Below are 53,859 nucleotides of genomic sequence, written 5' to 3'. Positions count from 1 at the left end.
GAATGCGCAGTCATTAGAATATGCTTTCATCGATTTCTAGACATCGCACTTTTCAATGATACAAGGAACACACACACACACGCAAAAAAAAAAAAAATGACAGCTATACTTTCTCGACAATAGCGCCAATGTTGACTATCAAGTATTCCGTACCCTCCCCCCCCCCCCATCTGACTTTTTCAAACCCTTTCCTCTTTATTCGAATTTATTGAAAATGCCACAGAAGTCAAAGTTTCTCGTAAGCTTTCCGATATTGCGAACAAACAAACTTTGACGTCATTTTGCCGTCTCACTGGACTGGCTTTCCAACTCAAAGTCAAGTGGAGAAAAAGGTCGGGCTCGTGGGAAAGGTCAACAAAGCTATATCCTGGCGATTCGGAAGTATCTTGACATACGAGTCACATGCACGAACGGGCCCTTCGTCTCGTAATCTGTATCATAGTCCAGTGTCCTCGTTATGAGAGCGACAATGATCGATACCCAACACCGATATATAGATCACGATCTGAAACTCGATTTGAACTCTATCAACTAGCATTCCATAAAAAAGGGAAAAAATCATGCTCTTTTATCAAAATTACATGATGGCGATAATATCGAAATGCCATGTCCTGCAGCGCAATGCATATTAGTAGTTTTGATGTGTCGGCTTCTTGTTGAGTTGTGGTGAGTTACTTCCACTATGTATTTTTTTTTTTCAACTAGAAATGATACAAACATTATGTCAAGGATGTAAATGAAATGTAAAATTCTGGCTTTCAGCATGAAATAAAATAACAAAGTTAGTAAATCTAGGAATTGGGACTTCTGGAAATTTCTGCAGTGTACTATGTAGTCATGGGGCATCGTTGGAAACAAAGCTTATGAGTTAGAGTCGCCTTTTGGAAAATTGCAGTTAAAATGGGAGAGTATTGGTGGAGATGAGGATTGGGCTTTTAACTTTTTGCAAGATACCAAGAAACCACTTATGAAACAATACAGAGCATACCATTCTAAGAGGAATTCAAAGTTTATCAGAAGAAAATCAGTTTTGGAATGGCTGGGAAATCACAAAACAAAGTAAAACAAAGCGATCCTAATAAAATGTGGGTCCCACCTTTTGTTAGGATTGCTCTTTTTTGGATATCTCAGCCATTTCAAAACCAATTTCATCAAATAAACGTGGAATCTCTCTTGGAATTACATGCTCTTTCATATTTCATAAAAGGTTTCTCATTATCTCACCAAAAATGTTTGAAACCTCAAGTTAGGTCTCAACCAAAACTATACGATCCCTTTAATATAACTCCCGGATCAACTGAGGTCGTGATGATAAATATTATGTCACAACTTAGTGTTGTAAGTCTTCTGTTTTCTGTTATTGTCGTTTTTGTATTTTTCCTTGTTGGTGTATTGTTTCTTTTTCTTTTCTTTTCTTTTGACTTGTTTTGTTTGTTGCCTTTACTTCTTCCCATGCTAACTGATGGGCCGATAAATGCGCTCTAGGGCGTGGCGCCCTTACGGTGCCTTTATCAGGCGAACGTTGGGCGCCGCCTCGCGTTGCCCTGCCCACCTCCTTGCCCTGACATAGCAGACGGCGCGGGGTGCGGTGGTATCGATACCGTACCGAGATACACCTGTACACTGTACAGTAAGACTGTATCGCCAATCCCATACATCTTCTTTGGTGCGTCTTTGCTCTGGCCTCCTCACTGCACTCCATCGACTTTGGACAGAATGGAATAAGGGAATAGAATCAATTATTTTGATGGATAATAACACGGTAATCTTTAATTGAATTGATGGCTACCATTTTGCATGATTGTTGTTTTGGTGTTTTGTGGACAAGTGTTTTGTCTGTATTAACTTTTAACAATGTAGAATAGATCTATATGAGGCATGGCTGTGGCTGTGGGAAATGCTGACGGTGATACCTGTAACATACTGTCTGTATCTGTAACGTAGGCATTGATTATGTATCGATTATGTTGAGTTATGTCGGCCTATAGAGTTAGTGTCATGTCATAGCCATGGAAACTGGTTCTAAACAACCTCACCTGGCTCAAATGTTTACGATGTGTGCACGTGCATCCATTGGCATTGCCATTGCCATGTAATGGGTGGAAATCTACCCGTTAGACCTCTACCCATTATGCTCTGAACTTCATCTAGATAAAGGAGAATGGACTGTGCACACAAATGATGCTTAAGTTTTAGACTTGACTCTAGACTCCAGTTGTGAGGCAACTGATACCGGTAGAACTCCTCAGAATCTTTTAAAATGTGCAGTTAAATAAAGATTAGTTTTTATAAAAGGGAGTGGCAGTCTGTCTGCACTGTACATTCAGGGAAATTTAAAGAATATGCTTACAACTATTTCTCACCTCGAAAACCAATAGGCCTATATTATTAATATCAGTAACGCGTTAGACTATTATTACTCTGGCTTGAACATGTGATGTGAATCAACATCTAAGTCTAGACACCAGTTCCCTCTGTTTTAAGCCATGTTCTGCCCTCTTGCTGTCTAGTACTGTTTCCTGTCATGATTGACATTTGAATTTCTGGCTATTATGCACATGTCAGCTTTGATTTCCCCCCTTCCTCTCATTTTTGGTTTCCTCTACCAGTGAGGAGAAAACAAAAAATAGTTACATTTTAGATTCTTCTATTTAAACTCTGCATCTGGTGACACAACTCGGTGTTTACCAGGTATGCACAAAATGGGAAAGAAACCGCATCCCTTAGCAACCATGTCTATGTCACTATAGTTGACAGGTGTTGCTATTAATCTGACACATAGCACACTTGGCAATGCCAGTCTGGTGTTTGAATAGCTCAGGTCTGTTTGTGATTAAACATTATCAGTTTCTCTGATTGCCCACATTTTCCCAAAGCTGTAGCCTGTACTACAGCAAATCAACTACTGCAAATCAGGTTTCTTTCTTGGATACTTGCTCTCCATGTGACATTTTGTGCTGTTTTCATTCTATCCTGTTCACAGACAGTCTTGGGATATTTATGTAAATGAGAATCTACCTTGGAAAGAAGTTTGCATTGTATTTCTTCATTGTAAGAACAGTAGCAACAGGTCAGTAGACATATATAACATGGAGTGGGCATGTAACAACTTCATTTTTTGAATGACCACCTGATGAAAACATTAAATGGGTGCTTCAAATGTCTCCCCGTGATTTGATTATACAGTAATGCTGCTTATAGAGTATGCCTACTTGTCTATTTCAAGCATGGAATGACACCATAGTGTTGTGTTTCCCCACACAACAAAAACATTTTCAGTATGTCTTATCAACAGACACTGATAATGTCACATATGATCAAAGACAATAGAAGTTCCCTCAAACAAATTCAAGGAAAATAAATTGTTTGCCTTCTTAATTGTTTGTTCAGAACAAATAATGAACTTTGATACAACAAGCAGAAAAGCCATGTGATCAAGGTTAAGATTTCATGATCCTAATGTGAAGCCATGTTTAACAGCTTGCTTACATTCAACCATCCTAAATTTGTTATACAGCTTGTCTGATTTCACAAAGATTTTAGTAATCTCTACCTTTTAGTTCATTAATTTCCTTCAATCAACATTCACTTGGAGTTTACTTCACCTTTGATATTATCTTCATACAGTTGTACATTCCAGTGTTCAGTTGCTAGCAATTATTTCTTCAACCTGTCATTCATACGTATTCTTTAATATGATCTGCCCTTGATGTATGCTTTACCAGCAGGAGAAGTTGGTACTATGGCAGACTGTTCACATTTCCTCTCTCTCATCTAAAGTTCTTTCTAACTCCACCTCTCACAGATTGCATGCCATCCACTTCTAAGCTAGCATTTCTTCTCACTGACTTTGCTTTTGTTTGCTTCTTCCGCACTCCCACAAATCTATAACTCTCTTCTTTGTGCTATCTTTTCCTTTCCCCGTTCTCTTTTTCCATTGTCCTCTGAATTGTTACTTGTGCTTTTCTTTCCCTAAAATTCATCCATCCCCAGCTATGTGTTTGTTTGTTGTTTTTAAACTTTAAACGGAATTATTTGTACATTCTTCACTGTTCTCCTTACCTGTGAAGCTGCATTCCTTGGCTCAGGCCTGGAGTGTTCCCCCTGCCGGGTTGCCCCTCAAGACACAATGATGGTTGACCAATGGGCTCCTCGCCTGCCAACTGAAGTTTTGTCAGTGTTTGCCTACTCATGTGGACTTTGGCCTCACACTTCCTGTGTGATCTATAGAACCCCTGGTGTTTACCAATCCCAGGTAAGCAGGTTTACCCATCGGCTTTTCTCCCTCTTTGCTCATTCTCCACCAGAGTCATTCATTCAGACGTTCTGCAATCCTTTCCATTCACTCACTCCATCCCAGCATCTTCCATTTTTAGTCCCTTCTGTACACCGCCTCTCTCATCTCCAAGAGATGAGATAGTTATCCCCCTTGTCATACAGCAGTACGTGTGAACCTAATCATCAAGATCAACTCATCGTTCAGTGCATATGATCTTCTAGATTCTCATACTCTATAAGCTGTTATTACCACGAGGGTTTAATTTTCGCGAATTTCGTGAATCTCAGTTGGACCGCGAATTTAACAACACACAAAAATGTCACCATATGCTAAGATAATAGTGCGCTTATGTAGGCCTCTGTGTCAATTCGCGAAAACAACATCTCCCGAAAATGTCCGTGACCTCCTCATTTGCAAAAATATCTGTACGTGAAAATAACAGCATATACAGTAATCCATGATCGGAGTCATATTCGTTTCTTCAGCCTGACATTGAAGGTCATATTTAAAAAAAAGAATCATGTCTGTTTATGCATACTTCTATTTCTGAAATCATAGCACACTTCATATGTGCTTGGATAAGAATACTCAAAGAATATCCCTTCTATTTTTCTGTGAATCCTTAACCTGTTAAAGACTAGTCCCGAGAATACTTAGGCAGGTGTCTATGGGAAATGCCTGTTATAGTAAAATCAGTCCATCCTCAAAGGGGTTAAGGTGTTGCCCAGTTGCTTTTAGTAGGAAGATGCACTGAAATTTAAAAATGACTTGTAATGTGTGACATATGTCATATTTGTGACATATATCTATCTCAAAAACTTTCAGTCTGGTGGTATAGTGCAATTGAAGGCTGATATCAGATAAGTTAGGTTATCTGGCATCATTCATATTCTTCCCACTATTATACACATTTGCCCATCACCTAAATTGATGCAGTGCATTCAAAAGTGTGTAGCCAGTAGGAAGATAATGAAATCTAGATCTACCGGTAGTCAATATCATGGTAGCAACACAGAGGAGGAAATAAGTCTCCTCCACTAAGTGCCAGGGACCAGGCGTCTCTTCACAATGGGACATAATTTCATTCTGGCAAGTCCTTTACGTCTCCTTTCAAAAGCGACTGCCATTATTTTTGTTTAGCACCACTGGCTTAATGGGAGAATTGGCTGGGAGGGCTATCTAGCTGACAAATGGGTATTTGTGATCCTTTCAGGTGTGACAAAGGGATTTTAACCAGGCCCTATTGTGTCCTGCTGTCCACTTAACAGCTTGCTTTGTTGGTGCTGTAAGAATGAACCCCTCACCTCCTCAGCGCAGGTGGACTCGGATGTTCTGAGCCAACACCATTAAGTGCTTCTGGTATGAGTTCTCTGATGCTAAGTGCAGAGGAATTGTTGTGAGGAGCAGAAGGTGATAACTGCTGGGTAGTGCTGGACCTAGTGCCCATCATGTTTCAGATAAGGAATGTCATACTATTTGGCATACTGATGATGTCCCATCATCTGTCTGTGCCACAGAACAAGCAACAATGTGTAGCAACTTTTGGACCTTACTTTGAAGAGGCACCTCAACTACCCATGAACATGTTTATCAAACAGTATACTACACATACTTACATCTAAGGAACTTCTCCATTGCACGTAATGAAGTAAATATAAGCAGAAATATTTCAGTTATGAGGAGAAAAACTAAATTACAATGTCAACACTGTTATTCTCTCACTACCTGTGTGTTCACAATCAAGTTGAAAAGAATATTTGATCATTTCCACATAACCAAACATTGTTGTAGTGCATGTAAGTTAGAAAATGTAAGGTGTACAAATAGTGTCACTTGCTTGCTTGCTTGCATGCTTGCATTCAAAATTGAATGGCAGAATACAAAACAGATGATTGATGTGGGTATGCTATCTCATTGAACTCATTATTTATCAGTATTCTACCAAAGCAAATTAATTGAGATGGGGTACCATGCCAATGTTAGAACAAATCTGACAAATCTGCCAATGAATATCTTTCCAAATGCAAACCACCCTTTGGCTTTGCTCTTTGACTGGCAGGACTCAGCAGCTAGCTCATGGTGACCTGGGCTGTCATCACTTTCCCGAGAGTTTTTCCCTCCTTTTCCCCTAGAAATATCAATGCTCTGGTATTTGCATTTGCATCTAAAAGTTTATGAATACATCGAAATCAGAAACATCAATTTTTGTAACGAGCCTCACACTCTTTATGTTAATCTCTTTTAGAGGTTGAAACATACCTTGGATAGTATCATGGATCAAAGTAGGGTACACCAAAATGATCATGATGAAAGGAAAGAAGGGTTTTGTAGTTACTTTAATGAATTAACAATTAATAGTTCAGTGAGAGTGAAAAATCAGTGTTAAATTTGAACCGTGACTGTTGAGACTGTATGTTGTTTTCAATCCTCCAAAGACTTTAGGCCCGTTCACACACAAGGGAAAAAGTGCGATTTAAAAATCGATTTTCTTATCGCGATCAAAATTTCGAAATTTTTTCCAGTGTGGACAGAAAAATCTCACTAATTACCGCGATCCTTATCGGGATCCAACTCGCACTATTAGTGCGATTTTTCAGAATAATCGCGATTATTTTGCCAAGCGTCGTGTGTGTGAGCGCGATCGAGATTCGGAAATCGGTATTTTTAGTCCCACCGTTCGTAGCGCGTGCGAAACTCTATTGGGACTGCGGGGTCAGTCTTCGGTCATGCAAGATTCGCGCATGCGCAGTTTGGCCACTGATCGTTCTTTCCTTGCTGCGAAGTGCGATTTTTCCCTGTGAATGAACGGTCGAACAAAAAATCGAAATTTGGATCGCGATTGAAATTTCAATTTTCGTTGTTTGTGAACGGGCCTTTTGTCTCTAGTCCTGATAAACTTTGGAAAATGGAAGCCAATAAACTGTTTCATTATGAGACAATACTTGAATGTCATAAAGTAATAATAACTATTTCTCATTAAGTGTTTTTGTAGGGACCTGATCAAAATGCTGTTACAACATACAACATTTATGAAATATACATTCAACATTTATCATTAATTATTTATACATATTCTTCTCAGTGATTGTGTATTTTTCTACGCAGTACTTGTGGGGAGGGGGTATAGGCATTCTTCTAACAGTGAATCACTGATTAATGAATTAACATTTCATAATTTTCAGCTGATGCCATCAAACCATATGTAGGCGTGTGTGGGAATGTGTGTAAGGCAACAAAAATCTTTAGTATTGCCTCAAGTAATTATGCTTGATGAAAGGACAATCTGAATATCTTAATACACATATTTATTATATATTTATTCAGTTTTCTTTACCCAGGGTAGCCCACCAGTGGTTTATAGTGGCTCTGCAACAGAATGACAAAATATAACAGTTAATTCAACATACACATTCATAGCACAACACAACATACTACAACACAACACAACACAACACAACACAACATATCATCGTTATGATACATTTAAACCTCTCAACTATTCTGAATTTTGAGGAAAGAGTTTGAATTTTGACCATTCCCAGCTCTTTCAATAGGAGTTTCTATTTTTCTTGATGATTTTACTACACACTCCTGTGGAAACTGCCCTTTCTTTCCAACTTTTGATCCAAATTATCCCTATTTTTCTGTCAGAAGGGTTAGGAGGTTTGCACATTTTGTCATTGTGGTATCAGATCAGGAAGAGAAGTCAAGAAATCAACAAGCTTTGCAGTGTCAAAAGCTATCTTCAAGAAGGAAGCTACAGTCAAACCTGTCTATAGCGGCCACCCAGGGAGATGAAAAAAGTGGCCGTTATAGACAGGTGGTCGCTATAGACAGGTTATCCAACTTTGTGTGCATTGCCTACATGTACATGTATCATCGTTGTATACATCTATAAGTACTTACATATACATGTATGTGTGTACTTATGCACACGTGTGTTTCATGCATTGAACAATGCCAGTATCACATGATTTATATACCCACAAAAAATTGTTATGTTTTAAGGCACGGTTACTAAACTGTTTGCGGCAGATCTGCGGCAGATCTGCAGTAGACTGTTAATGATGAATATTCATAAGTACGATTTCAGGAAGAGGTTGTGGCAGATCTGCGGCAGATCTGTGGCAAGATTTCTACACAGGTATGCAGTATGCGAGAAGTCTGCCGCAAGTTCCTTTCTGTGGCAGCCTTCCCGCAGATCTGCCACAGACTGTTCCTGCCGCATACTAGTATGCGGCCGGTCTGCAGCAAAGCTTGGTTCTGCCGCATACTCCCGCTTACTCTTGCCGCAGACTAAAAAGTATGCCGAAGACCTGCGGCAAGTCTGCCGCAGATCTCCGGCAGACTTTTCTTTTTCTTATGGGAGTGTTTATGAAATTGTTGCACAGTAGCATGTGTACTACACTCGTGGAGAAAGCTTAACACTAGTGCAGTTTTATGATTGAATGAGTGATGAATGCAGCAGTGGCGGATTGCCCAGGAATGACTGGCACGACTACAAAGCATAAAAACATGCTGAATTATTGGCTCGGCTACTGCTCCATCGGGTCTGTGGCCGCTATAGACAGGTTAAAATCTACCGCGGGAAACAAAATTTGTGGCCGCTGGCTGCGTCAGACAGGTGGCCGCTGTACACAGGGTCTTTAACAGGGCTTTTTCTCTCGGGGGGGGGGGGGGGGGGGAATTTTTCAGTGGCTGCTGTAGACAGGTGGCCGCTAAGGCAGGTTTGACTGTATGTGAAAGTTCCAGGTATGTGCACAGAGAGATGCTACCTTTAGCCCACATTCAACAAAAAGTCAAAATAGATGTGTTAGATAATCTCACGAATTGTTCTCATCTTCTCAGTGCCCCACCCACACAAACAACCCTTATGTTTACTATCATGACAGTCGCTTGTCACATGAATAAACATAGCTTTCTCCTTGATCAATGTAGCCTTACCTGCAGCTTTCCAACTGGACCTAGAATAGCAAGGAAGAGATTGAAATAAAAGACTTTAAATATGATTAAGCCTGGCAAGAGAACAATACACAACCAAAAAAGACAAATAGAGGAAAGAGTTGCATTCTGACCACTGACTCAAATCAGTGGTTACTGAGCAACTTAGTTCAGCCCATTGTCATTTGTGTGGGCATTCATCCAGTGTGTCTTCTTAAAAACCTGTCTGGAATGTTCTCTGGATTGGAGTTTTTTTTTTTTTTTTGATAGACAGTGTTTGTAATGAGTCATTTAAAGTAATCATTCAACAAGTGAACGAAAGGAAATAGATTTTTTTTTTTCCCATTAGTGTAGTTCTTCTGTACACACGAAAGGTAGGGTTAAATATCGTGAGTCCAGAAGTGGGATACATTGCACACATTGGATATGTGTAAGTTCATTCATGGAGAGTACATATGTATATAGGCCAACTTGTTATGATGGATTTTAAGCGCAAATGCTGCCATCGATCTTGCACTGTTCATTCCTCTTTACAGATGAGAGAAGAGCCGAACATCAATTAGTGATTGTCACTATCTGCCAAGGTTAATTGAATGTTTTCCCACTGGAGTCATTGGTATCACATTAGAGATAAGATATGTTGGTAACATGATAGCCAGTACAAACTGGACAAGGATAAATATCTCTTTCCTTGTTTCCTTGTAACGTGAATGGTCACTATGAGCTAAAAGGCATGAAAACATGCTTGTCATAAAAGAAAGGAACACTGCATAGTGACATTTTTTTTTTTCTCAGAAAAGCTGCAATGCAAAACATCCTTTCTATATACATCAACATGATGAAAATATACTGGTAGTATGTGCTTAAATGGATGAGAATAAGACCCAGTGTTTGCATTTTTGAGTGGAAATATTGATGATAATCCATGGAAAACAAAACAAAGGCAGACAGCTATTAAAGCAGAAAAGTCATTCAAAATCCATTCTCTAGCAGCATTTATGAAGTGTGCCTTTTCAAGTTCTTGATTTTAAAGTAGGGCTGAGTACAAATGAACCTTGCCGCCTTGTCCAATTTGCTGAACCATGGACCAAAGCAAAAGTCAGTCAAGTCTACCGTCACACCCCGCCATGAGAACTACCAACCAACAAGACAGGTATTAGTTAATGGATAACCTTGTGAGGAAGTCATTAAAATCTTGAGGACAGATTATGCTGTTAGTTCAAGACATTGCTAACCTTTAATGTGCTTGTTGTGGCAAAAATTGGGGACCTAGCAGGGTGAGGGACTTTGCCATTTTGATGACGTGATGATACGGGCTTCAGTACCAAGTTTTATCAGAAGTATTTGCCTCTTGTAGTAAACAACAAATTCACAATGGTGGATAATCAAACAGATTGTGCAAATTTACCTTTCAGCGATCACAGAGTTCGCTTGTCATCCTATATCATATTTACAAACAAATATTGTAATGCTTTCCTCATAGACTAGAAGGAAACTGATAACTGTTTTACCACTTTATGCGGATCTTCATGATTTGCATGTTTTGTGTACAACTCAAGTCAGATTTTTCTGTAATTTTGTCAGATGATTTTTAATCTTATAGTTTCATCTCACTGTTTGGAGTCATCTGGTATTGAGTTTGCCTTTAAGATTCATGAGTTTGCTTATAGTATCTTCAAAGAGGAAACTTGCTGGAAACATTGCAAGAAGAACAACCATTGCACTTCTAAACAAAAGAAGCCTTTCTTACCACTTTTTGTCAAATTATGACAAATGTTTTGAACTTTGAACAGCCTTTTGATATATCTTCGTGTCTGTGGGAACTTGGTGCATCCTGTGTAAATTCTATTTGGATTTCTATGTGTTTAAAAGGATGGTGCAGTATTGGTACAAGTGGGAATCCAGCATTTAACTCTTTGTGAGATACTTAGAAACCACTTCATGAAATGTAGAAAAGCATAGGGGGCCTACAATTCTTAGAGGGTTCTCAAATAGATCATCAGCAAAAAATATTGGAAATCTCAAGCCCAATCTCAGCCGAAACTGTTGAACTTGTTGTGTGGAGAAAATTGCTTGTTGTCACAAGTGCAGTTTCATTCTTACAGGACTGGGGCCCTGTGTTCTAAAGAGCTGTGACCAATTAATGCTGCATTCCTTCCGTAACATGGTTAGCCACTGAGGTGCTAATACCATGGTATATTGATTTCAGTGTCATTTGCAGTGAAATAAGGGCACACAAATTTTGGTATGCACTATGCATATGAGGTGTAAGGTCACTGAAATTGTGTGGTTGTGCATAGCTAGTTAGCTTGTTAGTAATGCTGTGAGAATGGTTCCCACAGAAAATTTAAGTTGAAGGTGATTGTCACTCTCATGGTACTTTGATTGATCCATGCAATATACCAGATGATGACTTCTTTTCTAGGAAATATACAACATATTTAAAATACTATTCCTTGGAGGTGTTTAAGTTCCTCAATAGTATTTCAAACCCTTAAGATGACTCATTCAGTATGTTGCCTCTCACACCAGTCATAATCTAAATAATGTCTGATACCACAAATCCATGTAAAATGCACCTATTGTTCAATGAAATTTGGCATCACATTTTAAAATAACACTTGGAGACATCAGTTTCCACCCTCTTCCTCATAAATCGTACAGCCATTGCTCTTCCATTTCTTAATCAGTATTACAGGGAAGAATTTCTCTTAGCAAAGTGCAGCTACATTTCCCAATTCTGCTCTGTCTCTCTTTCTCTCTCTCTCTTGAAATAGCACATGGACCCATCATTATTCATCTACCCTAGGTTTGAAATAATTATGGATGTACTAACATTTACACATTTGATTTTGTTTTGTTATATAACCTGTTGAGGACAGGCTAATTTTGCTACAACACGCATTTCCCATAGATATGTGCCGGAGTATACTTGGGGCTAGTCCTCAGCAGGTTAACACAAGGTCTCATGTTAACAGTTTCTAAAGGGATCAGAAGAAGAGATGGGTATACTGGGTTGACTAAATAATGAGAACAGGAAAATTTGTATTCCATTATCATCATGATCATGTACCACTTAATAAATGAAAGAAGTGGCAATCAACAGACTCTGACTTATATATACTTAGCTTTTGTGATTATACCACTGCCCTCTCAAAATTTTTGGAAGTCACAAGTGCCTGAGTACACTTAAGTGCAAATTTGAATTCATCAGCATATTCCTTCTCTATCTGTAATGCCCCATAATGTATAAATGTCATGTAGTTGAGTTCCTACCCCCATTCCTCTCTACCTTGTATGGACACACAAACAAAACTCTCTGGATTTTTTTTTCTTCTTTTTCCTTTTTTTTTTTCTTTCTCTCTGTCTTATTTAGACCTATTTTAAAAACAGGAAGTGGAAATCACTCCAGAAGGGTTTTGCTTATTGTTCTTGCCAAGGAGGGGATGAGATCGCTTGGGGCTGAGAGACCAGACTTCTCGAGTCCTACTCCTTTTCTGGGGTCTGCCTGGATGGGCACTTCAAGCCTTTTGTTGGCCTCCCTGCAGAGGGGATCAATAGCGCTCAAAGACAACTGCACCACAGGAGAAACAGGTGAGGGGAGAACATCCAACATCTGGCTGTACATCCCTTCTCACATCCTGCCTTCATTGTTACTTCTGGAGGTGTTACAGACAGAAAAACAGAATTCTTTATAAAGGCAACACTACTTACTTACATCAGATGACAAGAATATTGCATGTGGGGGGGGGGGGGTGGCTATTCATTTTTCATGAATGTGAATACATCAATAGTTAGGTGTAATCTCGGCTGTCTGTTTTAAAACAAAGTCAAAGTACATTATTCTAACATAAGAATACATAGCATTTCTTTGCACATCAAATATAATTCATGATATGTAAACACCCCTATGAAAATCCCTTGTAATTCCTACATTTTTTTAGTGTATCATTTTTGTTTCTTTTTGTTGCTGACACTTACATGTATTTTGTTTAGCAGTGGTAAATGAAAAATTTCTTCAGTGCTGCACATATAATTTTTTTCTCAAGCAAATCTGATCATTTTTATTGTGCTATAATTGAATGAAAAGAGAATTAATGATGTGATATATGTTGAAAAAAGTAAAAGACCATCATATCCTTATCCATGTTGGTGCTTGTTGATTTTGAGAATACAAGAGGATGCTGTTTTGACCCCTTTCATATATATTTTTTTAGTTTCTTTTGGCTCAAATTTTCATTAGGAATAAGTATTACACTAAAAAAAAAAAAATGAAATGGTGAATCCAGCCTTTCAAATTTTGTCACTCCTTGAACCTTTAGCAAATGTTTTGAATTTAAATTTAACACTCGAAATGTTGGATCTACCATTTCATTTTTAGATTGTACTGAGTGCATATGAATTGAAATTTTACGAGGGTTTAAAGGGATCGTATAGTTTTGGCTGAGACCTAACTTCAGGTTTCTAACATTTTTGGGTGAGATAATGAGAAACTAAATTATGAAATATGAAAGAGCATGTAATTCAAAGAGAAATTCAACGTTTATTTGATGAAAATAGGTTTTGAAATGGCCGAGATACGCAAAATAGGGCAATCCTAATAAAAGGTGGGACCCACCTTTTATTATGATCGCTTTATTTCACTTTGTTTTTGGATGTCTCAGCCATTCCAAAACTTTTCCTCAAATAAACTTTGAATTTGTCTTAGAATGGTATGCTCTGAACTATTTCATAAGTCGTTTCTTGGTATCTCACAAAAAGTTAAAACCCTAATCCTTGCCTCCACCAATACTGTAAAATCCCTTTAAAGTAAGTATGATTATATCATGATTGACACGTAGACAAGACAGTTGTCGTTTGATGGAAGTTTGTTGCACTGTTTCAGAGAGAAGAATTTTCTATCTTTTTTTTTTATTTCCTGTAAGGTGAGGAATGCTGGTGAAAAAGACATGACACCAAAGAACAATATTGACAAGCTGTGGAGCTAGTCTCATCAAATATGCAGGCAATGATTTTAGACGTGCTATGATGATATTTTGCTCTAGTTGAAAAGTGCAGTGAAACTCAAATAGAGTGGGCTTCAGAATGTACATCTGCACACATTATTTTAAGACAGTGAGGTTGGAGAGAGAGAGAGGGAGAAAGAGAGAGAAAGAGAGAGAGGAAATGACCCCATTCACACATATAAGATAAACCTGATCTTCTCTAGCATAACCCAGTCCATCGATAAAGAAATGACGCATAAAGAATCATCGTAAAGCCGACAAACCGTGCAGACGGTAAACTTGACCATTCTGGAAAAGTTTGTATCATGTGCAGTTTCCCACTGTGCATGTTGTTGTGGTCATGATGTCACCCGTAGTGTGAAATACAGGGTCACTTTTCACGTGCGCTCGCATTAAGCCCTGTCCAGGTATACCGTTCCATGGTCGCACATGGACATGATGGAATGCTGATTTGTTATCGAGTACTAGTTCAAAACGATGCTCTGACCACCGTTTCGTTGTACATTGCTTCGTTATACGTTGTTTCAGTAGTCAGCGTTCAGACGTATAAATTCATTGTATAGCTATACTGTTTTGGTATAGCTATATACTGTTTTAGTACATATTTTTTGTGTCTAAACACCCTGTAAAACCAATTCTATTTTGAAAGTGGGAATGGGGACCCACACAAGCTAGCTCACATACATGGATATATAAAAAAAAAATAAAAATGAGACAAGGGAGAGAGAGGAAGAAAGGAAGGCAAAGAATAGTTATATTTTGTCACCACGGACAATGACAAACATTAGCAGGGAAAATATGCATACAGCAATGAACTAACAGTCAAACAGGATGGTTGCAATCACAAACAAGCTCCTCTACTCTTTTTTCTTTAGGCACACACCTTTGCTCTCTGTGTCACCTCTTCTCTGGCATGGAACAAAATATTTAACTCTGCTGTCCACAGTATGCAAGTCTTGTTCCCCCTCCCCTGCGAACACCTTCCACTCATGCACGTATCCAGCAAATGGTAATATCAATTTCAAAATTGGATTGTAATATCGAATATGAAGACACAAAGCACATCAAACAATGGAGTCAATATTTGTCGTTGGGAATTGGTTCTCCCACTTGTTTTTTGTGTTCAGTGATGGAATTTCTTAATGGTTCATCTTGTATGCCCAGGTGATCGATACACACGCACCCTCACACAGACACACACACACACGCACACATTTCCCACTTTGTTAACAACTATGCCTATGCTCTTTCACGTCCCTAGATATTAAAAGAACAACAGGAACAACCCCAAAACATGACATATTGATCATCTAATCATCTATCACTGTTCTGATGTCTTTTATGGCATGATGCTGCCAGGAGATGTCTTCAGTTGTTTTTTATACAGTGTTGGAGCTTTATGAATTCTATTCTCTCCGGACATGTAATATGCACATACAAACATAAAAGAAAGAACAAAAAATGTGTCATCATATGCTTGCTCCATTTGAGATGATGTGTAGATAAAATGTAAGATTAGTTGAAAACTTTCAATTATGACTATAAAAGGTGTTATACATTATGCAATGTAATAAATTATAACGACAGGGTATAACACAGTATCATAATGTTAGGATGTGATATTATACAGATATTGCCCTTTTAAAGATGTAATATAGCACCTGACATCCCCTTTGGAGTTATATTTTCCCCACATTATTGTCTTGAGGGGAAAATATATACTTCGAAGGAACTGTAAAGTATCATATTACAACGATAGGCAAGGCAATGTATGTTCAGGGAGGTGCTAGAGAAGGAGAGGCAACTAAAACTCTCCTTTGAAATCATGCGCGGCACCGCCGAGAAGTTATGCGTTCAACTAGAGGTGTTACCCATGTGCTTTGACAAAAGAGAGCATCAATAATCGGGACTAGCGCTCTCACATCTAGAAATATTTGCTCCTACTGCAATTCGCTCTCTCTTTCAATGTGATGGCAACAATGAATTTGTGTACCTTGAATTGGAGCAGCAAATCAAAATGCAGTGTAAAACTCACAATTTTAACAGCAAATAGTTTAAAAACACGCTGGAACACGCTTTAACGGAGTACTTTATTTGAAAGATCAAAATATCCCTTATTAAAAGATAGAAAATTAACATGCGGAAATGTGCGCATTATAGAAAAAAATAGGTTTTTAAGAGGGCCTAATTTTCATTTCCTTTCGATTTGCGAATTACGAAGAAACTAGAAATACATCTTAATAATATTGAATTCTTTCCTAAACTATTCTAAATCAATTCGAGTATTTCATATAAAATTTTGCGGTGAAATAAAGCTTGTAATTCAACGAAAGGTGAAATGCGTTCTTCGTCTCCGAACTTCGTCTTGCAACTAGAGCGGTGCCGAGCATGACTTCAAAGCGTAATGGAATGCTAGACATCCCATTGTAACGCCTTGAACCCAAACATGTGTTTGCATGAATTACGAAGAGTTGCCACTCCATCTCTGTAACACCTCCCTGGTATGTTATATCACATGGCCTACATAAAAAATGCACATCATTTCATTCTAGCCCCATTGGCAGTCAGTGAAATTCTGGAACTAACAGTACCTGATGTGATGTCACTGCTCACAAAATATAACAATTTCGATCCTTGTTGCATTACTGATAGTCACATGATTGCATTATGACCAATCATTCACCAGTATTCGTGTAGATCGTTTACATATTCTAAAGTGTTCTATTTTGTGACTGTGCTCCAGTGCATTCATGTATGATAAGTGGACATTAAGGAATTTGCAGATGTGGCCAAGCCAGAGATGCAAGAGGGAAATTATCATATCACAAGTTTATCAGCATTACATTTTATAAACTCTGCTAGTTAGCCCTGTTTTAGCAAACCTTTCAAACTAGAGTTACTGCGACCACGTCCGGGTAGTGCCCAGGTAATCTTTTTTTACCCTGCCTGTTTAAAAGGTCCCCACAAAATGTTGCTAAGATGTAGCAGTAGGTTAACTTCTACCCTAGCCAGCTAGGGCAAAGACCCTGACATTACCCCAACATTACCACAACAACACTTCTATTAGAATGCAAGTGCGTAACATTACCTTGATAACTCAACATGCATGAGCAACATTGCGGACAGAGAATGATTGACATGCTACGTGCCGATCACGTGCATGGATTGTAGCCACTGATCTCTATGTAGTTGAGATCAGTGATTGTAACCATGTTTTGTTTGCTGGGATGATTGCCTCGCTAGATGTGCACAATCTTGAAAAATAGGTAATGCTGGCCGGTGGGCGGGCTAGTTGCATTTAGACACACCCCCTTCATGGAAACCTACCTGGAGAAGGTTTTGGGTGTATGTCTGTTAAAACGGTACCCCTCGCTCTCTCCTGCGGTTTTATTGCCCAAGGCCAAGGATATTGTTCTCGGGACGTTGTCCTGACGTTGCTCTTACGTTGTAGGGGTGTAAGGTCTGTTATAACAGGGCTCTAGATTGCATATGTGGCCGATCTTTTCTCATGACATTTCCCCTGACGTTTGAATTCGTCTGCTGAGAATGAGAAGGGCGTTAAGTGGTCTTCAGTGGCAACTTAACGCCCTTATCATTCCCAACAGATGAATTGTGATATCCAGTTTTATTGGTAGAATCCAATTAAATCAATGGCATGTATGCTGGGAGACTATCAGAATTTTGTAATAGTGAGAAAAACGGGACAGTATCAAGAAGCAAACTATGTCAATGACAAGCATATCATGCTTAGAAATGTGTTGGATTTAAATTGCATGAAACATTGGGTTACAGCTCGTCATTCTGAAAGTTCGTTATTCCGAAGGCTCTTTATTCCTAAGATTTGTTATTCCAAAGGTTCATTGTTCCGAATTTCATTTTCGGATTAACCAATCTTTGGAGTAACGAACCTTTGGAATAACGCCACAAATTTTCAGATTAACAAACCCTTTTTCATTTTTGGATTAACGAACCTCTAGGTATAGGGAATTTGCGTGTTTGGGATTAACGACCCTTCAGAATAACGAACCTTCGGAATAGCAAACCTTTGGAATAACGAACAGCACCCAAACATTGCATGCTTTCAATCAGTATGCTTCAGGAGATAAGGGTGATTACCTAATGGTCAAAAATGCTGTAAGGAAGGTATCAGGTGTTATATATCATCTGAAGTTAATGTGTATGTCGGGTAATATCCCATCCTTCAGCCCTGTGTATTTCTTTTAACAATAGAATTTCAACAAGCGAAAAGAAACTTTTGAGTGTGCTCTATATGTGTAAAAAGAAAATGTGTGGGTATTTTGATCGTACAGAATGAACAGTCCTTTCTTTTACCCTCATAAAGTATGTCACTAACAGTTATATGAAATGATTATTCACCAAGAAAGAACTTGTTGACTCTGTTTCTGTATCTTTAGTCAAAGATAAGATTTATCAAATTATAATACTGTAGGATGTTTAACAGAATAATCAGCAATTTAATAACGGTAGCTGACGATGCTCACATTAAACTTTGTACACTGTGTACTTTGGGTTTTGCTTGGCTGCATTGCTGTTTGCACTTCTCTTTCCTGAAGAGTAGTTTAATAATCTCTGCCCATCTGTGATGCATACTCATACAAATGTTTTTCATTTCAATGTATACCGGTAGTATTGTGTCAGCTGGTTAGGGGTTTGAAGATGAGCTATCATTGGATGCTCTTATGGAGGGATGTTTGTAACTAACTATCGGAGCTGAGATTTTGCTGAGGGACTTTGTACCTTCTGACACAGCATCTCAAACTAGACTTGATTAGATATTTTGCGATTTTTCTTACAGCAAGATGCATGTTGGATAGTTTTTGTCTGGCATGAAGTACGTGAGTTGGTATGGTAACAAGCCTTTTATTCTTAAGTGATTGGCCTTTGGTGTCCCTTTATACAAATAGAAGGCATGCACCAACACACCTTTGGCCTTTGTCTGTGCCCCGAACAAAGTGAGAAATGACCTGTGAACAATATAGTTCATTTTTTTGTACATATATGGCACTGCAAATTAATATCAAATTTGTCCTTTAAAAAAAAAAAAAAATTGGCCCTTGATTTATAACCATCAAAAGTAAAAAAAAAACAAAACAAAAAAACCAAAAAAACAAAACAGTCAAGATTAGCACCTGAACAGTCTGTCTGCTCTAAGATGATTCTTTATACGTTGTTTCTTTATCGAGTTTTGGTATAAACTGGCTTGCATCTGAACAGGGGGGTCAGACACACGCACACTCGAAATCATTGATTTTGAACTCTGGACCAAGAGGAAGTGACTCAAGGGCAAGCAAACAAGAATAAATGAAGATGTGTTTGATCAGGGCCTGCTAGGGCATGTGGCTGTATCACACTGAACCCCCCCCCCCCCCCAATAAAAAAAGAATGAAACCCAAGACAAGAAAACCACACACACACACACACACATGCAAAAGCTCACTTGACATCACTATCTCCCAAAAAGTTTTTCTTTCACTACTTTGATAGGCTTTAGTATTCTCATTTGTCAGTGAGAAAAAAAAAATTATTATTATTTTTACTTTTTTTTGCAACTTACTTGATTTGGGTTTCTGTCCTTTCCTAGTACATGTAATGCAATTTTTCATGTTATATTTATATTATATGTGTGTTTCTTCACACTGTTATATAAGTACTAATGCCTTGCTACCCAAGTATTTTCTAATCCAATTCAGGGAATCTGAATTGGATTAGAAAATACTCTAGCTTGTTCTTGATTTTCAGGAACCTTTGTCACAAGTGGCAGGGATGAATTGAGCAAATTATCAAATGTGCATGCATTATGCATGCAGATTTCTTTTTCAAGAGTTATATGATTGATTCGACATGAGTCCAATGCTGCAAGGTACGATATACCCCAGTTTGTATTACCTTATCGATGCACAGATGGCTTTGCTCTTTTTGTTTTGATATAATTACATCATAATTTTACAAGCACAAGAGGTAATCATTTAAAGAAGTATTGGCAAGGTGAAGTACCATGGTACCCATGCAACAAATCTGAGAGAAAGACATGCCTTTAAGTTGCTGCTAGATTTTAAGTTACAGTGGTCAGGTAAATGCGATGCATATGATGTTTTCTTGAGTTCAAGAAGCAAGCCCTTTTCAAGCCGTTCTACAATGCATTCAGTGACTTGAGTGGCTACGTTCAAAGCTAAGTCAAGCCCTCGGTAGCTGTGACTTCTTGCCCTTTTGCCCCATTTATGGCCTTTGTATCTAAAGATTTTCTTGACAAAATCAGGGCTCTCCTGACCCAATTCTGTCTGTTTTACCATCAGCCTGGGCTAGTTTTCTGACTCAGAAAGCTAGCCTGAGTTTCAGACTTTGTGACTTAAGATTAAACCTTGGCAACTTTGCTCTGTGTTCTGATAAATGCTGGTTCCTGAATTTGTGACCTCTTCCCCATATTGTATCTGATCTAGTATGAAGGGAGATAAGAGATGTATCCAAGGAAGTAGCCTTTGTTTATTTGCACATGGGTATAAGGAGACTGTTTATGGACTATTTAGTGCAATATTCTACTGTATGAACTCATTGACATGCCCCTCCTGGTTAACAGAGAATCAAGAACAATTTTTGAAAGATTTAGTACTGTTCAACTTTTTAAACTGTTGTTTCCAGCTATTGAGATTTAAATTGTTATTTTTATGTATCTTTTAAAATGAATGGAACATTGCATCAGAGCAGAATTTTCAGACTTTGATACTCTGCATACACAATATACACTTGTATTTCACAATGGTTGTAGTTTCATGAATTGCAGTGAATTAACTGACATTCCAAACTTAACAATTAACATGCCAAAATACTACCTCTCACATTGCACACAGATGCTATGTTTATCATCTCCATGGTGGAAAATTGCTAACTTTTTGCCTTTACAAGACATAATGATAGTTTCTCCTCCTTTGTCTGTGGTTTCAGATAGGAAATCATCTCAAATCATTGGTTCATGAAATACTACACTCTGGGAATATATATGCTGCATACAGCATAATGCATTGCAAGCCAGTCCTAGAGCATTACAAAAATAACTCATCGGTAATCTGAATGGGGTTAATTGAATGTTACACACTGTTGGCTCTACCCATCTCATGACTGATCAAGGAATATGTTATTCAGCAGTCCTATTCAACTAATGAAATTGAAGGCTACTTTGATGCAAGTAGCAAAAGGAGCCACACTGATCTTTATTTTTGTATTGTATGTATTTATGTATGTAGGCCCCCTATTCATATATTTACTTATATATTGCACTTACTGTCTATGTACAGAAAGTATATAGAACAGAAAACTCTGGAAAATTCTGATTAGAATTTGTGATCAGGCTTCCAGAACCAACGCGGTTGACTTCAAAGGGCCCCGGCTGAGGCACATGGACACGACCTGACCTGCTCCAAAGAGGAAATGGTCATGCATGAACAGATCAATCTCCTCCACACTTTTCTCTCTTGTTTGTGCATATATTTTTTTTTTAATCCCCTTCATCTAGCCATGATTTATGCCGGCTTCTTGCATGAGTACCCAAGCCCATTATTGAGTCAAGTTTCTGGGTTATTTCATTTTTTTTCACCCCCTTTGTTTAGGATAAAACAAAAGGCTGGGGAGAATTCAGCGGAAGTTCACGCCTGCCTGCTCGCTTTCCACCCTTCATGGCAGTGGTGGTGCTCCGCCAACCGCCAGGCGAGCCATGTCTGGTTCACTCCCATCCCATCACTGGGAATCTGCTGGTGCAGAAACGAAATAAAGGGAGGAATTCCATGCAGTGTGGAGTTCAAGGACCGACGTCAGTACCGGAATCGGGTGGGCATGAACTCTGCTTTTTGAGAGACATACTATAAGGTTTTGTCAAACTTATCTGCCCTCCTTGGCAAGCCTTCCAAGGCAAGCCCTCCAAATTTCCACATAGTTTTGTTCGAACATGACATTTGGCAACAGCATCATCCAAGATAAATTTTAACTACATAGTATATCTCGAGATAAGTGATAAAAGCGTGCATTGAATTTTTTTCTCATTGCTTATGTTAGTAAAGATATGGAAGAGGTTTTCTTTGAAGAATTGAGTCTTGTCCCTCACATATTTGCTACTCGTGCACAGAAATACAACCATATTCTGGAGACACCCCAAGACAAACCTCATATGAGGAAGTGAAATGCAAACTTTGCAAGTAATAAAAGCATATTTTGGTGGTTGTGCAATCAGAGCCGTAAAATAGCTTCAATTAAAAATGCCAAAATAGTATAAATGAGCCATTAAAGGACAAGTTCACCTTCATTAACATTGAGAGAATGTAGCAATATTAGTAGAACACATCATTGAAAGTTTGAGGAAAATCGGACAATCAGTTCAAAAGTTATGAATTTTTGAAGTTTTTGTACAGTCACCGCTGGATGAGAAGACTACTGCAGTGTATGATGTCACATGTTTACAACAATATAAGAAAAATATAAAGAGAATTTCACAAAATTTCATCTTTTGAAAAAAGTACACATTCCCTTGACTCGTTACTGACATATGTTATGGGTAATATTATTCCCATTGCCTTTAGAAAGAGGCAAGTCAAGTGCTCTTTTATTATGCGAAAAAAGTGAAAATATGTTGAGTTTTCTTTACATTTTCTTTATACTGTTGTACTCATATGACATCACGAGCCTTAGTAGTCTCCTCATCCAGCGGTTCCAACACAAAAATTAAAAAATTTAATAACTTTTGCATCGATTATCCAATTTTCCTCAAACTTTCACTGATGTGTTCTACTAATATTGCTGCATTCTCTCAATCCTTATGTTATGAAGGTGAACTTGTCCATTAATGCATGCACAGGTCATACGTTGTGTATGTCCATGCATGTATAGCAAACAAACAAATGATAACTTGACTCTTGGAAGCATTGAATCAATTCTTTCAAGCTTGGTCATGATTGATGAATTTCAGAGAAGTAATCCTGAATATTGTGCAAAATGATCAAATTGTGCCTCAATTCCTAATGAAGATGTGGAGGTACTCTACAGAAAACTTTTGCATTTAAATACTGACAGTCGTGAATGTTACATAGGCTAGCATTCACATACTCACCGTGGCATGAATTATTGTGCTTTTTCTCATACTTGGGATTTGGATTATGATGTTGATAGCACTATTCAGTGGGATTTTGTGTCCACACAGGCAAAAACCTATAGATTTGGAATGCGATACAAATCGTGTGTGTATCCTGCCAATTCTCGTCAGTGTGAATCCCACTATGCAGTTGAAGAATCTCGCTTCACTGGAGTTGACCGTTACCGGTGAGCATATGCTTCGATGCACATATTCATTGACGGGCAGTTCTATTCTTGCAGGTCTGCACTTATCACTATTCATTGATACACTTTGAAATTCCATAACTTTATCATCTAACATCTGATTTTGATGAAGCCTGAACCATTATTGTTGTCTAATTCTGTAAATTTAGATTTTGGAGAGGGAGGTGTGCACTTGAACATTACAATAATATGCAGAGTCACTTCACATACCTATGTACCATACAGATCAAAAGTAAAACACTTATCATCTAAACTTGTTTCCATCTCAGAGAGTTTTAATGGATAGCAGAAAAGTTTCAGAGAGCATTGCTTGCATTAACCAAATATTTGTAAGTCACAGGCATTTTTAGGCTGGACAGAACTGCATCAGAGTAGCAGAAGTACTGCACTAGTTCTGGGATGGTCTTTTTTGCCACTTGTACCCCTTTGTCTAACCATGGTCCATGGTCTAACTGTCCATTTGTCCTTCTGTCTGTTAAACTGTTTGTGTATCTCTCTAATATATGAATATGTGTGTATATATATATATATATATATATATATATATATATATATATATACATATATATATATAGATGAAAAAACTGGTTTGAAAAATGAAAGACACCATCTCTGCATTCTAGGAATAATTTGTGGAGTATTTGAGGTCACACATTCCTCAAGTTCAATGGCTGTTAAAAAAAAAGTTGTGTGGCTCTGTTTATTTGCTTCCTATAACACACCTGCAGTGGAAATCATTAGCAACAATGGGTGATAGTCGAGGTCACAAGTCTAACGGGCGAGGACAGGTGCTCACGGCATAAAAACTTTGCTGTCGTGAAGAACTCATTTCACCCAATGGCGTCTGAAGCCACGGTCAGACCGGGTGTTTTCCATGCCTGCCTTGGAAATGTGTGGGTGTGTCTGTGTGTTTGTCTGTCTAGATGTTTCCATATGTTTGCATTCTTGTGCATTTATTCATGACTTCCAGTCGGGACAATTCCAGAAATACTCAATGACTACAGATGGACTCTGATGGTAAACATCCTCAGTAGCTAGAAAAATGCACTTTGCAGCCAGCCAAGTACTGTGTATTACCATTTAAAAATAGATCAAATTCTGAAAGCATGATGGAGGTCAATGACCAAGTAATGTAACAGGAAAGATGCGACTAATTGAAAATCATGATGCATAGAATTCAGTTAACACTGTTTTCATATGATTATGATGTCGCATAGTATACATGGTACATACTCTCTTACTATTTACATGAAATTTCATTTCTGTCTTGTTTTCAGTAAACAAGCATTTGCATATAATGTCTGTTCGAGATTATCAGGAAAATCATTGTAATCATATTCCTAGATGGAAGAAGTACATTCATTTACCAGAGAAAAAAAAATACACCAGCCCTGCCAAAATATTGGACTAGTAGTACATGAAGTAGGCCCTTCACCTCATAGAAAATCATGGATGTTGATGATATGAGTGATAAGTAAGTCAAAACAAACAAGCAAACAAACCAACAAACAGACACCCTAACTTTCCACATGAACATGAATGGACTGAAGTCGTCTATGTTCTTGTGAGAGAATACATGAACAAGTTTCATGACTTGTGTGGATAAGTTCGGTCAAAAGGTCACTTGACTTCCCACATGCTTGATGTGCACCATGTGTTTCCTCCATACCTCAAGCTGCTTCATATCACCGACACATGCTAGAAGAGCTACCGCCGGAAACATTACATCTTCATAGACTGGGCGCTCCTATAAGTAGCGCAGACTCCACAAAGATGTGAACATGATCTGTATCGTCTTATATGCATCATTTGGATGTGGATTATATACTGGTAAACACTAATACCTGATAAGCTATTTTAAAGTTAAAGTGATACCATGGTACTATGACAGGTAAAGATCATAGCTTGTCTGCCCTTGTTCAAACATTTGTTGATCCAGAGCTTCGACTCTGCTACATTCAACAAAAACAGGTTCTCTTTGAAGAAAATTTCCCTCAAAGTTTTGCACCGACCTGTGTCACCATAGACTAGACACCATGCAGGCATTGTTCACCAGAAAATCTTTCAATGTATTTGTGTAAGTTAGTGTTGTGCTGGCACAGTAACTGTTTGATAAGATGGACATAGTATTTCTTTTTTTATTGACTCTGTAAATATTAATAGGAAAAACTTTGGAAATTGCTAGGTTTGCTAGCATACTGCTAGCGAGAAACTTGGGACTGCTGTGGACTCTTTCTTTCCGATGTCTGCGTGGAAGGGGGAGGAGATGTATTTTGCAGCAGACTTGTGTTGTTGTTGTTGTTTGCACTCTTCATACTCCAGTATAGCCTTTCGTCCCCTCTCTTTTTCTCTATCTTTCTATATCTGTACCAGCTCTTTTGCATGCTCCCAGCGATCATTGGTTCTGCAATTTCCTGTAATTTTCGGTGTCAATACGGACTTCTCATGAGGGTAGAATGCCTCCCATTCATGTGTAGGGACAGGCGGCTGGATTGAATTTGAATTTGGTATGCTGTGATTCTGACATGCCATGGCTAATGCTTCCAGCAGATCAGCACTTAGTCTCACCTCCAGCTCTCACCTAATATTTATTTCCCCTTCTCACCAGCCCTTGTCACCTTTTTTGTCTGAAGATGGTACTAGGCTCACCTAGTACCTCCATGGTTTTGTTCCACCATTGCAATAAATGTCATCTGGTCAGTTGACATTTCGTGAGCAAAGCAACAAATTAGAAATTAATTCTGCACTTGACTTCAAACGTAATGTTGTGGTCAAATGATTGAGATGGTAATTGTGGTATGCCATGAGCAGATATGAAATATGCATTACCACTACCAAAATGGTATTCTCTTTCTTGATATCTGCCCACATTCACCAGACCATATTATCCCGCTGTAATTTCATCGCTTTCATCAAAATTACTTATTTCAATGAAAAACCTTTTGTTGTTGTTGTTGTTGCTATATGTAAATGCTTCTAACCATCAAAACGGACATTGAGTACAATGCAAATGTCTATTCTTTCACTTGGTGATTCGGTTTGCATTGATTGTTGGAGAAGATTACCCATCAAAACCTCTTGGAATGAGGCTAGTATCTGCCCAAATCAGTAAATACCTCTGCATGATAATATCTCCATCTGTCTAAAAAAGAATGCATGTTGAATTTTCCAGCTCTTGTTTGTCACGATATTTTGAAAAGTCCCTCACCCTCTTTTTTTATTATTCTTTTTAATACTCTACTCATCTCTCTCTTTCCTTCTTTTTTTCATTTTGTTTTTGATTTTCTGTGCTACTTTTTCTTTTTCTTTTCCTCATCTTCAAATGTTTGATTCCCTGGTTCCACTGGCCTGTTTCCACACAGGCAGTATACCACTGATTGCTCCCCCTCCACGATGTGTTTTACAAACTTTTTGTGAAAGTGTGCCTGTAATAGGAACATATCTCAAGCCCTCACTTCTCCAGTCTTGTCATTATAATGTCTGTGCCATAAATGTGCTATGTTATGCAGTTTATATGTTTGCATTCTAAAATCATAGTAAGTATTGTTTTATAGTATCAGTGTCATATATCAATGAGTAAATGTACAATAGTATATAGAAGAATTTAATACGAACATATTTTATTGGTATAACAAATTGGTGCTGTCGTTGTTATGTTTCCAGTGTTCTACGTCTTACAAGCTTGGCTTTTTAGTGAAACACTGTTTTCCATCGTTACAATTATTTACTTTTTTTTTGTTGCCATGACAAAGTGTATTGTTTCTTTTTTTTATGACATCATTCGTGCATATACTTTATATTGTATTTAAAAAAAAAAAACTGCCCTTATCAGACGATTGAAAGACAGATCGACAGCTTTGATTCATGTTTTCTCTTTCTTGTTTGATGATGGAAATAAACTATTGAATTGAATTGAATTCGAATTCAATTGAATTCAATTGAATTCGAATTGAATTGAATTGAATTGAATTGAATTGAATTCAATTCAATTCTATTCAATTCAATTCAATTCATTGAATTCAATTCAGTTCAATTGAATTGAATTGAATTGAATTGAATTGAATTGAATTGAATTGAATTGAATTCATTTCATTTTAATTCAATTCAATTCAATTCAATTCAATTCAATTCAGTTATATCTCCCCCTGTCCCCTATTCTTCTTATTCATTCTCTTTCTCTCTTATGTCAGTGTGACATGGTCATAGAGCTTACAAAGTAATTATTACAGGAAGGCACTTTGGAAAGAAAAGCTAAAGTTTGTCCATGTATCATTAAATAAGTATAATTTGTTTTGTATTGCTCTGTTTTGAAAATAATCCAGCCAAATTTTTCAGCTCAGTCCATTCTTTCTTATCAATGCAAAAAATTGCAGTAACTAGTTTCTTCCCTTCCGTTCTATCTAGTTGAAAGAGTAAAAGTGTATGAAATCTCACCTTTACTCCTTCTACAACAGAGACTGTTTTTCTGTTTCATTCCCATTTTCAAGTATGCCTAACCAGAGACTCCCCCGGTGTCTTCTTTGATCCGTTAGGAGAAATATTCATTTTAAAGATTTGTGTTCTTCTTCAAAATGCAAAGGAAAAAAATCTCTGTAATACCCTTATACCACGTCAGGCAATATAGTGTATCAACTAATGATTTGAATACAAAGTCAAGGTTTCCCCAAACATTGTGTATTACTCATCTGGGATTTTGACTTCTTGTTTAAAGGTCCAGTTTACCTTTGGGAGCAGTGATTTAAAAAATGTTCAAGATATCACATTTGATCCATATGTGTAGGTCTGTTGTATCATAAAACATCCTACCATATGAAATATTTGCAATGAAACCTAAAATATAAGGATATATCAGGGTTTTTCTCAATAAACCGTAACTGTATACGGTTTAGTCTGGAAACATTTTTATTATAACTATTGTTCACATTCTGTGTATTCAACAACACTTAACATTGATTATACAGATTCAAATTTTGACAGTGGTCGTTTCTATCCCTAACTCACATTTTAGAACTATTTTAAAGCACTAATGCTGGGTTTTTGTTTTATCCACAAATGGTAAACTATGCCTTTAAGTATCAAAGAAGCAGTTCTATTGACCGATTCGGGTTCGTTGAGGGCAGCAGACATTTTATGGCACTGGGCGCAGCCATGAGCTCAAATTGCGGTTTCTCAGCCAACCCCCCCCCCCCCTGCTCTCCCCCACCCCCTGGGCAACATGTTTATCGCGCACTTGTAACAAAGGTTCGCGCACTAAGCAAGCATTCACGCACTCAGTACGAGAGGCCCATTGGCTAAAGCAACCATGCATCAGTTTTTCATTCTGCGCGCGTGCTAATGTAAGGAGAGGGGTGGGGAGTGGGAAGGGGGGGGGGGGGTCGGCTGAGACACCGCGTAATGGCGCTGCCCATGCCAAAAATACACATAGCGCGTCACAGAATCGGTCAATAGCCTACCTTGACAAGTCATAGTGGGGAATGCTATAAAGAAAGGGAATCCTATGGAGAAGATTATAACATGGCATTCTAGTCCTGGTTTTTGCCTGTTTTTGCTGCACTGCCAAATTTAACTTTTCCTCAGATAGTTAAAGGACAAGATCACCTTCATATACATAAGGACTGAGAGGATGTAGCAATATTGATAGAATACATCGGTGAAAGTTTGAGAAAAACTAGACAATCCATTCAAAACTTATGAATTTTTAAGTTTCAGTGCCACCATTGTGGATGAGAAGACTACTGCAGTTTGTGATGTCACATGTGTGGAATGATATAAAGAAAATCTAAAGAAAATATACCATATTTTCACTTTTCTCGCATAATAAAAGAGCACTTTACTATGTCAGTAGTGAGTCGAGGGAATGTGCACTCTTAAAAAAAATGCAATTTTGTGGAGTTCTCTTTATATTTCCCTTTTGTCATTCTACGTATGTGACATCATACACTGTAGTAGCCTTCTCATCCAGCAGTGACTGTGCAGAAACATTAAAAATTCATAACTTTTGAATGGTTTGTCTGATTGTCCTCAAACTTTCACCAGTGTGTTCTGCAAGTATTGCTGGAGTCTCTAAAGCCACATGTATATGTATGCTTGCAGTCATTGGAAAATCATAGGAAAATAAGTTAAATGGAAAGACACCAGCAGTATCTTGTTCTGAAATCATGGAATGTGTAATGAAAGGGAAATTCCCTGTAAAATAGCTGATGTGCAATCTTGGGCCCCGCAGTATTGCACAATAACAGCAACACCTACTTGTGTTTTTTATTTTGCCTGAACAGTATTTCGAAACACAAATCAAGTCACAGTATTATGTCTGCATTGATTAAATATTTGATTTGATTCATACTGGAGCTGAGGTCAGAAGTGGGCCTTTTGCAGTCCCACAAAAAAATCTGACCTTGTTGTAGAACAATGCCACATTGGCATGAGTTTCTGTTACGAATAATACCACCATAATCAGTTGTCATTCTTGTCTCTCTCCTTCCGTGTGGGAATGTGTATGTCAGTGTCATTTGCATTGGATCTACTGGAAAAGAACATTAGCATTCACAGCAGTGTAAATATGAAAACAAACTACTGCAAAAAGAAAAAAAAAATGATTCCACGATCACAAGTGCATGAAATAAAGACCTCCCCCCAAAAATGTTTCTGTTCCAGTGCAATGGCAAAATATTCTAATCTTATCATATGAATCAGGTAAGAGTACCTTCATCATAATTGTCTTTCATGACCTAGAAGTGTGGACAGAGAAGGTTGGCCTGAATGAATTGATTTTCATTCGCTGTCCGCCTGGGTACCCTAGAAAACCACCACTTGCACAGGCCTGGATAGAATCGCCCGTCAGCGAATATGTACACCAAGTGTACGCTCATTGGTAACAGTCAACTCGAGTTGAGGATCTTCGGCTGTGTGTGTGTGCTACAAATAAAACTGTACATGGTTTGTTACTGGGATTCCCAAATTATCTAAATCAGGTCAGCCTTCCCAATAAATGGTCACCTCATACTACCTGGTCTTTCAGTAATTTTAATAAGAAAACACACTCTTGCACATGCACAAAACAGTAGCAACACGTTTTTATATAAGTTATTGCCTGTGATGGAACATAAAGGAAAGTTTAATACAGCATTACCTTTGGCACATGTGATCTTCAACTTGGTCATTAATTGGCATTACCAATGATGACTATCCTGCTCTAGATGTCAGTGGTATTTTACGATCTCGAAAGGGTTATTTCAGATTTGAAAGATTTGACTCCAAATTATGTAAATGTTCTCCTCCTCTTACCACAGAACATAACATAGCTTTCTGGAAAAACTGAGCACATTTCTAACCACTTGGTTGTTAGCTGTCCCATGGACTCCCCTTTGTTCATTCTTGCCACTGGTCTGCTCAGGGAGACATTCAATCTCCCCAGCTGTCAGAAATCTAACGCATTACCTATCGTAATCCTGTGCTGTCCCTGATTGACATATAACCAGACGCTTGATACTTTAGACCTTCCCTGATGTACTGCCAGCGATTCATTCATTTTCATTTTAATTCCTTGTACAAAAAGGATCAATTAGACATGCCCCTCCCCTTCTTTCTGTTGCAGAGGGCGATAATACGTCTGTAATGATGGCTTCACTGAAGGTGGGCAAAAATGGCTGACAGCTTTATATACGGCAAGTAAATTGACTCCATTGTTGCCAGTAGATTCACATATGACAGTCAAATGTGTACCTCTATTGAGCCTGATGCCACCGTCATTAAGGGGTGAAAAATGACGAATGGCTGTAATGAATGTCTTTATAGCATCGCTTAGGGTGAAACGTACATCCTATCTTGACAAAAGGATAAAAAACTGAACAAAGAATCTGTAAAAGATAAAGAAGGATAGATACAATGGAATATTTCCTTTGAAAGGTAGGGTAGAGAGACGTATGCCATCCTACAGTTAGACGTCAATCCTTGTGGGATACATTATATTTAATGGATTGCTTTTTCTCTTTTTGGCATCCCTCTTCGGGTTGATGACAAGGAGTGTGTGTGTGTGGGGGGGGGAGGGGTGAGGGAGTCAGTGGGGATTGAGTGTGCTGAATAGAATCAGAAAAGACAAGAAAATATGAATAGGACACACATATTGTTGTCTAAGACAACTCCCCCCCCCCCCCCCCCTCCATCCATTTTGCTATGCCTGCTTGGAAAGGTAGATTTATGAGTCGATTGCCAAAGCACTTGAAAATGTTTGGGAAGGTCTGAAGCATGCTTTAACCAAGGAGCCAGCACCACATTTCCGGACAGCTGGAAAGAGACTGGCAGCATGATGAAAGGATTGGAAAAAAACATCTCCAGAGCTATGAATGGAGGGCTAATGACTGGCTTACCACAATGTTACCCAGCATCTTTGCAATCAATACAAAATGTTGGAGCATGCTTTGACCCTCTGTGCCATGAATAAAAGTGATGAGAAGGAGACAGATAGATAGATAGATAGAGAGAGAGAGAGAGAGAGAGGAAACATTTACGAATGTTTCTCTTCTTCTGTGAAGGCCATTGAATCAAATCAAAACATTTCTCGTATTAAAGGGAATTAAAGGGAAATCTTTGTATGCCTAATCCTCAAGATTATCGAGTCATTGCACCTCATTAGTGGCCAGGAGTGAGCCAGACACGACTCAATGTTTCCCCCTCGAAATAAACAGTCAACTTTCTCCAGGGCCAGTTAAATTGATTGAATCCTGATTCCAGAAATTTGATACTGGCATATGCTAACGAAATCATTTTCCTCCAACCAGGGAGACTCTCACCTCCCTGCTCCAACAGATAAAGTACCACATGTTATTAATTCGTGTCACCTTGCAAAACAAAGGTTGTTTGCCTATCGGATTAAACTGAAGGGCATGCTTTGCTGGAGGCTTATGTAGTAAACATCCCCTTTTAGGGCCAAAATCTATTTCTCTTTTCCTTTTTTGTTCTTAAAAGAAAACCCTATTCTTGGCTGATTGCCCTACATAATCACTGTGGTGTTCTTTTTGCACTGATGAAACAGCAGGTAACAACAGTTTCATTTTGTATGAAATGTGATAAAAGTAAAAAACGAAGAAGCGTTAAGATCATTTGACTGTAGAATGAGAATTAATAAGCGCTGATGTACTGTGCCTTGCAATAACTGCCCAACCTCTTTATCCCTTATGAGAGAAGAAAACTGTTGCTAGGTCATTGATATCACTCTGTGTTGCTTCTTCATTCATTCCCCTCTTTACTTTACAACCTACAAGGTAAGGCTTTGATAGTACTTTGTAATTTTGTAAAACTGGTATTGCAGTACTTTGCAGCTATTTAAAACATTTATCAGGTGGCATAATTGCTTGAAAACATGCCAAACAAACCTAAAAAAAGACATTGTGGGTGTCGCATGACCTCTCCTAATACTACAGAGGATAATGGCCCCTAGAATTACATGATTACTGAGTAGTTGACATCTGCCTGCACTGCAGTGAAAAAAAAATGCTTACCACAGATAATAGGCTAGAAAAGAGATAGGCCTTGTAGAAAATATGCAGAAAGCTTCTCTTTTTTTGTACCAATGGTAGCGAGACTTTCTGCCAGTATACAAGTGTAATTCTTTTAAATGAGTTTTATCAGTCATTTGGAAATTACACCCCTTCAATAAAATGACAATGTAATGAAAAGAAGTGGAAGAAAAAGAATGCAGAGGCAGATGAATATCTTAGGAAGTTCTACCTCAAACTCAAGTAGATGTGCCAAATGAGGGTCAAGTAGGTTGGGTCAACTAGTCTACCTTCTCAGTCCCACACATGGCAAGATGTGTCACTACAGTATATAAGAGACAACATCTGAATGGGTTACTGTCCATGCAGAGCATGTTTCAGAGAAAGAATCACTTGCGCTGATACAGCTTTGATGTGCTAATATGTAATATCGCATGTAATACTTCTTTAAAGAATAATTCACTGTGGATCACCCAGCACCCTCGTTTGGTCAAAGTATGTTTCTGACATAGGTTTGACCTGAAATGTTTTCTCAAGGCAACTGGCAGATGACTATAGTCCATTCAAGGAAATTACGAATAAGTTATATGGGAAACTTGCTTTACTGACAACTCACTTTAGTCCTAGTTAGAGCATACTTTGAAGATCAATATATCGTTAATTTCAGATTGTCATAGCAGGGTAGCAGAATAATTTCATTAAAAACAGGGAGAGGGTGCAAAGCTGGCTACTACATTTAAAACCATTCTGGGGTGGTTTCTGTAATAGGTGTGACATATCTGTGAATTCCAGACTGCAGTGACATGTTCCACTGGTGATAAGCAGCTGTTGCTGAAATTTCTTACTTGGAATAATCTTATCTTGGGAGGTGCTACGTGTAACATTTTGGAGATAGATTACAACATGTATGAATTACATTGGTTTAGCTGAACATAAAAAAACAACAACTAAAAAACAGAAAGTGAACCACATTATTTGCAGAGCTTCCAAAATTGGGGCATAGAATGATGTCTTTGCCTGACAAAGATTTTATACAGATGGCATATATTCTTCTTCTCTACTACTGTATACGCCATATATTTCACGGGTCTAAATTTTCACGAATCGGGAATTCCTGACAGTTTCGCAAGTGGTTAAATTCGCGATCGTGGAGTCCCGTGTACTGAACAGAGAAATATACATGCGATCAGTCAATATTTTCACGTGTCTTTAATTTTGCAAATAGCACCCGACTCGCGAAATTCGCGAAAATAAAAACCTCGCAAAATATTTGGTGTATACAGTATTATAGCATAGTATACAAGATGGTGTACATACTGCTATTCCAAGAGTCATACATTTCTTACTCAGTCTTACATCAATCTAGGCAATCTTACTCAATTTGTCAATGTTCTCTTGCTTTTATTTCACAGGTATTAAAACATCGGCCTGTTTAGAATTTGTTTTCTGTTTTAAACAGCTACCATGAGCACATGCTCTTGATGATGCCTTTCATGTGATTATGACATCAGAGCAGGGTTACATTTCATGAAATATCAGCTGGGGTAATTCTTTGAACTCTACAACTACTTGGGCTGTAGAGTCGGTGTGATATGACCTCTCTCTCTGCCCAAAAGAATCAAATAGAGCCAGGGGCAAACCTTCCTTCCAGAATTCGGAAACCACTTATTGTTAGGGTTACCTCTGTTTACATTGGAGTTCATGAATGAACGTTCATAATTTCACGTAGTCACAGCAATATATTTCTCAAATTTGTCATGCAAGACTCCCTCTGTGACAAAGAAAAAGACAAAAAATATTTGCTCAAGTTGCTTAAAGCTGAAGTATACAAAAAATTTCCAACTCATTTGCCATTATTGCCATTTGATGGCCGTGGAGTGATATGGACCAATACTTTTTTTTCTGTACTAGATATAGTGAAACCATCTCAAACATATTGTACATCAGCTTCTTGCAGAATACATATTTGGGTGGTGGTCTGTTGAAGAAGACATGAGAAATGTGTAATTTGATAAATATTTTGTGGGGAAAAAAAAGAGAAGAAATCAGAGGAAATTACAGACTTTTAATCTTGCAGTAGTGTCAGAAGAATGTGTTTTGAAGAAAGAAAACTGCACAGGGCTGTCATAGAAATGACAAATAAGTAAACATTTCACAGGAGTGATATTGTATCTAACAGAGTAGGCAAAATTTTAAGTGAATGATCCTAGACTTGATCACTTGAAATGCTGTAGCCATTGACATATTTTTGCAGTACAGAACTGGACTGCAAAATGTGCAAATTGCTGCCTTTTTGCTAGTCACATTGATATTCACTCTCACTAGTATTTTTTTTTTTTATTATTATTATTTAGAACCCTCATTTGCTATGAATGTTTTCTTCATTCTCAAATAAATCTGATCCAGGACAGCTTGCAAGACTATTCATCTGATATCCATATTAGAGTATGAATTTGAGTTTAGGACCACAATGTGACCTTTAGCTCATAGTCATAAGAATTCATATTTACACACTGTAGGACAAAGCCTGAATCACTGTTTTTGTGTTGTGAGAGGGATGCAAGAGTATTCTCCAAGTATTATGTACCCTTAAGTTGTACATTATTTCTTTGTAAGATTGTTCTAAAATATGTTGTTCCACAGACATATATGGAACAAAGTGTATTCTGAAAATTTGCAGGGGGCAACTATCCTTGCCACCCCCCCCCCCCCCAGCTCTGCTTTACAAATACATTACAGGAAATGGAAGGTATAGCAATATTTCCACTTCTTGGTGTTTTTGTGCCATGAACTCAAATGTTCGGCCTGCAATTCTCATAATCCACTGTTGCATTTGGAAAACTTATTTCATATCAAATTTTGATAACTGTCAAAGGAAGGCTATATTCTCTAAAATGAGAAATACAGCAGAGACTAAATTGTCATAATGTCACAAACTTTTTTTCTATGATTTTCACCCCTTTCCCTCAGCCAAAGGGAAAACAATCGCCATCTAGAAAGGGCCATCAAGATACGAGCTTTACACTACCCACAGTCGTCCTTGCTATGTCAGTCATTTCGAAAGGGCAGATGTTGCGCTTCCGAGTTCCAAAGCGAGGCCGGATAGCTTCAGGGATTCGCTGGGGGAAAGGGTCGGAGGTCACCTTTTCTCTTCCTCGGCACTGCACTGTCAGTGGTGTGTCTCTTTGGCTGACAGTCTGTGGCAGTGATTTTCATCAGGTGATCTGCCTTTTGTCACTGAAGCTAGCCGTCAGCAGCCTGCATTACCGCCGAGATTTTGTCGACTGTCCCCCGCATCTGTTCATCCTGTGTGTCCAGCTGTCACCGGTTTCTGGCCGTATCCCCACAGCTTGATCCCTGCGTGGTCTTGGGATCAGGGTCTGCCTCTGCATGTCTGCATCTGCAGATAGGGATGCAACCTCTTCTTTATTATATGACCAGGTTAGACAAGAACACAACCTTTGCTGAAATTATAGATAAGTTTATGCATTTTTATGGTATAGTATTGGTTCAAATGAGGGTTGGGCTTTTAACTTTTTTGCGAGATGCCAAGAAACCACTTATGAAATAGTACAAAGCATGCCATTCTAAGAAGAATTCAAAGTTTATTTGATGAAAATCAATTTTGGAATGGCTGAGACATCCAAAAACAATGTAAAACAAAGTGATCATGATAAAAGGTGGGTCCCACCTTTTATTAGGATTACACTGTTTTGGATATCTCCGCCATTTCAAAACCAATTTTCATCAAATAAGCATTGAATTCCTCTTGGAATTACATGCTCTTTTATATTTCATAAGAAATTTATCATTATCTCAACAATTTTTTTTTTTGAAATCTGAAGTTACGTCTCAACCAAAACTATACAATCCCTCTAAAGGATCTACATTTGTGGGATGGTTGTCCCATGGAGGTACAAGGCAAACATCTCTTTGGTTGTTCTACTTTATTTAAAAATACTCACTCCATCTAGCTGAGACCATGGTGTAAGTGCATTAGGGAACACTTGCAAATTTGATATTGTAAACTTTCCTTTCTTTCCTGTTCCATTCCCTGGAAAGACTTCACAGAACATTTCTGTGAATGTGAAGTTGAAGCAAAGTTCATATCAGACCAAGCTGTCTGTCATCAAAGAACTGGCATGACGATATCTTCTTGGAAAGAAAATTAAACAACTAGTAACAAGCAGCATCATGTACCCAAGTCAAAGCATCAAAGAACTTACATGACAACAACTTCTTGGAAAGAAAATTACACAAGTAGTAACATGTGGCCCCATGTACCCAAGTCAAAGCATAGTTAAATCTTATTGTAATTTGCTCAAGACTAGGCATGAGTGAGTAAAATTTCAACAACATGCTAAAAGTAAAGACCATGTCTTGTACAAGTAACAATCTTGGCTAAGGGTCTGTCAAACAACATTTTGTAGATTGGATCGTCTTCTGTAGTTGGTGATTGGTTCATTCAGTAAGATTAGTTAGTATTTCAAACTTGTGAAAAAAAAAAAATCTGTAACCTTTCATATCTGTTTTTATTGTTGAAGAACATTTGTACATAAAAAAGGAGCAAAGAAACCCCCACTAAACTTTTTTGTATTATGTAGAGGGATGATATCCCTCCCCCCCCCAAAAAAAAAAAAAAACAAACAAACAAACAAACTACTCCACGCAGACCTGAAACACCGAATCCCTTGCAGCACACCCCAAACTCTGATTTTTTTAAAACTTGAGAAAAATGACGACAAGAATCCTGTGGCTGGATGCAAGGCCAGAGCTGTAAGCGTGCAAAGGACTTGCAGGAGTAGTATCATGATAGTAACCATAACCTCTCAAGTTGGCTGTCCCTAGGGGGATATCAGCTTCGACAGGAATCGGAAACAAATCCTTCAGGGGAGGCCGGGTAATATTGAGATAATATTTTCAGTCGTGACATTACTAAGGGATTATATTTTCACACCCGGGTTGGGATTGATAACCTTTCTCTCTATTTCCCTCTCTTCTTACATGCTCTGATATACTTTGAAAGCTCTCTTTGCCTGAAGCTGTAGTGCTCTTCATTGGTTTTCGGTGATAATCTATCCGTAGTCATGTACAAAGGGGTTGCTTACACCCTACGTGCCTTCTCATTCGTTTCAACCTTGTTATGCTGTTTCCACCTCTTTGTTTCCTTGGTCTCCAAGCCTCTAAATTTACACGCTTTTATTCTAGTGTCAGTGTTTATTTCTACAACACTGGTGCTAAGAAGATTCCATAGTGTTATGTTATTCTCCCTCCATGGTCTATTTCACCAAATGTCTATGCGCTTCTCCTTTTGATCTTATATGATTTCACTGTCTCTATACCTCAGTGTTGAGCACTCATATGCATTTTTCTTCTTTTTTATTTGTTGACCCTTTCTCTTCCATATCATCTCTTCTTCCTGCCTCCCTCTTCTTCTCCCTTGTGATGTCTCCCTCCCCCTCCCAATTTATACCTGTCTCTTCTTTCTACGCTTTTGTCTTCCAGCTTGTTAAGAGGGAGGGCCAACGGCCGTAGCGATCTCCTCCCACGGGACATCGTGCCTTTAAGGCATGGGGGTGTGACGAGGAGGAAATCCGCTGCCGAACGGATTATAATCGCCGGCCAAAAGAATAGCTCCGCGAACAATGGCCGGGGGTTCACGCATGAGCGCAGGCTCTTGTCGAGGAATTGGATTTGGAGGTAATCACTTGGAGCCGACCCAGCGCATGGAGGCATAATAGGCACCCAGTGCCACCTATTCAGATATACTTCCGATTCATTCGCAGGACCTGCCACCCTTTGACAAAGTAATGCCACATTTTTTTCCTTCTTTTTTTTTTTTAAATATTTTTTTCCTATACTTGCTTGTTTTGTTACTTTTGAATTATGGAAGAGAAATACGCAGTAATACAAAGAAACAAGAAAAAAAAGTGGTTAAAGTCCAAAAAGGGGCTCCATTATTATTTGCGGCACATTGCAGTCTTGTTTTCCTTCTCTCTCTCTTCCTCTCTTCCTCATATTTTGCATCACTTCTTGCATTTATTCATATTCTTTGGATGCATTCATACATGCACGATTCTTGCACCGCAGGCTGATCAAAGCCTTTGGCGACCCGTTCACGCAAGTTTTTTTTCTTTTTTCTTCTTCCATTGCCATGCTACGACAAAAGGTTTTTAAAAATGCATGTACATGTAAGAGATGAATGCATGCCTGAAGAGTTGCTTTATGCAGCAATAAAAAAGGAGAGAAGGAAGAAAAAAGAAATAAGGGATAAGGGGGAAAGAAAATAAGGGCTGGTGCAAGCAGCATTTTGCAAAGCATGTGAACCTATAGTATTTAAAGGGATCGTATGGTTTTGGTTGAGACCTAATTTCAGGTTTCTAACATTTTTTGGTGAGATGATGAGAAACCTCTTATGAAATATGAAAAAGCATGTAATTCTATGAGGAATTCAATGTTTATTTGATGAAAATTGGTTTTGAAATGGCTGAGATATCCAAAAAAGAGCGATTCTAATAAAGTGTGGGACCCACACTTTAGTACGATCGCTTTGTTTTACTTTGTTTTGGGCTGTTCCAGTCATTCCAAACCCGATTTTCATCAAATAAACTTTGAATTCCTCTTAAAATGGTATGCTCTGTACTATATCATAATTGTTCTCTTGGTATCTCGCAAAAAGTTAAAAGCCCAATTCTCATCTCTACCAATACTGTACCATCCCTTTAATTTTCGTCCAAACCCAAGCAATACCTGCCTGCTAGTATTATTTTCATGTTTGGGTAACCATGCATGAGGAGGGATATTCATTGCATAGAATTTGCACCCATAAACAACCCCTAACATCTTGCCCCATTCCCTCTCCCCAATCTCTACCACTACATTTTCATTTTCTCTCCAAAACTTCTTTTTTCCAATTCACCATTTTGCAAGCACCACAAAATACATCTATAGAAACAAGTGATAAATGCACATGTCAACTAATGGGTGTCTTTGAATCATATCTTCAATGGCATAGCATATCACTACGTGTCAGTGTCCTCGAGTGTGTCATCATAGCTTGTAACACCTCGCACAGTTTAGTGACCTAAACCTGTTTCAATATAATATGAGCATCTACTGCACATACCACCTTTTTTCTTATTCTTTGCAACAATTACATACAGCTGTATATGTATCTGTAACTTTTTGTTTCATAGTCATTGGTTTCATGATTTGGTAGATGAACTGAAATAAGAAACCTATTTACAACTAGTGTGGTATAGATCTTATGGGGCATCGTTATGCTGTTTAACCCGTTAAGGACGGGCTGTTTCACCCGTTAAGGACGGTTTGATTTTGCTATAACACGCATTTCCCATAGACGCTTGATCGAGTATACTCGGGACTCGTCCTCAGTCGGTTAAGACTAGTCCTAAGTACCCCATACTTGGGCAGGCATGTATGGAAAACATGTTTTAAAGCAAAATCAACTCATCCTCAATGGGTTAATAGCAGTGGTTGTCCATAAGAACCAGAAAATGATTTTCAAAAGTGCCTTGTTTACTCCAGTGCGCAGTAATATTTCTGTCATTATAATAAACAAGTATAAAAACCCCAAACTGGCAATTTTATTCTATTTTGTATCTACATGGACTTTGGTATCACAGTTTCACCAACAGTATGGCAGTCATATGAAATTTTCGTTTTGTTCAGGTGATCCATGAAGACTTTCATGCTTACAATGCATGCATAATCATGTTTTGAAATGCATTTCAAAATTTGTTCGGAGCTATCAAATTTTTGTACACAGAAATGAGTATACTAAGGTACTGCTAAGTGCTGTGAATCACATTATGCATCTCTTATAGTTCTTACATGTGCAAACATGGTGATAAAGAATACTGATATAAGTATGATAGCATGATTGATAATAGTGATACATGTAATAATGACAGTCAAATTAATAACAACAATGATGGAGAAAATGTTTATTATCTTCATTATCATTGTTATCATTATGAATATTATCATTATTATTATCATCATTATTATGCATAAAATCCTTGTATGTTTGGGCACAGAGAGATTTAGATATGTTATTATTGGTTTTGGAAATTCTTATGAAACTAATAACTCCTTTGTCTCACAGACTGTCAAAAATCACAGTACTCGTATCTCCAGAAAAACAAAACAAAACAATACTCATGTCTTTCAAGGAGACATGTAGACTTGTGGACATGTGATCATGAGGCAGATGTTCAATGTTCTTTGTATTAATCGCTGTCACGTAGCACAAGGATTCCTGCGAGAGGTTTCCGCTGATCGCTATATTTGATAGTTTGCTGACGTTGCAATGATTGTGACTTTAAAAAGTTTGTTTATCTCCTAAACCTCTCACTCTTCATTTAAAACTGAGTTACTTTACAGACAGCTTTCGATCATTTCTCTCCCCCCCCCCCCCCCCCCCCCGCCGCCTTTAAATGAAGTGAGTGCAGGGTGAATTGACCTTTCCACCAACTATTCAACTTCACTTAAAAAACTGTCTCCCAGTAATTTCCTCATCTTTTCACCACTCAGATGTAATCCTATTTGAACAGTCAAGCTCACTGCGCTGCACACCCTTTCTTTAGGTAAGAGGGAATAAACAGGGTTCACTTTTGCCGAGTTTCTCTCCATTTCCCCCGACTTATTTTGTTCTCCTTCTTCATCATCTGCTTGTGCAATTCTTTTGCCTCTCCTTGATTGTTCACAAATGCCACCATTAGGTTTTGGACCCAAAAGCTGCGAATTCTTCTCAAATCGGTGTTGAATGATAATTACAGGCAAGGCTTGAAAGGAAACCTGATTAGGGCGATTACAGTGTGTTTTGTATCTCTGGCAAGCGTTAGCTGGCCATCTCCAGATGCCGGGCATTGTGAAATCTCTCCGTCTTGCACCCTACCCCTTTCTTTCTCTATACACTGGTCCATCAGGGAGGCGGAGAACTTTCAAAAAGTGCATTTTGTGGTGTGACATGAAAGAGAGACGGAGGGAGAGATGGTGGGGGGGGGGGTAGAGAGAGGGAGAGAGGGAGAGAGGAAGAGAGAGATGTGTATGTGTGCATGTGTGTGTGTGTGTGTGTGTCTTTGTTTGAGTATGTACTGGTATAAATTCATGAATTTGTGTGTAGCAGAGGAGGATACAGAGGGAGAGAGAGAGAGAGACTTCATGAAAAGATTTTAAAAAAATCTGAAGAGGACTAGAATGTCCCTGATTATTGTTCATTAAGAGCTGAAGTGATGATGTGATTAGGAAATAGAGCATAAACGGTGAAATCATGTGATAATGATGTAGTCCAGAAGAAAGAAAAAAAGCAGGTGAAAAGATGACAGTGTGGTAAGAAAGTGTGGTAAGAAAGCATGAAGATGAAGAAAGAAAGGGGGACTTATCAATTGGAAGAACTAATTTGTGATTATACACTAGCAACTGGCTATAGATATCCATATGAAGAAAGGAAAGGAATGTGTAGGAAGGCATAGATATCAAAGAAGAAGGAGCAATCTGAAGGAAGGGAGAAGAAGCAAGCTTTGAAAAACAACATTAAGATAGCCAAAAAAAAAACCCTCAAACAAACAAACAAGCAAACAAAATTAGAGAGCAAGATTTGTGTAGGTATATCACATGTAAATGCATGATGTAGATAGTTAGGGAGGGGTATTCAAATACCAGCTGACCCAACCACTTAATTTTCTGGGCTTGAAGAGGGGGAATACTAATTTCCGAGGAAGCCATAGAAATCTTGCTTTATGTTGATATTTTGTTGCAAAACATATGATAGTTTTTTTTTTTCCATTGTATATATAATCTTGCTTGGAAATTATCAGTGAGCTTTTCAGTCATGTGTGGTAAATGGTGCATGCAATATATTTTCTTTCTTTTCTCTTCCTTTCTTTTTATTGCCTCATTTCTTGTCTCTGTAGCAGTAGTAGGAGCCATTAAATTGGTTTAATTGCATGATGCCTACTTCGGATGGTCTTTGACAAAAGCATCTTTAGGGCTTTTTACACTTGTAAATTTTTGCTTAGCCCCGGACTATCGGTGGGGCTAAGGGGGGGCCTTAGCCCCACCGATAGTACGGGACTATCCTTAGCCCACTTTCTGTTTACACTCGTTTTTGCCAAAGTGGGCTAGCCCCACCGATAGTACGGTACTATCTGGCCCTGCAAAATAGCAGGGGTTAGCACCGCAATTGCGGTGCTAGCACCGCAATTGCGGTGCCAAGCAAGTGAGTGTAAACAGAACGAAAAAATAATCCTGGGCTAAGCGACGGAGACGAAGTGCGACCCTCACTGACCAATCAGAAACGAGGTAATCAAGTGCTGCCGGTGCGTGCGTGTACGTGTACAGTACACAGCGTAATTATGAATATTCATGTGGTTTGGAAAGTCCGGGGCTAAGAAAGACGAGTGTAAAAAGGTCAGTTTTCTCCTTAGCCCCGGACAAGAGATAGTACGGGACTAATTGGCGAGTGTAAAAAGCTGAAAAAATTGGTACGGGACTAACGATAGTCCTGGGTCAGAGAAAGTCCGGGGTTAAGAAACACAAGTGTAAAAAGCCCTTTTGTATGGTATGAATACGTAGTATCAATCTTTTGTCATTGTTGTATCAAGTCATTCCCTGTGATAACGTTTCAGATAAAGTATGACCCTGGAGAAAGAGCTTGTCATATTTGGTCTGTTTTCATTAGCATTTTAGGAGGAGTGCTTAGAGCATTGTTTGGATCTTTAATTTTCCCTTCCTTTTTTATGAAAGTTTTTTTTATGAGGATTATTAAATCTGTGATTCATACAAAATTTGACAGGAAGTGATCAATTTGGAAATACTTGAAACCCAAGAAATGTGTTGTTAATTGGCCATACTAAAAATCATATACCTCGGTATTCTTTATTTGAATCCAGTTGGCTGGAGAGCCAGGTTTGGATCGGTTTATGATGAAAACTGTCTGGAAATTTTCTAAATAACTGTGTATACTGTAAATATATTTGTAACCATATTATAGTGCTATGTTTTGATGACCAGCTGCCAATACTTTTGAAGTTTATGTACTCTGAAGCTGCAAAAAAACAACAACAACAAAACAGACAAACAAACCAAAAAGGTTTCTGAGTATCCATTTGTAAAAATCTGGAAATCAATGTTGTTGTTGTTGTTTTTTTGCACTTTTTTGTGTACATGTCTTCACTACATAGCTTTACATACTGTCTCCACACAACCATGTGAGATCATAGTAATAATAATGTTCCTGCCAGAATGTCCACAAATTTGATTTTTTTTTTCAGTTTCATTTTATTTCACAATTGAATGAAACTACTAACATTTGTCTTTATGAAATGTTAAATAATTTCCTTTCTGCAATTTCTTCAGCAATATTTTCAGAAGGAATGGCTGCTATAAATCGTAAAGGAGGGGGGCAGGAAGTGGAAGGGGTTTGGGTGGATAAAAGAAATTAAATGCTACTAGCAACCAATAAGAATCCTCAGTTAGATTTTCTCTTATTTCATGTTCTTTCTTGTATTTAGAATCTTGCATTATGCAACAGGCTATACAACAGAACATCTTGAATGTTTGTGTATCTTGGTCCATACTTGTAAGGTCTATGCTTTCCTCAAGTCACAACATGGATCTCTTTTAATTGAAAGTCAGATCGTTTCAAGAAGTGTCCTTATGTAGCTTGATATAGACTACTCGCAATTGGTGGTAGTGTGAAAGCATTGATTCAGAGGCAGCAATAATTAAACATATAAATCTCAGTCGAATACTGGAATCCTCAGATCAGATTGTTGTACAAATCTTTCTCTCACTTTTTTTCCCCTTCATTCAAAGCCCAGATTTGAGAGTATTCTTGCTAATGGAGCTCCGGGCTAAATAAGGTAAGGATCTATTGTCGTGGCCCTCTAAAGTTTTGCAGAATCCCTACACACGAGTAAAATCTCACATTTGACAGAATGGCCAACTTTTTGGAAGGTGTCTTTATCATCTCCCAAGCCTTTTTGTGTATTTAAAGGGAACGTAAACCCAAACAGCAATGTGGATTGAGTGAAAGCAGCAACATCAGTAGAACACACCAGTGAAAGTTTGAGGAAAATCGCACATTCGATGCAAAAGTTATGAATTTTTAAATTTTGGTGTTGGAACAGCTGGATGAGGAGACTACTAGAGGTTATGACATATGAGAGGACAACAGTTCAAAGAAAATATAAAGAAAATTCAACAAAAATTCACTTTTCTAGCATTATGAAAGAGCACTTGACTTAAGAACCGCTTTCAGAAAGCAATGGGGATAATTGCTTCCCTTAACATATGTCAGTATCAAGTTGATGGAATTTGTAATTTTCATGAAAAATGAATTCTTGTGGAATTTTCTTTATATTTTCTTTATATTGTTGTCCTCTCATACGTCATAACCTCTAGTAGTCTCCTCATCCAGCTGTTCCAACACCAAAATTTAAAAATTCATAACTTTTGCATCGATTGTCAGTTTCCTCAAACTTTCACTGATATGTTCTACCAATGTTGCTGCTTTCACTCAATCTACATTGTTCTTTGGGTTTACGTTCCCTTTAAGTGTGTGTTTGCAGTAAAAACATACTTGACTACCAAATGAGAGCCTTAAATGAAGACTATCATGCTCTATTCATTTCTCTCCTTATCAAGAGTAAACTTTTACTTACCAAAAAAAGTAACTTGGGAAATATAAAAAATGCTACTCCATCTGCATCACACTATTTCTGCATGTAGAAGCATCCTGAGGTTTAGTTTGCCACCTAAAAATAGAAGATTTGTATTTTAACTAGATTCATGTACACTGATATGGCTGGTATATATGTTCTTTTTCCATGAGTGCATGGTGAAACAAATACTGTTTAAGTGTACATTTTCGCGAGGGTTTCATTTTCACGAATTTCGCGAATCACAGTTGGATCGCAAGTTTAACAACACGCGAAAGTGTCGCCATACACTAGAGTAACAATGCATGCAAGATAGCGTTGGTGTCAATTCGCGAAAACAACATCTCGCGAAAATGTCTGTAACCTTCTAATTCGTGAAAACAGTGTATGCGAAAATAACAGCTTATACAGTATAACAAATTAAATCAAGTGATTTACCATTTAATCTTTATATTTTCACGAATGGATGCGTAACTGGTTGCTGTGCTGGGGGCAGTTTTTGATGCAGTCATGGAGGTCACATCTCCGTGACGCCGGAAGAAAGTTGCTGGGTTGATCATAAGTGTGTCTGCACGCTAATCGGGCAGTTCCATTTGTCAATGGCATGCTGCCCATCCACGGGGTACTGGATTCACTGTGAGCCAGAGACATGAATTGATTTAATTACACAGGTGATTAGTCACTGCAATTTTGGTGCGTGGCATTGTGGATTGTGGACCATTTTGTCCTGTGAAAGGCACACTACGGTTATCACGAATCTCAGATGCTGATGTGAGATAAGATAATGCTGTATCCATATTTCGGGATTCTTTTCAGCCTCCTGTCCTCCACAGAGCAATTTCCACCCAGCCATATGACGGCTATTGATTCCTTTGTCTTCAAATCATGGTTTGCTAGTTTTGCTAGGCAGCCAGTCCTCTTGGTAGTTTCAATGCTTTAAAAATAACACAGTTGAAAAAGACAAAGTGGTGCCATCTGATTCTAAAATTCAAAGATTGGCTGGTGATTGCCGGAATACAAGAATCACAAGCAAAACTGAATCCTTTGTCTCCAAGGTCAAAAAGGTCAAGTGTTTAAGATAACACTGGTGAGGGCCAGATGATATTATAGCCAAGTTGAGAATGTTGATAACTGACATGTTGATGAAAATGAAAGAGATATCATGCTCTTGTAGTTTCAAATATCATTTTGAGTCATTACCTCAGCCAGAAATGTCCAGTGATTTTGTAAGTTGGTGAAAAGAGCAGGGACTTATATATTGACAATATTATGTGCCTGAACATGACACTGGTGATAGGTCAAAGGTCAATGTCAAAAGTCATTGCACTTTGATGAAAATACCATGCTGGAGCCATGACTTAAACTAGAAATGTACATTGGTAACGTAATCTGGTAACAGGGAAGAATTAGAATAGAAATACAGTAAAAGTGGAAATATTCGCGGTGTTGAATTTTTGCGCATTTTGCGCAACCAGAAACTAGTGCGAAAATAAAAGCATGCAAATATTTTTGCTTGCCATATGTTCCAGTAAATGATGTCTTGATTCCGTGGAATTAAAAACGCATGAAACTCTTCTTACCCAGCTGAGTGCGAAAAATTAGTTGCGTGAAAATAGCCAATCTTTTAGTATATGAAGAATTGCTTGATATGACAGTAGTGAAATGCCAAGGTCAAAAGTCACCAATTCATCTAAAATGTCATTTCTGGCTATAAATTCCACAGTTCCACTAAGTATAGGTCCAGTGATAATGTTTGTTGGTAAAATTGACAGAACTAAATTAAAAAGTACTTCCTTTGTGTAGAGAGGGTTAAATGCCAGTCCTGGTTTGTGGTCAAGAGCTATTAACTTCATAAGCATGCAAATTAATTGATGTATTTTTATTTGCAGATATAGTGATTTCATGTGAGGCACAAGCATCCCAGTCGACTGCATTCAACATTCTGAGTACACTAGTTCCTCATGATTTGAAAAAGAAATGTTTTTAGTGATTGAAGAGTCTTCCTTCTAAAGTTTAGCAACCTTTCTTTATTTTTGTTCAGGTAAACAGCTGTCCATTGATGGTCATCCATCCATGCACCACAGCCTCGACTCTCCATTTGTCTACTTAACATACCTTTACTCATTTCCTGCACAGATACACCAGACCAGAAAACATCTTTCAGGACCTTTATGCAAGCCACTGGGTTGTGCATTCATGGACAGGCGGGTGTATCTAAGCCAGAGATTCCATCAAAACACAGCAGGTCGAACTGTTGGTTAGACTGTTGCCACTTCTCATCCGTGTCTGCTGTCAAACAGTCAAGGAATGCTTTTTGCATAATGCTTCCAGATATGCAGCTCAGCCACGAGTAGTAGACCAGTAAGAATTAGATCTCTTCGTGTCTTGTCTTCTGTCTTCTTACTTACCCTTTTTATCTTGTGAAAGTGACCTTTGAATTAACTCCGATTTTGGGAAAAGATTTATTCTATTCGTTGTAATCCTTGAGTAACCCGCCACATCTTAAAGGGAGAGGCCTATGCTGGTTGAGTTGGAAAGATTATCTTGAAGAAAAGACAAATGGCAACCTCGGAGCAGAAAAATATTTTGTCTTGATCCTGATTACGATGACTCGTACATTAAACTCTTCATGTTTATTTCATTGTCATGTGAGTTGTGTGCACTTTTGTTGCTTTTCAAAGTAACTGGAAAAAAAATCAAATCATGTCATGTCACTTGACAAACATAGAGATAGATAATAACAATTTACAGACTTATGTGATCTATTTCCTTCAAAGTGCCAGCTAAAAGAGTAAAAAACAAACTAAATTCACTCAACAGCCTGATTAAAGGGGATGGCTAGTAACTGATCAGTGGGAATGCTGGGGGATGATTGTTCCAATCCTTGTGGGATTCATTTAAGAGTACATTAGATATCTATTGTTGTGTGAAAATTATTTGCTTCAGAATGGTCTCATATTCAAGTAATGTGCAGTTTAATGTTTCCAGGTTAGCATGCCTGTGCAGGATCATTACACTAAACTGCACATTACTTGAATATGAGACCATTCTGAAGCAAATAATTTTAACACAACAATAGATATATAATGTACTCTTAAATGAATCCCACAAGGATTGGAACAATCATCCCCAGCATTCCCACTGATTCCCACTGATCAGTTACTAGCCATCCCCTTTAATGTTTTATTTCAGGCATGGAACATCAGAAGAAGTACAATTTTAGAGATCATTGTACATACTTGAATACAAAAGAATCACATGTTTCTCACAAGTTCCTAGTACCTGCCCTTCAAGAAAACTAAGTGGTGAGCATTTGCCGCCAATAATGTTGAAGAGTAGTATCTAGGAGAATGCATCAACGGTAGTATTAAGAGATGTCATGGTTTTCCTTGGCTTCTGTCTTTATGGGTTTCTTTGAAGCTTACAGTATGGTAGAATTGCTTTTGGCTTCAGTGACTTAGCTGTGGTTGCTATCTTTTACAGGAGATTACTGGAGACCTTGGTAAATGGAGTAAAATAACACATACAGAATAATGGAAGTTTAGTTGAAATCAGCTGTACATCAAGAAAGATGTAGAATTGTCAGCATTAACATCTTTCATATTTTTACCAGAAACTTTAATTTGTTTTGGAATTAGGGTTAGGTTAAGGGTTAGATTTTGGGCTAGAGTTAGGATTAGGTTCAGGATTAGGATTAAGGTTAGGGTCAGGGGAAGGGATCAAGGTAATATTGTCCTGGGGGTAATTGCCCTATAACTGTATTTTATAAATGAGACATGTACCAATTGAAATTCAGTGGTATCTATTGCCATGGTATTTTGCCAATCAAAATGGTGACACAAATCCCCCGGGTATTTAATACCACATTAATTCCAATATGAATGTACTGAATGTGAACAGGGCCAGCTTAGTATAAATTATTTTGTCTCCTTTATTCTCCTAGTCAGGTGATTCTCTCACAGCAGGACTTCCTTCCTTCCTCGCTGCTCTGCATGGCTGCCTCTTTGGTTCTCCAAATCCTGACATACCATTCACACCATGTTCACACTAATCCAGGCCTCTATCTCTGAATTCTCAGTCTTCTGCCACAGTCCCTGTTCAAAATCACTGGCAGAGAAGATGTAAGTTCATATAAGTGCTTTTTACACTTGCAAGTTTTTGCTTAGTTCCGTACCAACGGTGGGGCTAAGGGGGGGGGGGGGCCTTAGCCCCACCGTTGGTACTGGACTTTCTTTAGCCCACTTTCTGTTTACACTTGTTTTTGCCAAAGTGGGCTAGCCCCACCCATAATCCCGTACTATCTGGCCCTGCAAAAAAGCAGGGTTAGCACCGCAATTGCGGTGCCAAGCAAGCGAGTGTAAACAGAACAAAGAAATAATCCGGGGTTAAGCGACGGAGAGGAAGTCCGACCCATAGAAATATATACAAAGTATGGGACTAAGAAACACAAGTGTAAAAAGGTCGGTTTTCTCTTTAGCCCTGGACAAGGGGTTAGTACGGGATTTATTGGCAAGTGTATAAAGCTGAAAAAATTGGTACGGGATTAACGATAGTCCTGGGTGAGAGAAAGTACGGGGTTAAGAAACACAAGTGTAAAAAGGGCTTCTCTCTTCCGCGTACCCTGATACCAGTCGGGTCTGTTCTTTTCTGCAGGATGCCATACAAGTTGGGTCTGTGCAACAGGTCAGTGATAATGAGGCAAATGGTCAGAACTTATTCTGTGTCTGGGCCACTGTTCCTTTCAGACTGGACAGTTTTCAGCATTGACCGAAAGATTGGTCTGTATCTGGTTGTCGGGGATATGTTTCGTGGAGACTGCATCTGGCTTCACGGATCCCCTCCTACGGAAAAGAGTGATAACGTCAATAAAGATGAAAGACTCCTCCGGACAGACAGATCTTTCTGTCTATTTTCAGCAATGACTTTCTTTGGTCTGAGATCTTATTCCCATCAAACCCCAATTGAAACACTGCTACAATCACAAATTAAAGATCTTAGCAAAAATTATCCTTCCCACCCCCAGTATTGCTCCTGCATGTTACTCAATCTATTTAGCTGGAGACTCCAAAGCAAAAAAGCTCTCTCCTTGCATTACCAAGATAATAGATAGCCCTTTGAATAATCCCATGGGATGTCATGTTATATAATTTACTGTCTGTCAAGCTAGTGTGACTCCCTCAATATAATCCTCATTATGCTCATTACTGGTTTTAATCTGAGGCTGCATTTATCATCTTTCCCATGTTTAAATCATGTATGTTTCAATACTTACTGTCAAAATGCATTGCTAAGGCCTTTCGGAATACATTTCTTGAGTTTTTGCATGTATCATCTCTCCTGCGAGTCAAAGAGGATCGCCATGTCACATGGAGCAGAGATTGTGTAGTTTGCGTAGGTAGGTCTGAGATATAAACAAGTTTCAAAATGACTTTGCTTATATCATATGTATAGAAACACATGAAATTGAGGTGAATGAAGTAAATGAAAACCTGCATAAAGTTCAAACATAGTGTAATGCCGATAAAATTACAATCAATTTAAAGAAAACAAATTATATGGTAATAAGAGGAAAATGCCAGTTAGTTGCAATGAGGGGTGCAATAAAACTATCTGACACAGACATTGATGAGGTGAGTGTTGCAACCTTCATCGGAACACAGATTGATTGTCATCTTACTTGGAAACCTCACATAAATAAATGTGTTCAAGGAAAGTAGGTGTATTGTATAAATTAAGACAGTATTTTCCGCAGCGCATTCTTGTGCTTTTGTATAAATCTTTTATACAGCCACACATATTATATGGTATTGAGGTATGGGGCAGTACTTATAAATCTCGCTTAAATTGTATACATATTTCTCAAAAAATGGCTCTGAGAGCTGTAACATTTTCGTCGTTACGAACACATTCAGAACCATTGTTCCAACATACAAACTTCTAGATGTTGTTCGGTTACATAAGTTCTCAGTTCTTACATTTATGTACGATCTATGCAATGGAACTAATCCGCACCCTCTGTATGACTATTGCCAAATATTGTGCATCATACTTACAGGACAAGAACAAATGAAAACAAGAATGTTGTACTTACCAAAATCTAGAACCACACAGGGATAATTTTCAATTTCTTACTTAGGACCAAAACTTTGGAACACATTGCCACAAGAAATGTGTGAACAAAGCAAAAGATCTACATTTCGTAAATGCCTTGCAGATTTCCTACTCTAATAGATATTATACTGTATCAAGTATTATTAGTTTTCTATGTTAGAAAATGAACGATGTATAAATATTCACAGTCATTTCAACTAACCATGTAATAATTTTTCTGTTGTATTTAGCTTTTAGTATGAAGATCAAGGTGACCAATCTTGACTAGCACTTGTGGTAACTTTTTTTTTCCTTGTTAACAACAGCAACTTTTTATAGAATTATGCTACATGTATCATATTTAACTCTCAAGTACATGTATCATCATTTAATCATGTTATTGTAAAGGAGTAACAGATAAGTATATTTTTTTTCACATATGTATGTAGATACAATTGTGTTATGATTCTTATATGTACCTGTTCAAAATGTTGTTGCTAATAAAACTTCAAACTTCAACTTCAAATATTTTTTGGTCAAATTTGTTTGTGATCATGCTGTTTTTGGCCTTTCAGAAAGGTGTTTCTAGCCCCATCATCAAACCAGCTTTGCATATATCTTCTGCCAAAAACTCCCTAAAAGTTCTCTGGAAACCTTATTACACCAGAAGTGAGTTGATAAATGCATCCTGAGAAAGCTGGGGAGAGGGAGTCCCCGTGGGGGGTCTCCACCTGGATATAGAATGAACCATCCCAAGCTCAACCACTTCATCAAACCAAAGAAACTGACTTAAATCATGAGGGAAATTATGCAAAATATTGATGAAGTTTGAATTTCTACATAAATTTGCTGATATTTTGAGAGCTGAAACAAGTCTTTCTGGAAGAAAACTCCTATTGCAAGAATTTGAGCTGAAATCTCCTTGTAAATTTGGGGAATAAAGTGAGCCATTTGGTTGATTTTATAATGTAATTATACTATCTGTTCAAAAATATATGATTTCTGTACATCTTTTACTTGATGAGCTCTCTAGGTATTGTTCTGCTGTTGACTGTGGATTGTCCTAAATAATGTAAGATGATATGAAACTACACAAAATATGTCAAGAAAAAACAAACTTGGTGTAGTTTGACAGTCTTCCTACTTTGTACTAATGACATAACCTTTTTGGAGAGAGTTTGCTGTCCCTGTGCCTGACCAGATATCACAGAATTAGCCCCTGGATGTATCATTTTCCTCTGAAAAAAAAAAAGAGCATGGTGCCTTTGCCCTCCTCTCCTGGACAACATGTTGAAGTGATTCCCAGGTTGACTTATTTGCTTTTTAGCTAATTACAGACCCATGACATAATAGTTCAGTCATTTACACTGCGCCAAAAGTCAATATCCACAGCCATATGCTTTCGTCCTCTCTTCTATTATGTTTTCCTTCTTTTGAACCAATCCACCCCCCTCCTTTATCCACTTCATCCTATGTGTGCTTAAAAGGTAATGATATTGGCATTTGTTTTCTAGAAGTGATTAGACCAACTCTTGCAAACACTTTAATGTGTCAAATTAGATCCTGGTAAACTGGATTGCTCTTTGTTAAAGTTGTGCCCTTGTCAGTCGCTGTGATACTGACAGACTGCCCGGTGTCCAAATCCTGCCTAATCATCACTTCTTGTTTGATCGCAGGCTCATCACCCCAAGCCTAGGCCTCCTTTGGAAATGGTGTCAGCACCGCTGTGACCCAGTACCATCTATGCCACCAAATTAGAACTGTCATCGCAGACAGCCAAAAGTTGGAGGAAATCACAAATCTTTCAAATTCTACAGACGAGATGCAGTTTGCAAATTGAAACACTGATCCTGGAAATTCAGATCAATTTTTAACATCCTTTCTTCCCCCCCCCCCCCCCCAAATGATGAGTCTTGCAATGCTTGATGACAGTACAGTTACCACAGAGTAGATAAACTGTAAATCACCACAACTGTCGCCTCCAAGTTGCATCCTCCATCAGTTTGTGGACAATGCTCATGTTC

The 53,859-nt window shown here is 38.2% G+C and overlaps 1 protein-coding gene across 1 annotated transcript; it reads left to right on the top strand.

Moving 5' to 3' along the window:
* Positions 1–3,007: 3,007 nt before the first annotated feature.
* LOC140235366 (uncharacterized) lies at positions 3,008–49,815 on the top strand. Its single transcript, XM_072315395.1, has 5 exons — positions 3,008–3,070; positions 4,071–4,255; positions 21,849–22,065; positions 47,882–48,002; positions 49,689–49,815. Exons 2-5 carry the CDS (start codon positions 4,130–4,132, stop codon positions 49,813–49,815), a joined length of 591 nt encoding a protein of 196 aa, XP_072171496.1. The 5' UTR covers positions 3,008–3,070; positions 4,071–4,129.
* The last annotated feature ends 4,044 nt before the right edge of the window (positions 49,816–53,859 follow it).

This window comes from Diadema setosum, chromosome 11, assembly GCF_964275005.1.
Source record: "Diadema setosum chromosome 11, eeDiaSeto1, whole genome shotgun sequence".
Taxonomy (NCBI): domain Eukaryota; kingdom Metazoa; phylum Echinodermata; class Echinoidea; order Diadematoida; family Diadematidae; genus Diadema; species Diadema setosum.
Note: the sequence above shows the minus strand (reverse complement) of the source record. Positions and strands in the feature narration are given on the sequence as shown.

Coding starts and splice junctions, on each gene's coding strand:
- LOC140235366 (XM_072315395.1), top strand. CDS start 4,130: ATGATGGTTGACCAATGGGCTCCTCGCCTGCCAACTGAAGTTTTGTCA. Junction 4,256..21,848: donor CTGGTGTTTACCAATCCCAG/GTAAGCAGGTTT, acceptor CCCTTTGTTTAG/GATAAAACAAAAGGCTGGGG. Junction 48,003..49,688: donor CACAGCAGGTCGAACTGTTG/GTTAGACTGTTG, acceptor TTATTCTCCTAG/TCAGGTGATTCTCTCACAGC.